Source organism: Rhodamnia argentea, chromosome 9, assembly GCF_020921035.1.
Source record: "Rhodamnia argentea isolate NSW1041297 chromosome 9, ASM2092103v1, whole genome shotgun sequence".
Lineage (NCBI taxonomy): Eukaryota > Viridiplantae > Streptophyta > Magnoliopsida > Myrtales > Myrtaceae > Rhodamnia > Rhodamnia argentea.
In genome coordinates, this window is record NC_063158.1 from 17,909,365 (window position 1) to 17,981,453 (window position 72,089).

The 72,089-nt window shown below is 41.0% G+C and overlaps 3 protein-coding genes and 1 long non-coding RNA gene across 4 annotated transcripts in view; 1 reads left to right on the plus strand and 3 right to left on the minus strand.

Moving 5' to 3' along the window:
• Positions 1-19,001: 19,001 nt before the first annotated feature.
• Positions 19,002-25,718, minus strand: LOC115730649 (phragmoplastin DRP1E). The gene is made up of 15 exons (XM_030661263.2): positions 25,376-25,718; positions 24,906-24,969; positions 24,696-24,803; positions 23,662-23,763; positions 23,029-23,079; positions 22,885-22,946; positions 22,276-22,366; positions 22,122-22,186; positions 21,709-21,903; positions 21,510-21,629; positions 21,360-21,430; positions 20,571-20,796; positions 20,441-20,491; positions 19,985-20,353; positions 19,002-19,398 (listed from the first exon to the last, which is right to left on the minus strand). Exons 1-15 carry the CDS (start codon positions 25,514-25,516, stop codon positions 19,270-19,272), a joined length of 1,845 nt encoding a protein of 614 aa, XP_030517123.1. The 5' UTR covers positions 25,517-25,718; the 3' UTR covers positions 19,002-19,269.
• A 14,103-nt stretch (positions 25,719-39,821) lies between these two features.
• LOC125316569 (protein FAR-RED IMPAIRED RESPONSE 1-like) lies at positions 39,822-40,748 on the plus strand. Its single transcript, XM_048285232.1, has 2 exons — positions 39,822-40,108; positions 40,195-40,748. Exons 1-2 carry the CDS (start codon positions 39,854-39,856, stop codon positions 40,654-40,656), a joined length of 717 nt encoding a protein of 238 aa, XP_048141189.1. The 5' UTR covers positions 39,822-39,853; the 3' UTR covers positions 40,657-40,748.
• Positions 40,749-42,133: 1,385 nt separating this feature from the next.
• On the minus strand, positions 42,134-42,330 carry LOC125316570. Its single transcript, XR_007199696.1, has 2 exons — positions 42,246-42,330; positions 42,134-42,189 (listed from the first exon to the last, which is right to left on the minus strand). It is a non-coding gene; the product is annotated as an uncharacterized LOC125316570 (long non-coding RNA).
• A 28,811-nt stretch (positions 42,331-71,141) lies between these two features.
• The window catches only part of LOC115729590 (rust resistance kinase Lr10-like), a 16,452-nt gene continuing 15,504 nt past the window's right edge, over positions 71,142-72,089 (minus strand). Inside the window, exon 2 of the mRNA XM_048285843.1 lies at positions 71,142-72,089. This exon is cut by the window's right edge and continues 234 nt beyond it. Within this exon, the coding sequence (XP_048141800.1) occupies positions 71,176-72,089 (914 nt within the window). The 3' untranslated portion in view covers positions 71,142-71,175.

Sequence of the window (72,089 nt, forward strand, 5' to 3'; positions counted from 1 at the left end):
TCTAATTTTTCTAATTTTTTGAATTTTTTATCTATTTTTCAAAAATGTCGGGAATTTTCCGGATCGACATAGATCGACCCTCGAAGTCTCAAAATTTTCGATCCAGACTTTATGAGTCCCGAATCGATCTAGAAATTTTTAGAAATTTTTTGTGAAAATCTGGGAATTTTTATGAATTTTCCAAGTATTTTTGTGATTTTTTTTGGATTTTTGGAAATTTTTTTTATTTTTTTATTTTTTTATTAATAAACCGGACCGGGTCAACCGGGTCAACCCGGTCCGACCACCCGTAGACCCGCTCAGACCCTATACGGTGCCGTATACGTATATACCTATTTCTTTTTTTGATTTTCTAAACCTATTTCCTAATTTCAGAATACATAAAAAAAAACGGACGGGTGAGATCAATCTTGAAATCAATCTCAGCCGTCAATTCATCTAAACAAAAACGACGCCGCATTATCCTTCCTACTGAAAACGGCACCGTATCAACTAAAGGGACGAACGGCCACGATTAAACTTTGAGACTTGATTCGAGCCGTAGACGTCTCCGAAACAAAACGACGCCGTGTCACTTAGTAATGAACGAACGGTCACGATTGACTTGAGATCTAATCCAAGCCGTTGACACCTACTAAACCGAACGACGCCGCATAGCCTTATTGAACCAACGGTCGGGATTCAACCTCGATTTAATCTGAGCCGTTGACTCGCCTAACTAACCTAAACGACGACGCATCAAATGGCTGAAACGGCACCGTTTTGATTTTTCCTATTTATTAACGAAAAAACTAATTAACAGAAAATATAAAAACTAATCCAACGGCTGAGAATCAAATCCAACGATTTATCTCAGCCGTTGGATCGGATCTGAGTCGGCTCGTTCGCGCCAACGGCCGAGCCGGCTCAGATCCGAGCTGGCCCAATCACACGATGCCACCTCGGAGCGCCGATCGTTTGACTTGCCAGCTCAGCCCGTCGTCTTCAACCTCTCGACGACGCTAATGAACGGTCAGAAAGCTTCCGGCGAGATCCAACGGTGAGATCTCGCCAGATCGGTGAAAAACCACCGCCAATCAACTCTAAATTCCTCTCGGATCAACATATTCGAAACACAGACAATTCTATCCACTGAATCACTAAGAATCAAGCTCGCACAGGTATAAACTACGAACGATCAATCAAGCAATATTGGACATAATAACTAAATTCCTTCACACAGAAGCTAGAAGATGAGTTGAGGAGACTTACCTCGAGTCCCGATCGGACTCGTGATGGCCAGAAAGGTCCGGCCAATGTTCGGCCAGACCGAGCTGCGATGGAGGTTCGACTCGGGGTTTTCACACAAAATCGATGCACAAACAAGATGCGATCGTGGTTAGAAGTGGTCGAGGAGCAAAAGGCACAAATCAATTTAAGAAATCACGCATGAAGGAATGCTATGCCATGATCGTGCAGAGTTGAAGTCCGAGGATCGACTCACCGTTTTTGAAGGTCTTGAGCTGATCCGGTCGGTGCGATCGACTCCCGGTAGCTCCGGCGAACTTCCTGCGGTGGTCCGACGTTCCGATTTGGCCTGGATTCGCCGGGCCGAAGTTGCGCGATTCGAACTCCGGCGAGCTACAGTAAAGCTCGCGAGAGCTTCTCTCACCTCTCACTCTCTCTTTCTCTCTCTAGTTTGTTGGTTGTGCGAGCAAATGAGCCTCCCCTCTTTCTAGAATCTTCGCTGGCTTTTATAGTGGATTTTTGAAATTTGGCGCGTCGGGTGTGAGCTGGCGAGGGTGATTCACGTGCCACCCACGTGATTTTTGGCTCGCCGGAAGTTGGACGAAGACGGCCATCACCACACATTCCATTTAGCCCTCCGTTAGTCGCGAATTGAGCTCAAATTTGTGTATTTTTGCGAAGTGTTGACTTTTGTGTGCGCCGAGCCTTTGACCGGCGATTTCGCCGTGCTCCGGCGGCCATTGATCGCGCCGCCGATGGCAATCAATTCCTCTTGACCTGCATAACAAAAAACCCAAGTCAATTGCATCAATTACACGCGAATTAACCTTCAATTTGGCCGTTGAATCTCACTGTCCAAAGCTGCAACTCGCGGGGTTGATTTGGGGAAGACGACACTGTTTGGACCGGTTTGACCGGTCCGACCGGCAATCGGACCGGTCCGAACCGGTTCAGACAGTGTTTTATGCACAATTTTTGAAATTAATCAAAAACGGTAAAGAATTTTTGAAATTAATCTTCAAAATTGGACTTAGGGGCTTGTATATTATCTATAAATGCAATTTTGCCCAAAATTTTCTACCAATTTGCACAAAAACCCCAAATTTTTCAATTTGTCCAAATTAGGGAAATGTTCAATTGGATGTCAATTTGACAAAATTGGACCATGATACCTATGCCAATTGATTCAGAATGTATCAAAACCTTAGGGGTGGTCCAATTTTGCTATGAAGGTCCCTCAATTGAAAGTAATTTCAAAAATTGAAGAATTGAGGGACTAAATTGCAAGATTCTTTGGAAATTTTGTGCAATTCGTGCAATTCACGCAATTGTAGGTGCAATTGATCAAATTGAAGTTCAAAGGGACTGCAATTGAATGTCAAAACTTAAAATGTGCAAAAATTGCAAATAAAAAGACTCAATTGGTATTTTTTGTGCAAATTCAACCTTAGGCATTGTGAAGGAACACCTAAAATTGAACTCAACTTTTAATTTTTCTTGAGGTCAATATGAAAAGGGAATTAAAAGAGAAATATTGGACATTTTTCTGTATTTTTGTGACCTCGAAAAGTATTTTTTTTATGAATTTTCAAGTATTTTCCTATTTTCCTAAAATATTAAAAAATGCGAAAAATATGAAAAATTATTTTTTGTTCCAAATTGGTTCCTTAAGTTTGGCCAAGGCTTCCAATGTTTATTTTTTTTAATTTTTTTGATTTTTTGTGAATTTTTAGTGAATTTTGGAAAATAAAACTAAAGAAAAAGCGATTAAAAATCAGGTGTCAACAACATTGATATGATTTATTTGTGTATTTGATTGTGCATTTATTACATTGATTGTGATTGATAAGATTAGTCTTCTGATTTGCATGAAAACCCCATTTTGAACTTACCTCACCCGAAATTGCGCATGCTTGAAATCTTAGTTAGGATAATCACTCATGTTAGGTACCGAAAGGGCGTTGGTAATGACACAAACGTAGCCAAGTCCCCGAGCCCAAAATCTCTGGTTCCGTAGAACTGTTCGATCTCTCCCAATCGTTCGGTGAGGTTTCCGGTCCACCTTCCTGGAAGGACCGGCGGCAACTCCAAATACATGCACATGTTGCACATGTCACCCAACTACACCAAGGTCGAACCCGATTGACTCTTATTGTCTAATTTCCTTAAAAAAAATCAACTCCCACCGCGATTTGGTATGGGCCTAGGGGGGACGGCACCGAAAAAGCCCGAAGCCTCCTCATCCCAAGGCCGAAGGCTCAATCGGTAATCTATTAGCCCTCGAGAGTTCTCCCTCAACGGAACCTCGAGAAATGGATTGCGACACTGAGAAAATTGTAAAAAAAGTCCATAACTTATTATACTTTTGTCAATTTAGTCCTCCACCTTTTAATTTTGTCAATTCAATCTTAAACCTTTTAGTTTTATGCCAATTCGGACTTAAACATTTTTCTTGTGCCAATTCGGTCCTAACCTTTTGCATTTATGCCAATTCAATCCTAAACATTTTGCATTTGTGTCAACTCAGTTCATCCAACAAACATTGGTCGGTCGGAGGCGACGTGTCGATTTTTAAAAATATTTTAATATTTATTTCAATTTTTTCTCTTTTCTTTTTTTCTTTTTGTTTTGGGTTTTCTCCTTCCTTCAGCCATGGTTGAAGTTGTAGACCAGTGGAGGACATAGCCGAAATGCCATTGGCACCGGCACCATAGCCGTTGGGCAAGGCCGGTACCACCGTTGCTAGGCGAGGCCAAGCTCGCCCAGCCATGGCATCACCGTTGTCGTCATTGCGACGCCATGGCTGGGCGAGCTCGACCTCGCCATCCATTAGCCATGGCAACCAGTATGAATTACTCGCCATCCATTAGCCATGGCAACCAGTATGGATTACTCGCCATCCATTAGCCATGGCAACCAGTATGAATTACAAAAGAGAGAGAGAGAGAGAGAGAGAGAGAGAGAGAGAGGTCGCTAGCTTGGGACCGAGACGAGAGATTGGGTTGGAGTGTAGGAAGGAATTGGAACGGCAATGCCATGGTTTGGCAATGGTGAGGCTAGGCCTCGCCGGATCGGGGTGAGGCCGAGCTTTGCCCAGCCATGGCGTCACCGCGACAGCAACGACAATGCCATGGCTAGGCGAGCTCAACCTCGCCCAAATCTGTTGAGGCCAAGCCTCGTCCAGCCATGGTGTGGCTTGGCCTCGCCAAGCCTCGTCCAGCCATGGTGTGGCTTGGCCTCGACGCCGACCTCACGTAGCGGTTGCGGCACCGGCGCCGATTGCGTGCCGATTATGTCCTACACTAGTTTGCAACTTCAGCCAAGGCCAAAAGTAGGAGAAGACCCAAAATAGAAAAGAAAAGAAAAAAAGGAAAAAAAATTAAAATATCATTAAAAATCTCCATGTCGGCGACACTTCAATGCCGGTCGATCAAAGTTTATTGGATAGACTGAATTGGCATAAAAAAATGTTTATGACTAAAATTGACACAAAATTAAAAGGTTTAGGACTGAATTGGCAAATTTAAAGATTGAGGATTGAATTGGCAAAAGTACAACAGGTTTAGGACTTTTTTAACCATTTTTTTCATGATAAACTATCATGTATATATAATAATATCAGCGGTAAGTTTTTTCTTATTCTTTTTCTTCTTTTGTTAGGGGATTCACAATTAACTCCTTTTTTTTTTTTTTCGCTAGCTAAGTGTTTTAATTTTAGGGTGGCTGAGTATATGACTTAAGTGTATATATTTTTTTTATAAATTTATATTTTGATCCCTAATTTATTGAAAGTGGTTAAGATTGACCTAGTGCGTGTCGAAATGGTATATCGGGGTACTAGATTTCCGCGTTGCTGGCATGTCCGGAGAGCTAATCAAGTATCGGTCGTATGTCGGAGAGTGTCGGAGAATGTCAAGGAATGTCGGACACGACACGGAGACCCCCGAAGAGTATCGGTACTTTCTAGTTTATGATATTTCCAATCTTGTCTTGTTTCTTTTAGGAAAAAGAAAACTTTATTTGGGCATAAGCCCATATGACTTCGATGGCCGAATATCAAATAGTACAACCTAAGCATAAGACATTTTTAACACCGTCTTTCGGACGTCTAAGATATAAATATACGATGGAAATTTGGCCAAACTCAGTTTAGTTTAGTTGACATCTCAGGAACGAAAGAAAGGCGTGACCTATTTTATTGACGTGTTGAGTTCCTTTTTTCTTCCATGCATTTGATTGGCGAATTTACAGAAATGGCATCACCTGCTTTCACTTTCAATCAAAATTTGTGCCCGAAGTTTTAATTGGTGAGGAAAAGTCCACGTGGAAGAAACGACGGGGAGAAAAGCAAACGAAAGTTGCCCTGAAGGATCCCAACAACCCCTGAAATTCTATTTCATCTCTCGGACAGAGAACCAGAAGAGCATCTTTGGGGAACGATATGCAATCCGCGACGATCCTTCTTCGCCTTCCTCGACACCACAGCCACCTCTGCGTCTCCGACCACTTCCTCGGACCACATCGCTCAACATCGACTTGTCCAAAGTGGAAGCTTGCTGGTAGGATTGCTGTTGCTGTCACTAGGATTTCTCCGCCGGCAAGCAACTCTCACTCTTTGTCCAGGTTCGTGTTCTGTGGTTTCTTTGATATGGAATTCGGTTCTACCCTTTTGTTCTCCGAGCTTCAAATGAGAATGTTGGTAATTCTGTACTCCACTCTGTAGTGCAGAATAATGCTTATGCAGCAATTCACAATAAGCATGAGGGTCTGCATAAGGCCAATAGCATAAAGTCCGCCTTTCTAATTGTTTTCAATTCATCTTTGTCCAATCAATCTCTAGATAGTCGAGTATTAAAAGATTTAAAATTGGTAGCCGAGAACAACAACGTAAAGGGATTTGCATTGCCGACTAAACCTGATTGGACAAGGATTAGTTTTTTTCACTATTCCAATAGCAGAAAGTTAAGGCAACAAGACAATGCAATGCCATCAAGACAGTTCTCCAGCACTTAGAATGTTCATGTGATCGTCCGGCCTAAGAGCTAGCAATGTACTCGTGGCGATATATTTTTCATCTTGGACAGTGAAAGTTCTCTGTCTGCTCTTGCACCTCTGGAAGCAATTTTTTTCGACGTCGATGGCACACTCTATGATTCTGATCCCATCATGCGACATACCTTGCCGTGCCACACGGCACATTCCACCATGTCCAACGGTGTCCAGGCCATGCTTGATGGTGGCCCGGACATGCCGTTGGCGCAGTTCGATTGAGGGATCGCCGTAGACAATCAATCGGAAGCTCGATCCGACTCTTGACACAATAAATACGTACTAATCTCAAAAGAATTGAAAAGACCGACACATGGCACCGTAGCTTCGTGACACCTCGTGAGCACGAACTTTGGAAAAAATATAGGAAATCTTTGACCAGTCAATTATAATCATTACTAGAACCTTTTTGAAAAGTCAAAACTCGTCTTTTAAGGAAGATTTATCCTTGACTTGGTCAACAAGAAACCTAGGTAAGCATGACATCATCTTTGATAGTCAAAACCTCATTCCAAAGAATATTTTAGAATCTTTGAAAAGTCAACGGTAATGACAACTTTGACCAAGTCAAACTTTAACACAATCAAAGCTTTGGAAAGTCAAAGCACGCAATCCTAGATAAGGCACGCAACCATAAATGATAAGAACAAGCACGAATTCCTAGATGATAAGATGAAGCACGAATCCCTATAAGATAAGATTAAACATGCATCTCTAAAAAGTTTACTTTGAAAAGTCAACGCACGAATTCGAAAATAGATTTTTGTTAAAAATAATATAATATTCTAAGAAAACTGTAGAATATTCTAATGTGTCAATAGAATACCCAAATTGTCATCAACAATAGTTTGAATAATTTAGCAATTAAGAAATAGAAATAATTAGAAAATTGGTCTCATCAATTATAAAATTTACATTAAAATAATAATAGCCACCGACCTTAGCATAGGTTGGCGCCAATATATTTAATGGCCGAATATTTAAATGGCCAAGCTTAAATCATCATTAATTACTAGCAAATAAATAATTGAGAACATTCTAGATAGGGTCACCTCATAGGCGTGTGGCACAAAGAGATAGAGTTGGGTTCTCTAATAGACAAGTGTACATTATAGCTTATTAGACAAGGTAAATGTCGTAGTATAATTGTGCCACATGAACAAATAAGATATTGTCTAATATTAGCTTCATAAACTATAAAGATTATGTGAAAAATGAATAAAGCAAGAAAGTGACACATGTAAAGGTGCTACTTGGAGGATAAGTCAAGAATTAAAATAAATCATAAATAAATTGGGAAATTAAGGCTATAAATAGGCAAGGGACCCCATTTGGTCCCCTACCATTTTCGCCCACTCTCTCTCTCTCTCTCCCTTACATTCGGCCACCCTCTACTCTTGTCCTCACTTTAGTAACCAACCACCCTCTACAAAGAAGTGCGCGTGTAGTTCGGCCATTACCCATCATCATCGACCACCATCTCGTTAATAAGTTCATGCCAACAAGATATGTTAGTGAATTTCTAAACTCATGCTAGGGTGAAAGCTATGTCGACTTATGTATCTTGCATGAATGAATTTTGGTTTGCATGCTCTTTTCATACGATGGTCAATGACTAAGTGCTACATGATGACGGAAGTCTCGTGGGAGTCACCTCTAGAACCTTAAACCAATGATATGATATGACATGATATGATATGCCTCGTCCATGGACGATTGTGTGCATCTTACTATGGGATTTGGTATGGGACAAATCGATTCGAACGACGTAAGTACATAATCGAGTCATGTTCGAATTGCCCTACGGGATACCTTGGTATATTCAAAGTGCACGCCAAGATGCCTCGTTCAAGAAAAGGATGGGTGGGCCCATGAGAAGCATGAGACGTACATGAAGTGATGGAAAGTTGCATGCTTACCTTCAAAAGAACTATATGGGCAAATACATGGTGTGGTTCCAAATGACCTATGTTTACTTATTGCTTGCTTGATTCTTGGGTTTGATTTCGGCTAATCTCCTATTGTGAATTTAGATTTTCACTTACCGAGAAGTTGTTCTCATCCTTTTTCCTTTCGGATTTGTAGGTATGCCGACTAATCCTTCGACTTGTTTTGGTCTAGTCATGTCCGTTGAAATTACACATATAGACATTGTAGATGTTGAGGAAGGAACTACTTATTGTCTCTATCTTACTACCGTCTTTGTGGAGGAGGGAGTCGGTTATTGGGTCCCTCACCGATTTGTGGCGTAGTATTGGCTTGATGGAAGTGAGCTCATAGGACCATTAAGGAAATTTGATGGTATGCCAGGCTTCAATGAAGGTGGATGGCGTAGAAGTACTTGAGAGAATGCCACTTTTGAATAAGATAGATGTAAAAAAAAGAGGGGGGGCAAGCTTTTGGAGTACTCACGCCACTAGAGGAGCTAGGCGTGCCCTCGCCCATATAATAGTTAGACATGATGTACATAGATGCATATATTAGCAAAGTAATGTAAACAATATAGAAGTTATGTTATAAAATAGTGTGCTACTCATGTGATGTTGTGAGTGTAATGGATTAAGTCGAAAGTAAATCATGAATCACTTGTGTGCAATAAACAATTGGTGGGACGATTTGAGGTTGAAACGCCTAGGACATCACAAGGCCTCACCCGTCGATGCCTAGGCTTCACGGCCGAGACCCGCTTTGGCCCCATTATGGGTGAGTTACTTCGTTAGATATCACTGGGGTCGGGTCAGGGGCGTTACAACCGATTTGGTATCGGAGCAGAGTTATACCTGGAGTGATAAGGTGCGCGGGAGTATGGAATTAGCAAATAGGAAACATCACATGCATGTGATTGAAGATTTTCATTCTTGTCTATGTTGATTTGGATGGTTGTTTGCTCTAATGATGGTTGTATATATCCTTTCCCTTGTTAGTTTCCTAATAATATAAGAAGATGAGGTCTCATAGAAGGCCACCAAGATAGGATCCTCGATTGAACGGTATTCTACAAGTCTTAACCCAAATTGGTAACCTCATAGGGCAACAAGCCCAATAATAGGTTCAACAACTGGCGGCAAACACCTCCGGAAATGCCTCAATATTAGGAACTGAAAATAGTCGGGGTAGACGTCATCCGTGGGGTTTGATTGAACAATTCTTAAAGTTGAAACCCTCAAAATTTGCTGGTACTGGAAATCCTAATGAGGCGGAATTGTGGATAGAGGAACTAGAAAAGATATTTTCATTTTTGGAGTGTTCGAAAGTTGATGGAGTAGCACTGGCAGAGTGTTAGTTACAGGGTAATGCAAATTATTGGTGGAAAGCTACTAAATGAACAGTCTTTTCGATAAGCACCGATATTACCTAGGGTGCCTTTGTTAAAACTTTCTATGAAAAATATTTTTCGAAAAGCGTCCGCAATAAGAAAATGATGGAATTTATGCGGTTGCAGCAAAATGATATGACGGGAGATTAGTACGAGGCTAAATTAGTATGCTCCGAGACCGGTGGAGGAATTGGTAGCTAAGACTAAGCGGGTCCGGGAAGGACTGTATCCTAGCATTAGGGACCAGGTTGTGCCATTAAATCTTCGGGATTATAACAAACTATATGCTCGAGCTCGGATGATATAAAAGTATATGATGGAGCACGTGACCCCTATTGTAAATCTTGAACAAGTCCTCCCACGAATGGTGGGCCGCGACAAGAGATATTGGGGAAAGCAACCCCTAATTCCAAATAAAAAGAGGAAAGGATCGAACGGTGCTGTAAGCGAGATTTGTCGCTATTGTGGAAGGCAACACGGTAATGCGCCTTATAGAATGCGTACCGAGGCCTGTTTTCGATGTGGACAACAAGGACAATTAATGAGAGATTGTTTACAATAGCAGCAGATGCAGCAACCGCAAGCAAGACAATGGCCGCAACAAGCTGCACCGCAAGGAAACTCGCAATGACCACCAGCTCAAGGATAGATTTACGATGTTACGCAAGAAGATGCAGAGAAGTCTAAGACCGTGGTAACGGATACGGTCTTTATTAATGATTGTGCTGCGCATGCCCTATTTGATACCGATGCTACCCATTCTTTTATATCTAAGAAATTTATGAATTTAGTCGGGGATAGAAGCTAGACCGTTCGAAGTAGTGGTAAAAGTTTCCACGCCACTAAAGAAAGAAATTATGACTACTTTAGTGTGCGAGGAATATACGATTTGTATAGGCGGTCAAGAAGGAAGGATAGACCTAATCGTTTTAGCTATGTATAACTTTGATGTCATAGTTGGGATGGATTGGCTTCAACAACAATGAGCCAAAGTAGATTGCTATCGGAAGATAGTCTACTTTAATCCTCCGTAATGCTCGAGTTGTGAGTTTGTCGAAAATTAATGTGGATGTACAGCACTCATAATTTTAGCAATAGGAGCAATTGAACTCCTTAATGATGGGTGCCAAGGGTATTTAGCGACGGTAAAGGATACATCGAGATAAGAGCCTAAATTGGAGGATATTTGTGTAGTACGAGACTTTCCGAATGTATTTCCAAAGGACTTACCGGGTTTGCCTTCGGAGAGAGAGAGAGATGGAGTTTACTATGGAGTTAACTTCGAGTACGAAACCAATTTCTAAAGCTCCATATAAAATGGCTTCATCGGAATTAAAGGAGTTAAAAGGTACAATTACAAGAATTACTTGATAAAGGCTTCATTCGGCCTAGTACTGCCATGGGGTGCACTGGTACTATTTGTCAAAAAGAATGATGGATTGTTAGGCCTTTACATCGATTACCGGTTTAAGTGACCATTAAAAATAAGTACCCCCTACGAAGAATTGATGATTTGTTTGATCAACTTCAAGGGGCCTCGGTATTTTCTAAGTTTGATTTAAGGTATGGGTACCATCAGTTAAGAATTAGATAGGAGGATATTCCCGAAGACAGCCTTCCGAACTTGTTATGGTCATTATGAATTTACGATGATGCCATTTGGAGGTGTAGTTTGGCCATTGCCTATCGTCATCGACCACCATCTCATTAATAAGTTCTTGCCAACAAGATATGTTAGTGAATTTCTAATCTAAACTCATGCTAGGGTGAAAGCTATGTCGACTTATGTATCTTGCATGAATGAATTTTGGTTTGCATGCTCTTTTCATACGATGGTCAAGGACTAAGTGCTACATGATGACGGGAGTCTCGTGGGAGACACCTTTAGAACCTTAAACCAATGATATGATATGACATGATATGATATGCCTCGTCCATGGACGATTGTGTGCATCTTGACTATGAGATTTGGTATGGGACAAATCGATTCGAACGACGTAAGTACATAATCGAGTCATGTTCGAATTGCCCTACGGGATACCTTGGTATATTCAAAGTGCACGCCAAGATACCTCGTTCGGGAAAAGGATGGGTGGGCTCATGAGAAGCATGGGACGTACATGAGTGATGGAAAGTTGCATGCTTACCTTCAAAAGAACTATATGGCTAAATATATGGTGTGGTTCCAAATGACCCATGTTTACTATTCCTTGCTTGATTTGTGGGTTTGATTTCAGCTAGCCTCCTATTGTGAATTTAGATTTTCACTTACTCAGAAGTTGTTCTCACCCATTTACCTTTCAGATTTGTAGGTATACCGATTAATCCTTCGACTCGTTTTGTTCTAGTCATGTCCATTGAAATTACACATATCGATATTGTAGATGTCGAGGAAGGAACTACATATCATCGCTACCTTACTACCGTATTTGTGGAGGAGAGAGTCGGTTATTGGGTCCCTCACTGATTTGTGGCGTGGTAGCGGCTTAATGGAAGTGAGCTCATAGGACCATTAAGGGAATTTGATGGCCCGCCGGGCTTCAATGAAGGTGGATGGCATAAAAGTACTTGAGGAAGTTTGGAGGGAATGCCACTTTTGGATGAGATAGACATAAAAAAAAAGAAAAGAAAAAAAAAGGCGAGCTTTTGGAGTACACACGCCACTAGAGGAGCTAGACGTGCCCTCACCCATATAATAGTTGGACATGATGTACATAGATGCATATATTAGCAAAGTAATGTAAACGATATAGAAGTTATGTTGCAAAATAGTGTGCTTCTCATCCGATGTTGTGAGTGTAATGGATTAAGTCGAAAGTAAATCATGAATCACTTGTGTGCAATAAACAATTGGTGGGACGATTTGAGGTTGACGCGCTTGGGACGTCACAAGACCTCACCGCCGATGCCTAGGCTTCACCGCCGAGACCTTCTCTGGCCCCATTAGGCATGAGTTCCTTCGTTGGATATCATCGGGGTCGGGTCAGGGGCGTTACAAGTATTTTCCATGAAATACCTTGGGGCTCTTCCATGTTTTTTGGGCATTGAGGTCAATCGATCCATCGATGGACTCTCTCTCTCACAACAAAAATATGCCTTGGATCTTTTGAATCGGACATCGATGGCGCAATGTAAACCGATTGCTAGTCCGATAGCTATCAAGCAGCCACCACTCAAAAATGGTGATAAGTGTAACGGCCTGGGCCCTACGCGGTTCCGTTGCGCCACTCTGCAAGATATTGTCCGCTTTCGACACACAGTCCTCACGGTTTTGTTCCTCCGAACGTCGCCCATACAATGCCAAGAAAACGCGTCTTGCTTGTTTATATGGCAATGGACACGGTTCTCACGGTTTTGGACACACAGTTCTCACGGTTTTAAAGAGGATGTTCCGGTTCGGATATATTGAAGATACGTCTATCGGAACCCACCTAGATGAATTTAATAAACTCATGATGGATTTAAAGATTGTCGGTAAGACACTTCATGATGAATAGCGGGGCATGATGTTGTTGGCTTCCCTACCAGAGTTATGGGAGCACTTTGCTGATTCATCATTGCAGGGGCGTACTACGATTACCTCGGAAGAGGTAAAGTCCGCCTTATTTTCTAAAGAGTGGCAAAGAAAGTTGCGAGATGATAGTCTAGCGCAGGATGTAGCGCGAGGACTAGTGATTCGGGGTAGAGAGCAACAACGAGGGTCCAGTAGCAGTATAGGTAAAAGTAGATCTAAGTCACGCCATAGAAAGTCCAAGGGACGCGTGAAGTGTTTTGAGTGTCACGAGGAAGGGCACATCGGGAGAGATTGTCCTAAGTTGAGAAATAGAGGTGATAAGCAGAAAGCCACAACCAGTGTGGCAAACGTTGCTGAAGAGAGCACTAGTGATGCAGAGGCTGTTTTGTGTGTGACCGTAGGTTCGTTAGGAGATGAATGGGTGCTAGATTCGGGGTGTTCTTATCATATGACGCCTTATAGGAACCGGTTTACTACTTATCAAACTGCAGATGGTGGTAGAGTTACGTTGGGGAATAACACACACTGTAAGGGTGTGGGGATAGGGACAGTTCGAATTCGGATGCACGATGGCGTGGTGCGCACATTAACCGACGTGAGGCATGTACCGGAGCTTAAGAAGAACCTTATTTCTCTAGGGACACTTGATGATATCGGGTGTAAGTACACCGTTGCGGGTGGAGTGCTAAAGATCTCTCGAGGTGCTATGACAGTGATGAAAGGGAAGAAAGTGAGTTCTCTCTATCATCTACTGGGAGAGACCGTGAAAGGAGCCGCTGCAGTCTCATCGGGTGAGTCGGATTCTGATTTAACTCGTTTATGGTATATGCGTCTAGGACACATGAGTGAGGCAGGTATGACGATCTTTGTCGATAGAGGGTTGTTAAAGGGTCGGAAGACAAGTAAGTTAGACTTATGTGAGCATTGCATCTTTGGGAAGCAGCGTAGGATTAAGTTTGCTACGGGTATTCATTCGACCAAGCAACCGGTAGAATATATTCATTCAGATGTCTAGGGCCCATCTCCTATTCCTTCGAAAGGAGGTGACCGTTATATACCGACATTTATCGACAACTATTCCAGGAAGGTATGGGTATACTTTCTGAAGCACAAATCTGATGTGTTTGATAGGTTCAAGAAATTTAAGGCATTGATTGAGAAGCGATCGGATAAACGGATCAAGTGCTTGAGAACCGATAACGGCATGGAGTTCCGTAGTAAAGATTTTATCGAGTTCTGCGAGAGAGAAGGGATTGTGAGACACCGCACAAGACCCGGGACACCACAAATGAATGGCGTGGCAGAACGGAAGAATAGAACTTTACTTGAGCGGGCTCGGAGCATGCTTTCGCATACTAGAATAGGCAAGGAATTTTGGGCCGAAACAGTGAACATGGCACGTTACCCGATTAATCGATCTCCATCATTTGCTATAGAGTGGAAGACTCTAGAGGAAGTATGGTCGGGGAAACCTGTTGATTATTCCGGATTACGAATATTCGGATGTCCTGCGTATGCTCATGCGAGTGATGGTAAGCTTGAGCCGAGGTCGAAGAAGTACATATTTCTGGGTTATGCACATGGGGTGAAAGGCTACCGGTTGTGGTGCACCGATCCCAGATCACCCAGTTTTCTAATCAGCAGAGATGTGATCTTCGATGAGACCGTAATGCTTCGACAAGGAGTTCCGAGACACAACCAGCAGAGCAGACGGATCATGGTGTTAGTAGTAAGGTGGAGCTTCAGGTGGAGACTCCGGAGACCTCAAAGGTAACAGATGTTGAGACTACAGATGAGGCCGCAGTTCCTGAAGGCGGTGATAATGAACAACCAATACAGCCGCAGCATAGTATAGCCACGTACAGACAAAGAAGACAAATTAAACCACCGGTATGTTATAGTTATATAGATATTGCATATGCTTTGACCGTAGGTGACGAGGTGGAGACGGATGAGCCTTCGTCTTATTCTCAGGCGATGGCTAGTTCTGAGACGCCGCAGTGGCTAGGAGCTATGAGTGAAGAGATGGAATCACTCCATCGAAATCGGACATGGGAGTTAGTTAAAGAACCCAAGAGCTAGAAGATTCTCGGAAGTAAATGGGTCTACAAATAGAAAGAGGGCATTCCCGGTGTCAAGGCAGCAAGGTATAAAGCGAAACTTGTTGCAAAGGGGTATACCCAGTGGGAGGGCATTGATTACAATGAGGTGTTTTCTCATATGGTAAGACATACTTCTATTCGTGTTTTACTTGCCTTAGTTGCTGCACGGGATCTCGAGTTGGAGCGACTTGATGTGAAAACAATGTTTCTTCACGGTAAGTTGGAGGAGCAGATTTACATGAGGCAGCCGGAGGGATTTGCTATTCCGGGTAAGGAAGACCATGTTTGCTTGTTAAAGAAATCATTATATGGACTGAAACAATCTCTTAGGCAATAGTATAAGCGTTTTGATGCTTTCATGGCTAGTCAAAACTATTCAAAGAGTCAGATGGATAACTGTGTTTATTTTAGGAGATTAGAGGACAGGTCTTTGATATATTTGCTGTTATATGTTGATGATATGTTGATAGCAGCGAAAAATATGTCCGATATTGATGTCTTGAAAAGGCGGTTGAGTGCTGAGTTTGAGATGAAAGATTTAGGTGCTGCAAAGAAAATTTTGGATATGGAGATTTTACGTAACAGGAATGCAGGATTATTACTTCTATCTCAAAAGAAATAAATTGAGAAAATTGTCGCACGTTTTAATATGCAATCAGTGAAGTCTATGAGTACTCTATTAGCAAAGCATTTTAAACTTTCGGTTAAGTTATCGCCGCGGACCGAGGAGGAGGAGGAGCATATGTCTCGCGTTCCTTATTCTAGTGCCGTGGGTAGTATTATATATGCTATGGTATGCACTAGGCCCGATATTTCACAAGCTGTCGGTGTAGTTAGTCGTCATATAAAGCGTCCGGGTAAAACTCATTGGAAAGGCGTGAAATGGATCCTCGGATATTTGAAGGGGACAATAGACGTTGGTATAATATACTAGAGGGACAGTGATGGCAGTGAGACTACTGGTTTTGTGGATTATGATCATGTAGGTGACTTGGATGAGTGCGGGTCTTTAGCCGGGTACGTATTTACGCTTGCAGGTGGTGCGCTTAGTTGGAAGGCGTCCTTATAGGACCACGTGGCTTTGTCATCGACCGAGGCGGAGTGCATGGCACTAACCTTTGTAGCGAAAGCGGCGATATGGCTGCAAGGTTTGCTCATGGACTTTTGGGTTAGAACAGAAAAGTGTTGATATACACTGTGATAACCAAGGTGCGATTTATCTGGCATATAATCCAGTTTATCATGAGCGGAAGAAGCATATCAATATCAAGTACCACTTCATCCGAGATGTCTTAGCGAAGGGTAAAGTTATTGTGAAAAAGATAGCGATATCGGAGAACCCCGCGGACATGATGACTAAGCCTGTTCCTTTGGCGAAGCTCAAGCTTTGCTTGAGTACTATTGGCGTTTGCAGAGAGTGAGCGCTCGTGGAGGCGTTGGGAGAGCAACATGAATGATGAGCATTATTGACTTGGCTTTTAAACATCGAGCCAAGGTGGAGAATTGTTAATTTATGTCTCGAGTTTAAATTAACAATTCTCTCGAGTTTAAATTGTTTGCGGATATAAATCAGTTTGTTACGAAGATAGGAAATCTTGATATATTGAAGATTTGGCCAAGTTGAGTTGACTTTTTAGATTTCTCTTTTACTGTGTGAGGGGGGCTTGTTCAGCCGAGTGAAAGAAAAAAAAGGGAAAGAGGCCACACACTTTATTTTATATAATTATCTTGTGGGGCCCATTAGAGAAAAAGACAAACAAAAGGTGGAGTTGGTTTTCTTTTTCTTTCCTTGAATCCTTACAGAATCTGTAACGAAGAAGTTCTTTTTCTGCGAAAAAGAGTCACGCCGCACGAGAAAAAGAAGAAAAGGAACAGCCGCACAGAGAGCTCTCGGGGTTAATCGGCAACTTTGATCGGCCGCACGTAGAGCTTCACACACAATCAGATTTTGTGTTCGTGAGTTTTTTTTCGTACATCTAATTAAGTTGTTTATTTATGAACATTTAGGGTTTGGATATAATTTAGGTGCGGGAAACACGAGCGTATTGAGTGATTGTAATTCCAATTCTCCGATTATAGTGGATTGTTCTTGCTAGCTCTCCCGTGAATGTAGGTACCGATATTCGGACCGAACCACGTAATCTCCGATGTCATTTATTGTTCATCGTTATTGCTCTGGGCTTTTCGCATTGATTTATTTGCAAGATCCGAGTTAGTTTCCACGCATTATATTTCAACAATAAGCCCTATGCTGATCCATCCCATTTTCGAAGCATTGTCGGCACTATTCAATATCTTACTCTCACCCGTCCGAATCTCTCACTTGAGGTCAACATGGTATGCCAACATATGCATGTTCCAACTATTGCTCACTATCATATGGTAAAACGTATCTTGCAATATATACGCGGTACTTTACACCTCGGACTTCGCATTTTATCTCGTTGTTCTCTCCATTTATTTGGATTTTCCGATGTAGACTAGGCTGGGTGCAAATTCACCCGACGTTCTACCACCGGTTATTGTACTTTTCTCGGCTCGGACCGTATTTCATCTCACAACTAATCTAGTCTTTCATGCTCAGACAAAGTATATTGAGACCGATTACCATTTTGCTCGGGAAAAGGTTGCTCTTGGTTCTGTTGAAACTCGGTATGTTCCCTCTTCCTTGCGGATTCCTCATATTTTCACCAAACCATTGACTCAAGAGAGGTTTTTCAGTTTACGAACCAAACTCGGTCTCCGGTCCTCCCTATTACCCGGTTTGAAGGGGAGTATTGAAGTAATAAATCAAAAGGCAAAAAATCATAATGGTCACAATGTAGAATTTTTTACAAATCATGAAGATAGAACATCAAGCGGACTATCCGTGAGTTGAACATTTGGGGATCTTTTTTTAATTTGCTATTTATTTATCATGTAGATCAAGTTGTTATCTTTTTCTAATTTGTTATTGTGTAAAATCATATCATTATCTTTTATTTCCACCATAGTTATAGGTGACAATACTCCTATTTATACTGTATAGTGTATCAATGAAAAATATGCTTCAGCAACTCAATTTCTTGTTTTCTTCAGGAAGAACATCGGCACACTAAATCTTTAAAACCCAACTTAATCTATATAAATTGAGCCGAACCCAATTTGGTCTCAGTAGCTTTGATCCATTTTCAACCCATTAATCGGTAGAGGTGGCAAATTCGATTGAGGATCCAGTTTTTAACTCATATTTAGCCCGGCGAATTGAATATGAAGAGCTAGAATTTCAAAAGCAGGTTGGTCGCAAAGCAAAAGTAGATTGCCACTTAAATATAAGCCTTGCTTGGTGTGAAATAGAACAATTTCCAGCCCTTTACTAGCTGGAGGTGACCAAATGGGTGTAGCCATTGCAAGCTAGCGGTGGCCGAATGCATTTATGACGAGGACAACTCATATTCATTTGGCTAGGTGAAATATCGGCTCCCCAAAATGTTCGTAGCAAGCTGAAATTGATTTATCAGCGGACCTAGAATGTTCCAATTTCAACCCATTACTAGCCAAAGGTGGCAAAGCCGGTCAAGATCCACTCTTTAATTCGTATTTTGTGAGTCGGTTTGAATATGCGATGGTCAAAATTTTAAAAGCACGCTCAAATCGATTTATGAAAGAAGAGAGGCGAAGAAATTGTTGGTCTCGGTGGGTTCCGAGACCCGAAATGTTAGACCCATCCTTAGTACCTCGTCGAGATACGACAGTTCATCCACCGGAGAGGACACTGCACCCACAAAAGTTGTCACCAATTGAGGGGGGAAAATAGCTAGGCACCCGATCAGGCTACGAATCTTCAATCCATACAGAGACAGATGAAGTTTATGTACAATCTAATGAATAAACTGCGCAGATACTGGGAGAAAATCATGTGCACGGACGGATATGCTGGGCATCCTTCGAAAAACAATACAGACATCTGTATCTATCTATAAGACATGTGATTGAAAAAATGAGTAAGGCTTCATCAGTCAACAAATCACCCGAGTCTACGAATGCTATCATACAGAAAATTTTAGTACATGGAATTAACTTCATCGAGCCCATGAAACGGAATCAATCTCATCCCGTGCTGCCTTGTATAGTTCAAGTCTCTTGGCACATTGTTGCCTCCTCTCCATTAATGCCGGGTCTTCATCCAACATTAGCCCCAACTGTTTACCCTGTGGAAGGAATGAAAACCATAACCATTAAAAAGCAGCCGAATGCTTGAAGAAATATGTGTACGCTAAAGGCTTTCCCTCTCCCGAGTACGGAGAACTTTGACTAGAAAAGATATTACATTCAGCCTAGACAAGTATTTCCAAATTGACCGTCATTGCACTTCATGTTACACCAGCCCATCACTTGTAAGAAGTGAATGGGATGATGACAGCCCCTTCCCTACGACAGCAAGGTAGCACATCACCCTAAAGAGTGAGACCCATGAAAAACTAGCACACTTTCATTAGTCCACCTAGGTTGACATGCTTTTAACAATGGTGCAGATGCTCCAGCTCCTGAAGAAATTGCGTATCTACTTTTTTCACCCTCTGCCTTCTGGATTTTGGGAAGGGGACACTGTTAGACCGCACCATTTTGACTCAGTCCAAGTAATTAAAATTCATCAGTCCTCTCTGCCCTCTGGATAACTCCTCATTCTATGTCCTGTTCTCAGTGTGTGCGCGTGTGGGGAGAGAGAGAGAGACAGAGACAGAGACAGAGACAGAGACAGAGACAGAGACAGAGACAGAGTGAGAGAGAACGAACCTCTTTCTTTCCTATTTGTACGTAGAAGTGATTTAGCAAAGACTGCTTGGCCTCTCTCACTTGACAATACACTACAGCCTTGGGAATTGTGTTCTTAAGGGTCTCAGACACCATGCCAACATAGGAAGACACATTGGAAGCTATCCTCCTGAAGTGCCCTTCTGTGTATCGGTCCACCGTCGAGGTAGCAGGATTTCCACCTTTCTCCAATTCCTGAGGAAGTCTACGAAAGAATTCCACTGTCAAGTATGAAGACTCCATATCCACTAAGCGTACCACTGTCTTCTTGCTCTCCTCCCGGAACCTTTCTAAAGCTTCACCAGCTGCAGCAGCAATTTCAGCTTGCAGAGTTGGGAAGCGCCTAAGCTCCTGTTTCATCGGTGACCACAATTCAACTTAATGCAAAGTGTGGGATGTGAATATAACTAGGGCCACCACTTCAAATCTCCAAATTACCTTTGTTTCACCTATTGACTTCCTCACGAGTTCTTTTAAGACAAAATGCACCTGTGATGTAACACATAAATTTTCGAAGTCCGAAGAATTAGAGACATCATTAGATTCTACACACAAAAAAACCACTTACAGCATCCACCGAGGCTTCAGCAGGGCCTCTAAAGTAGTTCAGAGACCCCTCAATTAACCGCCGGTAACCCTGCTCTGGAGCAATCAGATGAGGTTGGTAACCATCAGCCTCTGAGACAACCTTCTTAACATTATGAACAGAGAGATGCCGATCAAATGGAAGCTTTCTCAAAGCAGCAGGAAGCTGGTTATCAAAAACTCCATAAACACGATCACCTCCTGGTCGCCTGAAAAGGACAGCAAACAACCGACTTAGGAAATACACAGTAGAGAGACGGAATGAATATAAGCTACATATAACTGAAATATATCAAGGAACATTTTATTGATCAGCATTTAGAAGCTTTCTCTCATAGAAGAAATAAGTAATTTCAAGTTTTTGTCACCAAAACAATTTCAGCTAACAGGTAAAAAGTTAAGAATACACCCGTGTTCCATGTTACTACAAAAGATCACAGTTGAAGGTGATGGGAACATGTATTACGTAAAGCTGACCAGATCAAGAATGTTGAGGACCCATAATTTTTCTTTCAAACTATCACCCCCTGACCATACTCCAATTGTATATTATCCACAAAACAGTTGCCTACAAATTGATGGACAGGGTACAACCAACAAACCAATAATAATTTGGATGGAGAAAAGTTCGGACAGTAATACAAGTTTTTTTTTTCCATAGAAATTACACAAACAATCATAAAGTATAACAAAAAAGCAGAAAAAGTTATCCAACCACCAAATGCCATCAATCTGGAAGGGGCAAGAGATAAAAGTGAAGGTATTTATTTACCCTCCATCCAGATGCTCTTTAAAGATCCTATCAAATGCACGACAAAGCTCCAAGATAGTGTATAATTGAGCCTACAGAAACAGAGTTCAGTTAACCACAGCAAAAGGAGCACCAATTCCATCAATAATTGCACATTTACACAATACTCACCCCGGCATCAACTGCAATGGGCCTGCCAAGATGATCCATTTCTGATTCAAGTTCATCAATGCTCTTATTAATCAAGGATGTAATACTTGGAATGCGTGCCCTAATTACAGACTCCAGGTGCTGAACCAAGATCACTTTGTTAGAAATAAATCCTTCCAAAGTAATAGAACTCTCATGATGATGTAAATATTTGTCAAACCTTTGACAAGAGCTTTGCCAGATACTCTGAACCCATTTTACTGGCCAAGTGTCCATAATCAGGACTCGTTGCAAAATATTCACGCTCCTTGCGCCTTGCAATAATCATATCCACATTTTTATTGATATCAGCTTGTGATCGATTCACAATACCAACCCAAGGAAGCTGCAGCCGGTAAGATCTTCCTTCGAGAACCTGAGTGTGAAAAATGCACATAGGAAAAAGTGAGGGTGGTGATCTTTATCCCCAAAAAAGGTTAAATGTAGCAAAAGAAATAGCATACAGAATATCTCAAAAGACAGGCACAATCACGCATACAGATACCCAGGGGCAGAGATAAGCATGTGCATGCACACGGAGAGAGAGAGAGAGAGAGAGAGAGAGAGAGAGAGAGAGAGAGAGAGAGAGCGTACATCCAGAGCATTAGTTCCTTTGTCCATCAAATCCAGCTTAGTCAACACTCCAAATGTCCTTTCACCTGATGAAGACATCCTTGTGAATTATGACTAATGACATCCACATCTGAAAAAAGAAGTTTAGTAATTGTCATCAGACAAGCAGACCAACCTGTAGGATCCACCTCTCTGGCAAGTTTGATCGCATCTGAAGTTGCGATATCCTGATTTGCTGGAGATATAGCTAGTATGACACAATTAGGCTACAAAAAACGCAAGTCTAATTAGTGCAGAAGCACAGAATTACGATCATCTCAGTCTCAGCTATTTTCGATGCCCAAAAACATGCCTTTAATATGAAAATAGTCAACAACCATCCAAAGATTTCAACAAAATGAACTACAACTACCTACTAATCATCACTCTGACCAAGCTGTTTCACAAAAACTTGTAAATACATAACCAGTAATAACATAACCTTAAGCAAAGAAGCCTGCAACTCTTAGATTCTAACTCCTGAACAAGATATAAGGCAAACCAAAACTGCTTCACCAAAATTATCACATCCTTTTGCGGGTTCATTCAACATTAGCTATAAGCCTGACAACATGCAAGCACTGGAAAGAAAAACAGAGACGGCTGATATTTTCCTTCAACTTGATCAGAAGTTATGCCTCATGAAACAGCCATATACATTGCATAGAACAATATAATATGGCCTGGCCATTTGAAGACTTCAAAGTAAACAAGTGTATCTAGAAAATGGGCAACATCTCATTACCTTTTCAACATATGCTCGAACCATGTTTTCAATGTCTTCAACAATAGTTTCAGGCTGTCCCTCTGAAGAGGAAAAATCTCTCAGTACAAGGAAAACATATTGGGTAAAAGTGTAATGCTAAGTTAAACTAAACAAGAAACATACCCACAGCAACCTTCGTTAAACCAGGCAAATCAACCAGGGTTAAGTTGACAACTGCAGAAAAGACAAACAAAAAGTTCAAGAGGAGCAGATAAAATAAAGTGCAATTATGGAATGAGATGCCAAAGCTAAGAAATCAGATTTACCAATACATGTCTAAGGTTAAAAATAAATGTGAATCAGTCAGTTTTACGTACAAAAATGGAAAAACCTAAAACCTACATTTTGACAGATCAATTATATGCAAATCAGTCTTATAGAAAAGCCAAAACCTGCATTTTGGGACAACGAAAACATTCAATCCTAACAAAGACATGTACATCGGCAGTCAACATAGCGTTTTGTATTACATAGTTAGATAGCAAGAAATAAATTATAGGAGGAAGAAACAACAAAAGAAATGAATCAACAGAATAAAATTCTGTAAATCATTTCAAGGCAACAAAACGTAAAGCTAAAGAAACCACAAAAAAAAAAAAAAACCCATGTTTTCTCTTACAACAACTAATAGGACCTGTCATACCCAAAAATAAAAACTAATAGGACCTAGCGCTGCGAAATTCTACGAGTGCAGAATAATGAACAAAAACATCAAAGTATCTATTGGGACTAGCAAGAACACATGCTCAAACATACCGTTTGGAGAGTATATACTAAGATGAATTGGAACAGGAGATATCTGCTTTGTCCTCCCAGTTACTCTGTCAGTTTCATCCTGAATTTCTTTCCGGACAAGCGCTGAAATTACAAGGGCAATTATGGTGTCAGGATAAGAAATAGAGCAACAGGGAGCACAGTCATGATTTTATCAATGGATGGGCAAAAACTGGAAGTTGACACTGAGAATAGTAATGTGCACAGAAAAAAAGGGCCGTCCTAATGAGTTTATTCTAAATAGAGCACAAGAAATATAGAATAGTCTGAACAATGTCACCTAAAACATTTTAAAATTTCAAGCAGACGCAAGACAAGTTACAAATCAATCCATGCAGATAACTATTAGAAAACAGAAGTGGCATAGCTCAGCTACATTCACTTAAGTTCCACATAAGAAAGCAATCAGTTCTGGAAAGTAAAGACCAATTTTAAGGGGGGTCACTGTCCCATGCTATTGTCCAAAAGGTGCCACACATGAAATAATCAGAAATAATCCTGAGCTACATTAAACAGATTGGAGGACTGTCAATGGAACCAGCAGCCATCAGTTTCAATAATTGCCGGAGAGCACCAAAACCTGCAACAGATTAGAAACTAGAGACGCGGACTCCTCCGGTCTTCTCTCATTTTGGCTTAGTGTCACTTCTACGTGACGTCAGAAACAGATTGTAGCTCCAACGGTAAGACAAGCTATGAGATGACTTCGTGGAGGCAGAAAAGAGGAAGAAGGGACAACTAAGATAAAGCAGTGCATCATAGACATGCTCTGAGAGGTTATAAGCCGGAACTCAAAAGTTATGTCAAGTCATTATTAGTCACTTTATTAGTGAGAGAAACTTCGTGCTCAATGATTTGATAGTTATTCCTGACATGTTGCACATTGGGGACACTTTATCCATTAATGCAGTGCAACTTTGCTGAACAGAAGGCAAAATTTCATTCAGTACCTCGGGAACAAAAGCGCAACAAGTAAGTACATTAATCAAATTGAATCAGAAGGAAAACAGTTATACCGAAATCAGAAAATTTCCTTTTGGGCAGGTGAAGGAACTCTGCATAATCTTGTGATCCTTGTTCTGTCATATGAAGCTGTAACACCAAAGGCCGCCTTGTCACAATACCTGCCATTATCAAAAGAAAACCTCAGCAAACAATCCAACAAGACACTCTGCTTAGTTGTATCAAATGTTTGAATCGATGAGCCAAATGTTCCGAGCACGAACCAGATCCTCGAGGTAGAAAGTCTCTGCCCACGATGCTCTCAAGCACTGAAGATTTCCCTGAACTCTGCACTCAGAACGTAATTGAACAACCGGTCAGACAATCCCCCTGAGTCCAACCTTCACGACTTAACTCATCCACTAAGAGAGACATTCCGCCTCGGCATTAACCCTTAGCATCTAAGCTTACAGATCCATCGTGTTTTACTAATTTACACTTGGGAACCCTGCCAATTTCCCGCTTTCTTGATCACTTTCTCTCTCCTCCCTTAAAAGAAGGGTTTCCGTTTCGTTTCACAAGAGGCTCGCGAGATTAACCACCGTCTTGTCTCTTATAAGACAAAAAGCAACCAAGAAAAAGACATTCCTCCCAAATATCGCCCGCCAGAAACTCGATAATCAATTTCCCCATGCCGCCTTGGAGACAAGAGTGAAGGAAATCTAGAGAGAGAGAGAGAGAGAGAGAGAGAGACCTGTCCACCAACGACGGCAACAGTGGGAAGCGCTTCCCAGAGAGAAGAGAAAGCGTTGTCCCCGCCTCCGTAGTCTCCGAGAGCCGTGCAAGCTCTCTGGATCCGATTCACCAACCCGATCAAGCTCTCCATCGTCGCCATCGTTCGCACCTTCAACCGAGCTTAACCCGAACTACTACTGCCACTACTTCAGAAACCAAACTCTAAGCTCGCGGAGGCCAGAGAGAGAGAGGGACAGAGAGAGACAGAGAGACCGAGCGCGTCGATCGGTGTCCGAAGAGCTTGGACTTGAGAAGAACGCGAAGACAGAGCGAGAGAGAGAGAGAGAGGAGAGAGAGAGAGAGAGACGGCGTTCGCGTGGGAGAATTTTTCTCGGGCTGGGGTTGGCTGTTCTTTTGGGGAAACGTCACGGCCGGTGCCGGGTGATATAATGCGCCAGATGCGCATCGGTTGGAGGAGCGATCGAGTGCGGTCGTCCGCACGGGGAGAGGAATTCTCATCCGCGTTTTGAAACTTTTTGAATTTTTGAATTCCGTGATCGGTCGTGTGGGGTCCACGGTTTCCATAACCAGAACCAGCTGCTTCTTTTAATTATTTTTTTTTTTTTTTTTTTGCGTATTTACGCGCTGACGTGCGACTATTTGCCTCTAACGGATCTCTGCTGCAAAATTAGTAAATGAAAAAATTTGCATAAAACCAAAAAAAAAAAAAAAATTTGAGATTAAAATTCTGGAGCTGAAGCCGTCAAAGTTGGGCGGCGGTCGTCGTTTCCAGGTCCTTCCGACCGAAGGAAACCTAGGAGAATAAATATATATAGCTTAATTACAATTTAGTTTGGACACTTTCTAGAATTATGCTAATTCTTTTTCCTTGCCAATCTTGTCCCTAAACACAGCGTCTTGTTGTCCCGTGCCTGCACTAGTCAGATCTTTATTCGTACATTTTCGAGACGACTTATCACGATTATAATCAAACTCTTGATCGGCAAACGTATAGCGGACCTATTTGGCCCGACCTTGAATTTTTCCTTAATTTAGATAAAATGGCTTACGTGTTTTGGATTTCTTGGAATTCGAGCAACACGTAGAGTCGCATGCATTTTTTTTTTTCATGATTTTCCAAAAATTCGAATAATAACATGACATTTACTTGTCAAAAAAAATATTTTTCGCTCTTTTTAAGCCCAAGCAAACATGCTCGGAATTTATCTTGGAGGTTGTTTGTGCTTGAATGTTGTAACGTTTTTAAGTTCTCTTTATAATGTCGATGGCAACTCCAATTGCATGTTAAGTTCGCAAGAATGGTAATTTTATTCCAAAGCAATTCATGATGAAACGGTTATTTCCTCATTTGGTTTAAAATACTAAATTACTCATATAGTTTATGTCCCACCTGCGTCCCAGAAAATTAAGGCGCGTATGATAACTATTCTATTTCTGGAATCAATTTTTGGCTAGAAAAAAAATTATTTCTAGTTTTTGGATGAGTTTTTTAGAACAAAATGCTTTTGATAATAACATAAAATTTATGTTCCGGGAATATAAATTCATTTGATAACGATTGAAAATTTCTACTTTTCCGAAATATTATTAATACAAAATCTTCTACAAAAAATTTTTACTTGATTTTTAATTTTTTAAAATTTTGTTAAAAAAATAATTTTCATTATTAGAAAATATCATTTACTATTTAAAAATAAAAAATATTATTTTTTTTACTTTGATGGTAGTGGTGCTTGTGGCGGCATGCACTGGTTGCGACGGCCAGCAGAGGGTGCTAGTGGGCAACAAAGGTTAGCGGTGGGTGCCGGTGAGCGGTGGTCGAGGCTTGGGGGCAATGGGTGATGGGCGGCAATGGGTGGCGATGACTAGCGGTGCGGCGATGGGCGAGGATAGCCGACGGTAAGCAATGTGTGACATCTCAAAAATTTAACGTTTGTAAGATAAATAAATTTGATGGATTTTAACCATAAATTTCGGTTTGATTGATAATATTGGATTTTCGAGGATGAAGGAAAATCAAGTTGGGATAATTGAGTCATTGAATCGAAGCTCCGAGACAATTCGTACCTAAGCCTAATCCTAGCCGAACCTTAGAAGTGAATTTACCATTTTGCCCTTAAAGATAAATTTATTATTTTGCCATTTTGCCTAGAAATGACTATTCTACTCCTTTGCAAAATTACCATATTACCCTTGATGCTAAATTACCAAAGTACCCTCAATCATTTGTGTCAAATGACTAACTTACCCTTGTTTGTGAAATGACTAAAATACCCTTATTGCTTTATGAAGAAAAGCCAAGAAACCATCATGAGAGAAGACTTTTGTTGCATGGTCTTGATGGAGGGTTTCTTATCTTGAGCTAGGCTTGCTCAAAGAAGCCAAAAATGAGATAATATACCTCTCTCTCTTGCAATTTTCGGCCAAAACCTCCCCATCGTGAGCTCCCTCTCTTTCTCGGGTTTTCGCACGCGCCTAAGAAGAACTCACTCGTTTGAGCTCGTATGGAGGGTGAATTGAGCTCCGTATTCTCCTAGATGCAACCGTAAGATCGAGGGCTACTCGGATCTAGGGGTCATTCTCAAAGAAACCTTGGAATTTTTGTGGGTTTGAGCAGAATAGAGGCTGGTTGGTGGAGACCCGATTTGTTCGGCGTCGATTCAAGCTCTTCCGTTCGTCATTCATTGTTGCGCTACCGTGGGTTGTCATCTCCAAGCCATGCAACACCACTAAGCCTAAGCTTCCGACCGTCGTGCCGAGCCAAGAGGCCAAGAGTCGCCAAGGATCGTCGTTGTCACGCTCGAGTCGTCGCCGCCGATTGTTCGTCGTCATCGATTGTTATTTGTGAGTTAATATCTAATCTCTAATTAGGTCGTTAATTACGTTTAGGGATAGATTAGTTTATGTTAATTGTAGGTTAGTTTAGTTAATGATGGTTGGATTAAGTTAATCGACCACGGTTGGGTTAGTTAACCCTAGTTAGTCAAAGTAACCATAGTTACTTTTAGTTAACTGTAGTTACTTTATATTAACCATAGTTACTTTTGTTAACCATGGTTGGGTTAGTTTACCTTGATCGATAAACTATCGAGGTTTGGACGATAAGCTATCGTTATTTTATGATAAACTATCGAGGTTTGGGCAATAAGCTATCGACGTTTGGGCAATAAGTCTATCGAAGTTTAAACGATAAGCTATCGGGATTTGAGTGATAAGCTATCAAGGTTTGACGATAATCTATCGATTTATTACTTTCACTAATAGTATTGTGTAGATTTAATACTTATTTCTTATTGTTCTATGCTTAAATTGTGATGTCGATATTGGGAATAGCCATATAAATTGGCTTATGTACTAAATTGATTGGCAACTTTCAAGGATGGTGATTGAATTGTGTGTAGGTGATCACGTGCAATTTATTTACCGCAAGTTTGATCACATGCAATTTATTTATTGCATATTTGGCATGAAAGTTGTTATTAGTGTTCCGGTTGTAAGCCTTGATTTGTAAGTGGTTGAATGTCAGGTTGAGTAATCTGTATAATATATGAGTTAAGGCGGGATACGCCGACATGTGATTGATGGTTAACTATTGAGTTGTGCCTAATCATGTGGTAACTATAGGGTTGTGAGAGTCACACGCTATTAATCTATTATCGACATTGACATGTATGCTTAGGCCGCTCTAAGCGAATCAATGCCTCTACTCAAACTTAGGCGTTGACTCACGGAGATTTTATATCCCACCCATTGTTATTAACCATTTTTTCAATTCCTTAACTATGGAAAGCTGGAAATGGACGTGGATCCCTTTTTGAGTTAGCATGGAGTAGTGCTAACCCTAATCTAAACCTAGTTTTTTTTTTATGGTTGTAGGAAGTGGCCTTGAGGTAGGGCTTGTATATATGTATTTCTCGAGGTTAACGAGATAAATAAATAAAAGTGTTATTTTGATGATGTTGATTGATTTGACTACCTACTGTGCTATTCTTACCGTCGTTTAAATGTTGTTTGGGGAAGTAGCACGTTCCACATGCGTTTAATTAAAAGATAAAATTTTAAATGTGTCGGTGACATGTCCTAAGACGTCACAATTTAACAACTAAGAAGGGATGTTGACGTGCCTAATGGGTGCGGGGCGTAACACGGTGGGTGGCAGCGGGAGGTGGTGTGTCAGCCAAATTTTTTGTCAAATTCAAATTACGGGTAGTTTAGTAACGAAAGTGACATTGGGGGATATCATTTGATGAGCAATAGAATTTTAGAGCTTAATATTTTGGGCATGAAAAAATTGGACGGCTCGTGTTTTATTTGGTGGAACATTAGAGTACAAAATTTGCTTATAGTAAAGTTGGTTTGCAATTTGAATTGCGAAGCCCTTAGACCACCTTTAGACCCTCCCCTAAACCGTCATTGCCCTTCATCCTCTATATAAAGCCTCCTCTTCATTCGTGGAACCCCCTCCCTTCTCTTCCTTCATTTTCCGCCCAAACCCATACATGCGGCTCCTCCGCCTATCCTAACGCTCAACACCATCATTCCTCCCTCGACCTCTACTACGACCTCAACCCTCTATTGTCCCCGACTAGCTCACCCCTCGTCGGCCTCTCATGTAACAACCTGTTTCCCCAATCATCCTCCTCCAGTATTGCCTATAGTAGCTCGAGCTTAACCCCAACTCTGAAGTCAACTTGTCAAAAATTAGAGCCAATTCCTTCACCACATAGCCAATCGTGGCTTCAACTTCACTAATTGTTCGTTTACCCGAAAATGGTTAACAACTAAGGAATGAGATAAACTCAGCAAGATGAATTCTAAACCACCGACTAATTTCCCCTAATGATAAGTCATGCATCGGTAATTCAAGGAGGCATTGAGTTATAGCGCTACTCGTACCTTGCGTCGACTCGATAAAACATATTCCAAGTAGGAATCGATATCAAAATGCTATGCCACAACTCATGATCATGAGTGCATATATGAGATGCATATCGGTCGGCACTATTATGCCTTGACAGTGATAGCCATGCAATTGCAATGCGTCTCGCATCGCTTCTGAGACCGACCCAATCACACAGCAAGGCCACCCAGCCACACAACTGGGTCTTCCCATAAACTCCATGGGGTAGTGTCATACGAGCACGAAGTTCATTTCCACGAACCTTACTCGGTTCTTGTTCATGATATGCAAGACTATACCCATGAATGATGCCAATGCATGTGTTATAATATGTCAAACCATGACCCACAACAACCATACTTTCAGCAAAAGGCAATGCAATATATATATACCTACGCCAATGGGTATAGACTCGACCTACTATCACTATGAGGGAAAGCTAAAAGCTAAAGTGCATAGGCTATAGGCCAGATTGTAGTTAAACATCCAATTCTTAGATAAAAAATCTAACCAACCTTAATTCTGCCCACTCCTCCCTACTGAGCTTCACTCAAGCACTAGAACCAAAACACCTCTTTGGCCGGATCCATGCCTTCCTACAATCTCTCTATTGGACATTCCCTCTCAGTACAATTAAACTTCGAAGCATCCAACCCCCACTCACCCTTTCCTTGTCCTGTAACCGCGGCCCTTCAATTCCACACATACAGATTCTCATCCCTCAATTTAAATCCCACAGCAAAGATCGAGCACAATTCTCCTCAACCCCACGGCTGACATTACCTCTAATTCCACTCCATAAATATATCTGCATCCAATACAAATCCATGTCGCTTGCCAATATCTCGAGATGGTGGAGTCAGACTTAGCGAACAAGGGACGCATGCACTAACGCAAGTCGGCACCCCTAAATTCGTGAGGACCCAAGGCGATGTTCAACTCCCGGTCTGTCCCATGCCTCCAGTTAGTGTCAAGTGAATAAAAATGGTGACTCTCCATACCGGACAGAGGAACCCGAGCCGCACCACCCTCAGGCGCCTCGGTCCCCTCGCGGACGACGCACAGTATCGCAACACCCATCGTCCCTATTCGTCATGCACCAAATCATCTTACCACTCTTCTCTCCGTTACACACTAACAACAGCCAAATCTGACAACTCTCAGCCGCCCCGCTCACCGGCAAGATCCATATTAAAGGAGCTAGTAAATGGGTTAGAAATCACTTGCCTCGATTTCATACGAAGAACAACTCAAGGAACAGGACCCATTGCCGTGCCGAGCTTCACCTTCCTCCTTGATGCCACGAGCGAGAAACACCATCGGGTAGAGAGTGAAAGAGAGCTGGGCGATGATGAGAACTGAGCTGAGGAAAAAGCAGCTCGAGGAACCATTGTCGTGCTGAGGCGTCGTCGACCACAGCTCGGGAAAATAGAGGGTGTCGTTCGGTGGGTGTTACCGCCCAAAGAAAATGAAGGGGAGAAGGGACCGAGAAGAAGAAGAGATGATGAGAGCAGTCCGTTGAATTTAGGGGAGGTTGTAGGGGGAGAGGTGGCAAACAAGAAAGAAGAGGAGGAGGGCGAGTAGCAGCATGGGTGAACACGTGGAGAAGCAGGTGAAGGTTATTTAAAATGCCTTCAATGTGAACCAATTTCGTGTTGGGAACAATTTTTAATAACTAAGTCTATACATAAAAAAAAATAATTGGATATCGTCGGTCTTAAATATCGCGTCCAACTTCATCATAAATTTCAATATGAGCTTCACTATTCTAAACTCTTAACCCCCAAATCTGCATTTGTCGCTAATCCGAGCTCAGAATTTCTCCGTGCCCAAACTCATAAATCCCCAGATTCATTTGAACCTTAAAGTTTCTGGGCCCAGTAATTATCATTTTATTTAAATAAATCGGCCGTCGAAAATGCCGGGTCTTACAACTCTCCCCTTCTTAAGAAGTTTTGACTCCGAAACTTGGCCTTTTACTCCTCCTTTGAATAGATGGGGGTACTTATTCCTCTTATCGCCATTCCTGACATCTCACAATTTCGGAGTCCAATCGCTGTAGTGTCTTAATTCCTTGTATAACTTCTGGCTCGACCCTCATGGCAGTTAGAATCATCTCACAAGCATTCATCTTCAATTTAAACTCAGAGTGTAAGGTTTCCTTCAAGAAATTTCATTCTCGAGCCACCATATTTGCTACTATGCCGACCTTCAACTGAGAGCATCCACCACCTCATTTGCCGTCCCTGCGTGGCATAGGATCTCACAGTGGTACTCTTTTAATAATTCTATCCATATTAGTATCCTCACCAGAAAGCCCACTTCACATCGCTCTCCTGGAACTCGACCTCATGTGCGAAAATAATTTCCTTTTTCTCCTCAACCTCTTGAGGGGAGTTTGAGTTCGCTACTGTGTGCTTTGCATAGGAAATCGCATGTTGTTAACCAAGTATTTTCATTTCATGTCCATCATATTCATGCTTAATCCTAAAGGGCTTGACCTCAAAACCCACAATTCTTCCTAAGTCGGTCTCTTCATCTCTGTGACACTTGACAGTAAGTGCACTTCTCCTCTTTGCTCCCAGAATAATGGCCTTTAAGCCCAACATGAAAACCAAGTTGATATACAGGAGTAGACTCCTGATCTGATCTCCATAAGGGAACGACAACAAGAAGGTTGTCAAGATTCATATTGACCTGATATTCATCAGCAATCTTTTCTTTCAAATCATTTGTTTCCTTTGCACTAGGGGTTATCTGGCCGAGATTTTTGCACAACTTAAGATCCCGCATCTTAAACTCATAAGGAGAATTCTCAATACGGTCCCCACGTAGTACTTCGCTAAGATTCTCTGCACTATCTAATATCTTTATGTTAAAGTACTCAGCATAAGAACTAAATTTTAAGGGGCTACAATCCGCATTTCCCTCAAAAGAACTGTCTGTGGACATATCAGAGGCAACATAAAAAAATCGAGTAGATCCTTCCAGTGTGAATAGCCACGACCACTACTTGTTTAAGTCTACAAGCACCGAAGGAACCAATGGCAAAGTGTTGTGTTTTGTTTTTTTCCTCATCTATCTAGGGGAGAGTCCCTGTGTTACCTTTACTATCTTTAGTACTAAAAAAATATTCTTTCTTCATAAATTCAACTGCGTCGAAGCAGGAAGTTAACGCTGTCCAATTGATTGTCCAAGAATCACCACTTGATGTTATCGATGTCTCTAGGGGAAGAAGTACATGTAATCTGGGTTCCAAGACAAGCTTGCTTTCTTGTTGAAAAGAAATTCCCTTTTTGCTCTCCAGATGATTTGGAGCCAACAAATAATCTCCCAAATAAACCGTTGAAGAAAAAATTCTTGAAAGCGCTTTGCTTTCATTATCTGTTCACTATCCAATTGTACCTGTCCACATGAAGATTCCGAGCCTTAACTGTCTTTTTAAGCAAAATCCACTTCCGTATTGGCCACATTATCGTCAAGTTTACACTCAGTCAGACGAATAAATGGACTGTAAAATTCGCCAGCGATAGCACTGGAGAAATCGAATTTATAGGCCTAAAAAATTGCCCCATCGGTTTTTTTTTTTTTACCCCATGTCCCTGTTAAGGCACAGATGCTGCTTCTTCCACGTAACTCCTTTCTTTTTTGTTGTACTGATGTGAATCGTTGCGGAAGTTGATCGTTCTATGAAGATCTAGGAGTTGCGAATTTGCTAACCTCAACCCCCAATCGAACCTGTGATTGGTAATCTCGATATGAACGCGACCTGTTGACGAACCCGTGTCAACCAATCAACGCTATAACGCCACGAACAAGAGAATTCGCGATCTTGCTCGATAAGTTGAATTCGATCGCCACAAGGAAACCTTGATAAGATCTAGTCTTCAAGAGAACTCAAAGAAGAAAACCTCTCTGTATAATATTCTGAATCAAAGTTGCGTTAATAGAAACCTATAAGCTCCCTTATATAGGATGCTAACCCTAATAAGGCAAAATTACAAAAATATCCTTAATTAATGAAAATTCGCCTAAAAATAGAAAAATGCCTAAAAGTCCATCTAAATGATTCCGAAACGCTAAAAAACGTCGTCAATCACTACTAAAGTAGTGAGTATTGATCAGTGGCTCGTTTCCAAGTGTCTCGAAGTCATTGTAACCAAAAAGTGATATTGTTGCGTCAAGGAGCTTCATAATCTTTAAGTCTCGAATTCATATTGTCTCTATTCCAAAGATCTTGAATCATGACGCCGACAGCTTGCTTGAATTCCTTTGCTCTGGCTCGAGTGATGGGGCCTAGTGGATAGGATAATGGGTCCCTAGCACCTCCTCCTCGATAGGGCTCGATGTCCACATCATGTACCTACACCCGCAACTGCACTTGCACTTGCGGATGATTCTCTAGCTTTAGAAGTAGCAACCTTTTCTGAGGTCTCCTTGATGCAGGGAAGAAGACGATCGTCTGTAGCACCCAATTGAATGACCCCAACTCCTCAGATCATCAAAGATGAGAACTTATCTAGTCTCTATCCAATGTTCCATCATTCACTTTTCGATTCTGACATCATTAAACCATCAAACGATCATCACATACAATCCTTGATCGGCTACAATTCATACTATTTCCTTTCTTGGTTGTCGTCGACATAAAAGTCAATATCATATAATTAAACTGACCTGTCGTCAAAAGTTAATCACTAAACCTCAATTCACATTCTCAAGTTCATACTTAAACATGATAACCTTCATTTGCTTCCTCTCGAACCTATGAATAATGATGCGACGTTCACATTTAGGGCCTTCAACTTCTTTGTAAGTACCAATTGGGCATTCCTCACAGAATGTACCAGAAAGGCTTGCAGGACAATTTTTTTTTTCCTCGTAATTGTACCTTGCTCTCCATCAGAACCACCATTGGCACCAGCGCCTCCCCTAACGTTAATGATGCGACGTTCACATTTAGGGCCTTCAACTTCTTTGTAAGTACCATCAGAACCACCATTTTTTTTTCCTCGTAATAATGATGCGACGTTCACATTTAGGGCCTTCAACTTCTTTGTAAGTACCAATTGGGCATTCCTCACAGAATGTACCAGAAAGGCTTGCAGGACAATTTTTTTTTTCCTCGTAATTGTACCTTGCTCTCCATCAGAACCACCATTGGCACCAGCGCCTCCCCTAACGTTAATGAAGCCTTTTATGGTTGCAACTGGAACACAACCCATACCAATACCAATCTTGGACTAGTGAAAATGTACTCTACTATTATAGGAAAAAGTGCCAAACTTGGTGAAAGCTACTTCAGACCCAGTTGAGCGAAAGTAATGCACCCAACAAGGAAGTTGATCTCATTGGATGTTTACCTAATTCAAGAAATATAATGCAGTACAAGGGTCTTCGGCACATCAGCCTTCAAGCCACTTAAGCAGCAGACCAACTCTCCCAACCGGTCTACCATCTAAGAGGGACCTCACCCCATCATTTAAATGCTTGAAATGGACCTGTGCCACTATCTCCTCTTGATCCAGTGACCTCATTCTGCATCCCATGACATTTATACCTCCTCCAACTGTCTGTCCATGTCTGGTTAAGGCCTTATATTCCACTTTCCAGTTCGCATGGAAGATCTGCATTGCCATAAGCTGTATCGCCACTGCACACCATCCTGTTAAAATATCCAGTGTCACCTTTTCCTCCATGCCCAGCACAACTACTAGTGCCACTAGAAAAGTTCCCCTTTCTAATGGATTTGGATCCCCTGCCATAGAGGGTTAATGGCAGGGGTGACATAAAATAAAATCCAGCCGTTCGTTTGAATCCGAAGGCTGAGATTCAGCCACGTCATCCGAAGAGGGGGAGCTCAAATTTGAGCGCGCGAAACCAGCACTTCTAAATAAAAAATTAAAAAATCTAATTTCCTCTCTCCTCAAATCTTACATATCGACGCCGGCATCCTCTCTCGTTCCCTTTTACCTCTCTCAAACTTCCTCCATCGTCCTCCTCCTCCTTTTGCTCCGGTGACGCTTCTCTTCGACGCCGGCGTCCGCGGAACTCTCAAATTTGCTCCATCGTCCTCCTCCGTTTGCGCCGGTGGCGCTCCTCTTCGACGCCATCATCCGCGGAACCGCCGTCGACTTTCCCGACACCAAATCCAGGGGGCGGCAGTGGCTTGAAGCCGCGCACATATCCATCTCTCTAAAAAAAGATTACGACTCCGTGCGCATCGGTGGCTTCGAACCCGAGCACATATCCATCTCTCTCTCCGCCGATTATGACTCCGTGTGGATCTCCTCGATTACAGGTTGGTGCTCGATCGATCTCCTCTTCTTTTCTTCGGATTTGGTTTCTATGATTCGGCATTCTTGAGAAGTTTTTAGGATTTTTTGGTTTAACTCATGTTGGTGAGTGTGGGACTTTGCTCTGCATCTAAATGTCCGCCGAACTCAAGGGTGGATTTTCGAGGATTGGCGCGGATGAGCTGTAGAAGCACCCGATTGGTGTGGCCTTTGTTGTTTTCCTTGGTGAAGAACAGAGAGGAGGAAAAAAATTATCTGATCGTTTTTGAGTCTTTAGTTGAATTATCGGGCCCTGTTTTTTTAGAGCCCTTTTATCATCGTTCTTATGAGGCGATTTTCGTTGTTGTGCTTATTTTGATTCATTCGTAAAGAAGTAAAAAAAAAAAAGATACTTCTATGGCGGTGTATTATAAATTTAAGAGTGCAAGAGATTTCGATTCAATTCCTATGGACGATCCATTTATATCGGTTGGTGTTTTGAAAGAAAAATTTATCTGACCGTAGCTCATTGCCTTTTGCCACATCGAAACCGCATAATCCCCTGCCATCACCTTCAGCTCCAGCAAGTTACGGTTGATGACCTTCTCATGGATGGCCAAGTATGGCCGAAAGAAGTAGTCTGTAGATGTACTCGTGTGCCCCGGAAATTTCAAACATGATTGAAGGGGGCAAAAAGATCATGAACTCGAAAAGAAGTTCTCAAATTCTGCGTTGGATGAGACATGAAGTAGACATAAATCCTCAATGCATACCTTTGTCCGGGGATGCCATAAATAGACGAAGAGCTCTATGGAGAAGCTGAATCATAGAAACCAAATGCTAAATCAGCGGCTTAGAAACCAAATGCAGTTGTATTTGAGATGTCTTTAAGGCAATGTATTTTTGGATGTTCAATATACATGTGAGTTATTTACTTGGAATTGTAGGTCTACATCATCATTGTAGGCCATGTCCTCATAGTTTTCTTGTTTTTTCCCGATGCGAGTACTCTCGCTATTGGTGGGTTAAAAGTTGGGGTGACTCGCAATTGGGGCGAGGTAATATAATGTTTAGTGATTAGTATTTGTTACTTATATGCTCCTCTTAAAACAAATTTTCTTTTGGTGAAAAGAAGACGTTTCATCTTTTTCTTTGTTTTGTTTTTATGTTAGTTTGTTTGAGAGAAGCATTTTAAGAATCCTCTCGGTAGTTGTTCGTTAAAATGTAAAAAATGTAAAAAATTATAACACCCTACCTCGACAATGAACTCGGTAGAATGTACCTTAAGGGTAGGCCTTCATTTCTTTTGATATATATAAATGACAATTGTAAAGGGAAGTTTAGCATGATAATGAATAATATTTTTTTTCCCCTTGATAAGCATTACAGCTTTTTCCCGATATTAGATCAGCATACCTATAGCAAGTGATGCTTTTAATAAGAAATGATGCTTTTCTCGGATAGCTTATTGGTTGGAATTTGTCTCTTGTGCTTTTTCTCTCTCATTCTAGTAGCTTTGATAAATTAACTTCTAATGATAAGTGACGTTTTTCTTAGTTTGAAGATAAACTACCTTCATACACTGGCATTGAGAGACTCCCTCTCAAATGAATATGGAGGGAGTAGTAACTACCATGCTTAGTACTAGCAGCGAAATTATCCCTCAAATGGAGACTCCCTCTCAAATGGATGATGATGGCACAAGGTAAGTAATGTCTTCATGAAAGTATGTTAGTTTTTCTTCTGTTTTATTGTTTGTTATTCAAGTTTATCGTCTAATGACGTCACTTTGTCCACTATGTTTTTGTGTGATTTTATCGCCAAAGTAATGACTGGACTCCACAAATGGGTATGGAATTTAATGATGTAGATGAGGCATGGGAGTTTTGGAAGATCTATGCATTAAAAATTGGTTTTGGTGTACGTAGGAGAGTTACTAACAAAGGGAAGGATGGTTCCATAACTTCTACACGTTTTTGTTGTGCAAAAGAGGGACATCGACAAAAGATAAACGGCTGGAATTAGTAAAAAAGCCTAGGCCTGAAACGAGGATGGACTGTCATGCCCGAATGGGAATCAAATTAGTTCGAGAGAGCGGTAAATATTTTGTGTATGATTTTGAGCCAATGCATTCCCATCCACTCCACTTTGCAGAGTGTACTCACTTGATACGGTCACATAGGCAAATAAGCGACGTCCAAGCTCAGCAAATTGTGTTGGCCGACAATGCGGGCCTCACACGTAGACAAGAAGCATGACTTGTCTAGTGTACAACTGGGGGAAGAGAAAACGTAGGTTACACGAGGGTTGATGTGAAAAACTATCTTCGCACTAAACGAGGGAGAGACATGGAGTTTGGGGACGCAGGATGTTTGTTAAAGTATTTCAAAAACGCCAAATCTTAGACACATCTTTCTTTTATCTTGTTCAGCTTGATAGTAATGAGCAAATAACAAACATATTTTGGGCAGACTCTAGAATGGTTATTGATTATGCCCTTTTTGGTGATGTTGTGACCTTTGACACAACATTTTCCACCAACAAAGAGTATAGGCCACTCGGTGTATTTATTGGATTCAATCACCATAGAGAGCTTGTGATTTTTGGGGCTGCACTTTTATATGATGAAACCGCAGATTCATTCAAATGGCTTTTCGAGACATTCTTGGGGGCACACAAATATAGGAGGCCTGCAACAATTTTTACTGATCAAGATGCAGCAATGTCGAAGGCATTAGAAGAGGTGATTCCCGAGACAAGACATGGATTGTGTACATGGCATCTAATGCAAAATGCTATGAAAAATGTTGGTCACTTAATGAGGAATGGATCTAATTTTTTGACCGATTTAAAGAAGCTTGTCTATGAATATGTAGAAGTGAAAAAATTTGAGGAGGCTTGGGATTCATTACTTTCAACATATGAAGCTACCGATAATTCTTGGCTTCAAAATCTGTATAGGTTGAAAGAGAAGTGGGCTAGATGTTATATGAAATCTACAAGTGACTTTGGGGATACGTAGTACACAATTGAGTGAGAGTTTGAATGGAGATTTGAAGGATTATCTTGCGTGTAATGTAAATCTAAATGGATTTTTCAAGAGATTTGATAAGGTTGTGAGTGATAAGCGGTACAAAGAGTTACAAGCTGAGTTTAATGCTAGAGAGAAATTGCCCACAATTTTGTGTCGACATCACCTATGTTGCAGCAAGCAAGCAAGGTCTATACACCTTCAATGTTTGAAAATTTTCGGACAGAATGGATGAAAACTTTATCCCTGGTTATCAAGGAACGTAATGAGATGGGTATCTTGCGGGAATATGTTGTTGGTTCATTTGGTACAAATGATGCAGAGTATAAGGTCACGGGCGGCCCAAGCAATGAAGTGGTAACTTGTGCTTGTAATCATTTTGAGACCGTTGGGATATTATGTTGCCATGCGTTGAAGGTGCTTGATAACTTGGACATAAAGTTAATTCCTAGTGCTTACCTTTTGAAGAGATGGACACGTGAAGCAAGAGATGGAATACTCGAGAAGCATGGTTTAGATACTCGGGTATAAATTATCGTTATATTCTTTTGTACTCAATTTAGTATTCTAATTTATTGGTAACTTCTAATAGATTCTATATATTTGTTTAGGGGAATGGTGACATGGATGTTACCGATAGATATAGAGAGGTGTGTCCCGAGTTTGTGAAGATAGCAATCAAGGGCTCACAAACTATTCGTAGATATGAATTTATCAAGAAGATGATCTTGACCATTAACAAATCTCTCGATGAAATGCCACTTGGAGGCGAGTCTCGGAGAAATCTCGCAGGCTTAAGTGAAGATACGAGTCTCGTTGCAAAATGTACGGGCCTCAAGAAGAAAGATGGACGCAAAGGAGGAAAGCGACATAAGAGCTGTCTAGAGAAAAATAAAAGAAAAAGAAAGAAGCAAGGAGACGCACCTCAAGCTTCTTCGCAAGCTTCTTGTGCACCTCAAGTTCTTGGAAGTTACAATAACTCTCCGGGTTTTTATAGTAATCTACTCAAGACGTTTGAGGCACCACGAGACTTCAATATGACTTCCATGATAACATCGCTTGGTAACGGGTAATGCACTATTCTATTTGCAATAAGTTATGTTCATCTTATTATGTTCATTTTATCATGCATGCTAATTTCTGATTTGTTATGTCTATTTGCGAAAGTTTTGGATTTGTTGTCCGCATTAATGGTTTTCACTTTGTAAGGGTCAGATTTTTTCATATTTATTAACACTCGGGACATTTCATTGTGGATGTTTAGGCTTACGAGCTTGGTTATGCAACCCCACCAGCTCCCCCCGAACTTAGAACATACAGCCCCATCCGAAGTTCATCTATTTCAAAAAGATGCTGTGATTTCGGGTATTGTTGTTTGTCCCGTAGAGAGTTCATGTACTTCATAGATTCTAAGGAATGTTTGATGTCATATTATCATACCTTGCTAGAGAGGTTTCTTCCTAAAGTTTTGAGGGAAACGAAACTAAAAAATCTTCATCAGTTCAAAGTAACTTGGCTATTACTGCATAATGTTTTATTGGAGAAGGTGGCTGTAGCGATACTATTGGCATTGGCTTGCAAATAAATTGTTAATGCTTGAAAACGAAGTTTTCTATGTAGAGAAGTGAGATCGGATCCTTATCTGGCTACGCTATGTCGATATAGTTCAAGAATATATTGTCCTTCCTCTGTGAATACCATCAAAGCTCCTGTGTGAGCTTACTTGTATATCTTACAATATCTGTGATCTAACCACCGCACGTAGAGATTGGCCATTACTTATAAATTGGATCTTGCATAATATTGTACATTTAGCTTTTTGAAAATTATTCGCTGCCTTAAGTAAACAACTTCTTGGAAAAAAAAAAAAGTAAACAACTTCGTGATTTTCTTGGTGGTTGAACCGCCAAAGAGAAACCAATATCAGTCCCTATGATAGTTTAGGTCCATTTATCAACATAGATATTTAAGGTGTTCACTTTTTGTTGGACTAAGGCCTCTAAGTGAATTCACTTAGAGCTTATCTCGTTTTGAGTTAAATGACTTGATCGATTTGTGTTGAGCAAGCATCGCTTAGCCGAAAGCCCGTGAGTTACGGGGTTCGAAAGAAACAAGTACATTCCGAGTCCCGTTTTCATGGACTTACATGCAAGGCGGGATCTAAGGAAATTTACAATGGAGACGTTTCATCTTTATCTAAGGAAACAAGTACATTCTGAGTCCCGAAAGAAGCGAAAGGCTTCTTTCTCTTCATTGTCTTTGTTGATCATTATTTGGGTTATTAACGGAATCTTTGTTGTTACTTGATATCACTCAATCTGGTGCTTGCTGGAAAATGATTTAAAAAACAGATACTCTTTCGAAAATCTTTTTACAAAAATGTGATTTTCTTTTCCATATTAGTAGAAGGTGGGAAGTATGTTCATCATGTTGCTTCTCTGATTATGTAGGTGATGAAATTTGGAAATGAGAATCAAATAAATTTTATTGCTTCGGAGGATCGTGGATCATTTGCTGCAGCTTTGGTTGAAGCATAGATTGAGCTTTTCAACTCTTTGATTGATGGATGTAGAGAGGCTGTCAAAATGGGAAACGTTGATCCGAAGCTTGGTTTTGTGGTAGTCTTCCCCCAACCACATCCTTCCCTCCCGTTGATCCGAACCTTTTCAACTCTTCTAATGTTTTAAGTTGTGTATTGTTACTTCCTAATGTTTCATGCTTGACAAAATACTCGATGTTTTATTGTTAGTCAATGTTTTTTTTATGGGGGACCTGGTTGCGTTTTTTGTTTTCCATTCACTACCATTTGATCCCTTATTCTTTTTATGTTTTTGTTTCTCTTCTGCTTTTGTTGCTCATATGTTTCTTGTGTTTTGGATTTAAAGATGACTTTTTGTTCCGACTTTGTGTGAACCCATGTGGTTTATATAATTTGTATCTGACCTCGGTTTTTCATTCATGTTTCGCACTTTTCTAATGCGAAGCCCTTTTTTCGTAGAATGGAAAACCTTTTTTTTTTTTTCATAAAAGAATAGAAAAAAAAATGGAAAGGGGGACATGAAAAAGAAAAGTAAAAAAAAAAAGGTAACCCGCTTTGTGCGAACTCATGTGGTTTATATAATTTGTGTCTGACCTCGGTTTTCATTCATGTTTCGCACTTTTCTAATGCAAAGTCCTTTTTTTCGTAGAATGGCAAACCTTTTTTTTTTCATAAAAGAAAAGAAAAGAAAATGGAAAGGGGGACATGAAAAAGAAAAGTAAAAAAAAAAGGTAACCCGCTTTGTGCGAACTCATGTGATTTATATAATTTGTATCTGACCTCGGTTTTCATTCATGTTTTGCACTTTTCTAATGCGAAGCCCTTTTTAGTGTAGAATGGGAAACTTTTTTTTTTCATAAAAGATAAGTAAAAAAAAAAATGGAAACGGGAACATGAAAAAGAAAAGTAAAAAAAAAAAGGTAATCCGCTTTGTGCAAACTTGCGTTGTTTATATAATTTGTGTCTGACCTCGGTTTTCATTCATGTTTCGCACTTTTCTAATGCAAAGTCCTTTTTAGTGTAGAATGGGAAACTTTTTTTTTTCATAAAAGATAAGTAAAAAAAAAAATGGAAACGGGAACATGAAAAAGAAAAGTAAAAAAAAAAGGTAATCCGCTTTGTGCAAACTTGCGTTGTTTATATAATTTGTATCTGACCTCGGTTTTCATTCATGTTTTGCACTTTTCTAATGCGAAGCCCTTTTTAGTGTAGAATGGGCAACTTTTTTTTTTCATAAAAGATAAGTAAAAAAAAAAATGGAAACGGGAACATGAAAAAGAAAAGTAAAAAAAAAATGTAACCCGCTTTGTGTGAACTCATATGATTTATATAATTTGTACTCGACCTCGGTTTTCATTCATGTTTTGCACTTTTCTAATGCGAAGCCCTTTTTAGTGTAGAATGGGAAACTTTTTTTTTTCATAAAAGATAAGTAAAAAAAAAATGGAAACGGGAACATGAAAAAGAAAAGTAAAAAAAAAAGGTAATCCGCTTTGTGCAAACTTGCGTTGTTTATATAATTTGTGTCTGACCTCGGTTTTCATTCATGTTTCGCACTTTTCTAATGCAAAGTCCTTTTTAGTGTAGAATGGGAAACTTTTTTTTTCATAAAAGATAAGTAAAAAAAAAAATGGAAACGGGAACATGAAAAAGAAAAGTAAAAAAAAAAAGGTAATCCGCTTTGTGCAAACTTGCGTTGTTTATATAATTTGTGTCTGACCTCGGTTTTCATTCATGTTTCGCACTTTTCTAATGCAAAGTCCTTTTTTTCGTAGAATGGCAAACCTTTTTTTTTTCATAAAAGAAAAGAAAAGAAAATGGAAAGGGGGACATGAAAAAGAAAAGTAAAAAAAAAAGGTAACCCGCTTTGTGCGAACTCATGTGATTTATATAATTTGTATCTGACCTCGGTTTTCATTCATGTTTTGCACTTTTCTAATGCGAAGCCCTTTTTAGTGTAGAATGGGCAACTTTTTTTTTTTCATAAAAGATAAGTAAAAAAAAAATGGAAATGGAAACATGAAAAAGAAAAGTAAAAAAAAAAAGGTAATCCGCTTTGTGCAAACTTGCGTCGTTTATATAATTTGTGTCTGACCTCGGTTTTCATTCATGTTTCGCACTTTTCTAATGCGAAGGCCTTTTTTTCGTAGAATGGAAAACCTTTTTTTTTTCATAAAAGAAAAGAAAAAAAAATGGAAAGGGGGGACATGAAAAAGAAAAGTAAAAAATAAAGGTAACCCGCTTTGTGCGAACTCATGTGGTTTATATAATTTGTATCTGACCTTGGTTTTTCATTCATGTTTCGCACTTTTCTAATGCGAAGCCCTTTTTAGTGTAGAATGGGAAACTTTTTTTTTTCATAAGAGAAAAGTAAAAAAAAAAAAGGAAACGGGAACATGAAAAAGAAAAGTAAAAAAAAAAAGGTAATTCGCTTTGTGCAAACTCACGTCATTTATATAATTTGTGTCTGACCTTGGTTTTCATTCATGTTTCGCACTTTTCTAATGCGAAGCCCTTTTTTTCGTAGAATCGAAAACCTTTTTTTTTTTCATAAAAGAAAAGAAAAAAAAAAGGAAAGGGGGACATGAAAAAGAAAAGTAAAAATAAAAGGTAACCCGCTTTGTGCAAACTCATGTGGTTTATATAATTTGTATCCGACCTCGGTTTTCATTCATGTTTCGCACTTTTCTAATGCGAAGCCCTTTTTTTCGTAGAATCGGAAACTTTTTTTTTTCATAAAAGATAAGTAAAAAAAAAATGGAAAGGGGGACATGAAAAAGAAAAGTAAAAAAAAAAGGTAATCCGCTTTGTGCAAACTTGCGTCGTTTATATAATTTGTATCTGACCTCGGTTTTCATTCATGTTTCGCACTTTTCTAATGCGAAGCCCTTTTTTTCGTAGAATCGAATTTTTTTTTTTTTTTTCACAAAAGAAAAGTAAAAAAAAAATAGAATGGGGGACATGAAAAAGAAAAACCTGTCTGCGACTTAGAGGGAAAAACTTCAACAAGGTAGGTTGTATTAAGAAAAAAAAAAACACTAACTCATTCTTTGCCCCGCAAAGAAAAACACAAACAATTCTCAAGAGCAAAAACATGAAAACCTATCTGCCACATTACCAGTCATCCTTCTTTATGAGCGTATAAGCCCTATGCAAAGAATCTTTACCAGAGAGAGGACCAAATATAAAAGGTAGTCACATTTACTTAGTAACATTCATTAAGAAGCTCTAAATCTCCAGAAACAAGGTAGCATGTACTTTTGAGTGATTACAAAGGCATAAATGCAAATACTAACATCTTTTTCACGTCCTACAAGTTCAAGCTACATCTTCCACAAAACAATAATGCAAGAAGCATTTCTAATCGATGTTAACATTCCCGAAGCCACTAATCAATTCTCTGAAGTTGTCATTCACCTCCCTTGCATTCGTAGCTCCCGCATAGTCAATTGAAGCGAACCTTGAGTATGTTCCAATTCTTGTATAGTCAATCGATGCGAACATTGGCTATGTTCCAGCTCCCTTCGAGTTTGTTCCAGCTCAAATCGGGTTTGTTCCAACTCCATTTCCAGATCTCTAATTATACGGCTACAACCACCGGGACAATCATCGTCCCGATTAGACATAACAAGAAACCATATAATTATTATATCCCTAAACCATTGGAAAATTAAAGTGTCTTATTACAAAAGTAAGGAACTAACATACCTGCTTCACATGTTCATTAGTGGGAGGAAATCGTGTAGGTAAATGAATTGTCGTTGGCAACTCCTTCATATTGAAAAATTTCAAGTACGCCTGTTTTGCGGCTTCCCAATTGTTATATCCTTTGTAATTAGCCTTACTAAAACCACTTACTTGAACTTCGGTTTGAGGCCAATTATTGTATATGCCGATATTACGGCCATTGAAAACAACATAGTATTCCTTCGGCATTTCAACAAACCTAAAATAGCATAGAGAAGTGACATACAACACCAAGGGGCATTAGCATTCAATTTACAAAGCATTCTTGTGAACATCAAAGTAATCACCTTGATGACAAACCTAAAAAATTATCCACTGAACAAAATCAAGTGAGATTAGCAAGTTCGTTGAACCATTTGAGAGGTTCTGAGAACCAATAAAATGCGACAACCAATAGATGAAGCAACAAATTTTCTAATGATTGGCAATCAACCAAGCTTTGAACTTATAAATCGGAGCATCCGCATTCCTAAAAGTATCAAAGTGCAACAGAGAGAATATATATGGATAAGTCCCTCCTCCATCATCAACTCCATTCCACACGTGTTTATATACGAGTATGTGAAGGTGATCTCGAATTCAAAAAACAACTCCTTCGGGGAATAAAATATGCGAGGATGGAAAAGAAACATCAATGGAATGGAGTTGATGGTGGTATTGCTTCCCGAGGTTTGCACTTAAATTGCTTGCTAAGATAAGCATGAATGTTTCAAAAGCTTCTCCCCGGAGCTCTTTTCTCGCTCAAATATCAAATTAGGTGATATTGATTGTGGAGAAAGTACCCTCCTCCTCCCTCACCAGCCTTAACTAATCATCGAAGTCAGCCTCTAAAAGCTTCTCCAGAGAGCTCAATTTCCCCTCAAATGTCAAATTAGGTGATGTTAATCATGGAGAATGTACCCTACTCCTCCTCCCTCAACACCCCCCTAAAAGAGAAAAAAAACAAAAAAAAAAATCACAACATGCAAATCACTTGCTAGGACTCACTACACAAACACTACCACGGTTCATTTGACAAAAAGACTCGGGATCGCGGGTATTGCTACCTCAGGGCCAAAACCCAGGCCCTAACGCTATGAATACCTCACTCACAATCATTTCAGCCTCGACAAGTTCAAGCATAAACATCACCAATATTAGACTCAAAAGGCCACACATACAGCTCCCCACTAGACACTCTCTCCAAACTTGATAGCCTTAATTGTTAAAAATTTTTAATTGATTCATGAAGTAAGAAACCCACCTTCATTAGTTTGAGCATTAGTTACCACAAGGTCGAAATCGTGCCCTCGCCCAAGTGCTTTGGTTCAAAAAATTTTTCTTTCAAAATACCAAAGCGATATAAATGGACGGTCCATAGGAATTGAATCGAAATCTCTTGCACTCTTAAATTTATAATACACCGCCATAGAAGTACCTTTTTTTTCCCTTCTTTCTGAATGAATCAAAATAAGCACAAGAACGAAAATCGCCTCGTAAGAACGATGATAAAAGGCCTCTAATTCAACTAAACATTCAAAACGGTACAGATTCTAACAACAAGATGGATAATTTTTTTCCTCCTCTCTGTTCTTCACCAAGGAAAACAACAAAGACCGCACCAATCGGGTGCTTCTACAACTCATCCGCGCCAATCCTCGAAAATCCAGCCTCGACTTCGGCGGACATTTAGATGCAGAGCAAAGCAAAGGCCAGACTCACCAACATGAGCTAAACCGAAAAACCCTAAAAACTTCTCAAGAATGCCAAATCATAGAAACTAAATCCGAAGAAAAGAAGAGTCGATCGAGCACCAACCTGTAATCGAGGAGATGCGCACGGAGTCGTAATCTTTTTTAGAGAGATGGATATGTGCGCGGCTTCGAAGCCATTGCCGCGCCCCTGGATTTGGTGTCGGGAAAGTCGACGGCGGTTCCGCGGATGATGGCGTCGAAGAGGAGCGCCACCGGCGCAAACGGAGGAGGACGATGGAGCAAATTTGAGAGTTCCGCGGACGCCGGCGTCGAAGAGAAGCGTCACCGGAGCAAAAGGAGGAGGAGGACGATGGAGGAAGTTTGAGAGAGGTAAAAGGGAACGAGAGAGGATGCCGGCGTCGATATGTAAGATTTGAGGAGAGAGGAAATTAGATTTTTTAATTTTTTATTTAGAAGTGCTGGTTTCGCGCGCTCAAATTTGAGCTCCCCCTCTTCAGATGACGTGGCTGAATCTCAGCCTTCGGATTCAAACGAACGGCTGGATTTTATTTTATGTCACCCCTGCCATTAACCCTCTATGGCAGGGGATCCAAATCCCTTTCTAATACCTCCGTTGCAACCTAACTCTGATGCAGTAATCATGCCATCAGTATCAATAATGACTGTCCTTGCTCTGCGAAAGTGAACTGTGTTTCCCTTGATGGGATTATTCACGAGGACATCCTCAACACGGCAGATTTGGAGGGAAAAGGATAGCGTGTAATTGACATGGCAATCATAAGGTGGAGTAATGTGATCTATTGGGCAGGTCTGTCTCCCACAAAGAGAGTACTCTCCGACTCGCTATTTTTTTCCAAAGGAGTTTGAAGTATTACTCCAGGGCCAACCAATGTCTTACAGTTATGTTATAAAAAAAAAAGAGACAGGGAAAGTCGCTGGCCTTTGATTGCATCGCCATGACCTGTTAACTGTAGTAATCCCTGATCATACACTGCCAAGTTCGTGTTCAAACCGACAATGGAGTTATGACTTAAAACTGCCAGATTCCTGACTTCAAGGATGGAGATGGTGACAACAATATTCACTACGCTATCTATTTACATAACCTTCCTTCACATCTCAATGTTATTTCCATGACTTACTGTTCCTGATGCCAATAGGACACGCCATGCCCGTGGTTCTATGGGTTACGATCTTTAAAACTTCTCATATCCCACTACGATATCGTTAGGTCGCTGGTCAACTGGCTCATGTGAATCTCATTTCACTCCAGGGTTACCCCGATCACACAGCAGAGGCCCTCTCCGATTACAATGGAAGCACAATACAAACACTCGACTTTCACCAACATCCACAAGGCATTAGGCATTTCCTCATTTACAGTATCTCAATCCATTCATCATTTCCTCATCTATCACTTGAGATGCAATGCTATGTATTTTCAAAAATATTTTTCACTTTGAGAATCGATTTTAATGCAATGTATCTTTCAAAACTGGTTAGACTTAGCACGATACCTAGACTCATCCCTTTCGATGTATGGTTTGGGTCATTCCCGCCCCCATTGCCATCTTAGAAGCCTGTCGGGAGCCGCTCCTTACTCAGGCCATTTTGCCTCGGCGTCACTCCTCGCCCTCATTAGACTTGGTCATTTAAGGTTGTCTCAAGTCATATATCTACAAAGAGAGTTCCGTTCCACACGTCCCATATCGTGCTTTATTACGGTTTGTAAGTATCCCGTCAATCTCGTCCCATACCAAGCTGACGGTTTATCAAGTCTGACAAAGCGATGATATGTTCATGCATGCACATTTCAAAACTCAGTAGTTTTAATGCAAGAAACTCGTGCAATGCATGATCGTCTCTCAAACTCATATCACGCCACTTCCTTATCTTAACCGACTACTCCAATATCAAAGGCTACTAACAACATCAAAGATTAAATGCCTATAATTTCTAATACTCTTCCGGGGTTGCTGTCAACACAATAGTTGCAATCATTCAATCAAAATGGCCTATTGTCCAACGCTAACAGCTAAACCTCAATGTACATGTTCATGTTCAAGCCTAAATTGTCACCATCTGGACTTCTTGTCCAATTCACTTGTCGATCACTGTATTATCATCACAAATAGTCATTGAAATCATCACTTTCTTAAGTAATGATCGACAATCATCTTAACTAACGCACAGCAGAAGCTACTACCGATTCTCCAACCCAACACAAACACATGCACTTGTAATTTTTACGCGTTCGTGCCAACCAAACAACTAGTCTCTAGCACCTTATCACTCCACTAAACCGCTCCGATACCACTTTATTTGTAACAACCCGTTTCCCCGATCATCCTCCTCCGGTACTGCCTATAGGAGCTCGAGCTTAACCCCAGCTCTGAAGTCAACTTGCCAAAAATTAGAGCCAATTCCTTCACCGCATAGCCAATTGTGGCTTCAACTTCACTAATTGTTCGTTTACCTGAAAATGGTTAACAACTAAGGAATGAGATAAACTCAACAAGATGAATTCTAAACCACCGACTAATTTCCCCTAATGATAAGTCATGCATCGGTAATTCAAGGAGGCATTGAGTTATAGCGCTACTCGTACATTGTGTCGGCTTGATAAAACATATTCTAAGTAGGAATTGATATCAAAATGCTATGCCACAACTCATGATCATGAGTGCATATATGAGATGCATATCAGTCGGCACCATTATGCCTTGACAGTGATAGCCATGCAATTGCAATGCGTCTCGTACTGCTTCTGAGACCGACCCAGCCACACAGCAGGGCCATCCGGTCACACAGCGGGGTCTTCCCATAAACTCCATGGGGTAGTGTCATACGAGCACGAAGCTCATTTCCACGAACCTTACTCGGTTCTTGTTCATGATATGCAAGACTATACCCATGAATGATGCCAATGCATGTGTTATAATATGTCAAACCATGACCCACAACAACCATACTTTCAGCAAAAGGCAATGCAATATATATATATACCTACGCCAATGGGTATAGACTCGACCTACTATCACTACGAGGGAAAGCTAAAAGCAAAAGTGCATAGGCTATAGGTTAGATTGCAGTTAAACATCCAATTCTTAGATAAAAAAATCTAATCAACCTCAATTCTGCCCACTCCTCCCTACTGAGCTTCACTCAAGCACTAGAACCAAAACACCTCATTGGCCGGGTCCATGCCTTCCTACAATCTCTCCACTGGACATTCCCTCTCAGTACAATTAAACTTTGAGCCATCCAACCCCCACTCACCCTTTCCTTGTCCTGTAACCGCGGCCCTTCAACACCACACATACAGATTCTCATCCCTCAATTTAAATCCCACAGCAAAGATCGAGCACAATTCTCCTCAACCCCACGGCTGACATTACCTCTAATTCCCACTCCATATATATATATATATATATCCGCATCCAATACAAATCCATGTCGCCTGCCAATATCTCAAGATGGTGGAGTCAGGCTTAGCGAACAAGGGACGCATGCACTAACATAAGTTGGCACCCCTAAATTTGTGCGGACAAGGCGATGTTCAACTCCCGGTCTGTCCCATGCCTCCAGTTAGCATCAAGTGAATAAAAATGGTGACTCTCCATACCGGACAGAGGAACCCGAGCCGTACCACCCTCAGGCGCCTCGGTCCCCTCGCGGACGACGCACAGTATCGCAACACCCATCGTCCCTATTCGTCATGCACCAAGTCATCTTACCACTCTTCTCTCCGTTACACACTAACAACAGCCATATCTGACAACTCTCAACCGCCCCGCTCACCGGCAAGACCCATATTGAAGGAGCTAGTAAATGGGTTAGAAATCACTTGCCTTGATTTCATACGAAGAATAACTCAAGGAACAGGACCCATTAACGTGCCGAGCTTCACCTTCCTCCTTGATGCCGTGAGCGAGAAACACCATCGGGTAGAGAGTGAAAGAGAGCTGGGCGATAGTGAGGACTAAGCTGAGGAAGAAGCAGCTCGAGGAACCATTGTCGTGCTGAGGCGTCGTCGACCACAGCTCGGGAAAATAGAGGGTGTCGTTCGGTGGGTGTTACCGCCCAAAGAAAATGAAGGGGAGAAGGGACCGAGAAGAAGAAGAGATGATGAGAGCAGTCCATTGAATTTAGGGGAGGTTGTAGGGGGAGAGGTGGCAAACAAGAAAGAAGAGGAGGAGGGCGGGTGGCAGCATGGGTGAACACGTGGAGAAGCAGGTGAAGGTTATTTAAAATGCCTTCAATGTGAACCAATTTCGTGTTGGGAACAATTTTTAATAACTAAGTCTATACATAAAAAAAAAATAATTGGATATCGTCGGTCTTAAATATCGCGTCCAACTTCATCATAAATTTCAATATGAGCTTCACTGTTCTAAACTCTTAACCCCCAAATCTGCATTTGTTGCTAATCCGAGCTCAGAATTTCTCCGTGCCCAAACTCATAAATCCCCAGATTCATTCGCACCTTAAAGTTTCCGAGCCTAGTAATTATCATTTTATTTAAATAAATCGGCCGTTGAAAATGCTGGGTCTTACATCTCAACCGCAGCGATGCAAGAAAAGGAGGGCGATCGAGTTCGTTCTTTTGTCAATTCGGCTTCCGTTTTCTTCAAGAGCAACCTAAAGGTAGGTAAACCTCTATCCCTACTACTAGATTACCCTTCATCGTTTATTGGATGCGGATTGTCAATCTTGAAAATGGGTATGGAGTATGGGGGTTTTGAGTGCATGGAGGGGAAAACGCCACTGGACAAATGATTCATTACTTGAGATAGCATCTTTGGGTCATGGTTAGTAATGATATGGAAGCCGAACATCTTGTTTGTGGTCCACTCAGAGCGAATTGAACTAGGAAACCCTGGATGCGTATTCAGCCTTGAGCTTGGAATAGGGGTTAATTAAACAATATGGTGCTTGGTTTAGCTCTATCAGACCTCAGATAACTAGATTATGAGAGCCGATCATGTTAGTCAATATCGACTTTATGAAATCTAATGGTGTGCTCAAGAGAGCGTTTAGCTGGGATCTTGGAGGAGGGCTTAAAGAGTGGGTGGTTTTGTTGTTGAATATAGCCGACAGCTCAGTATTTTTCTAGTATCCTTTTTGTCATTTCGTGTTGGTTTTGTTGCTCATTCTGTTAATTATTGCCTGTCGGATTCCGCCTGACTAAAAGATGTACGGATTGTTTAGTAGTTTGGCTAGACATTCTACTTGCTGAGCTTCGGCTCACTCTCTCATGGTTATCCTCTTTCTAGTTGCTAGGTTCCAGTTGTTACAGATGATAAAGGTGGGGACGGAGCTCAAAGATAGTGCTAGCCTGGTACTTGGGCATAGAGCTTCTACTTTTATACTCCTCTAAGTGTAATTTGTAGGTTTCAATTAATGAAAAATGATGTAGATAACCCTTCTGACTAATAAAAGTAGCTATTTTCATAATTCATTGAATGGTCTTATGGTTTGAATGCTATGTATGCATGCTACATAGGTTAGGAACCCCTAATGAGCCTATAACCTTAAGCATCGTGCTTGCCGCTTTTATTTACATGCACTTGTATTTTCTTGTTGTCTTTCACATGCATCCTATTATATGTAATAAAAGATTAAAACAGAACATGAATGATATCAGAGCGAGTGGGATAGAGCATGGGGTTAAGGACGGTCCCTTACAGATGTGGTATCGGAGCGGGAGGATTGAGGGCCATGCCTCACAACGTAGTATTAGAGCGGGTCGGTGGAGTGATAATGTGCGCTAGAGACTGATTTGCTTAGTAGGTACAAACGCGATGAAATCTACATGTGCATGTGCTTGTGTTTGGTAGGAGATAGTAGTAGCTTAGGCTACTTGTTAGATAAAAGTTTCGTTGATCACTGCTTAGGATTGATAATTTTTGTGGTTGTTTGTGGGTATAGTATAGTGATCAACATGTGGATTGAATGATAAGTTAGAATGGTAACGAATTATCGAAAGTCTTGACTTGTGAATATGGATTTGGGAGAAGGCGATTGATTCTTGTCGATCATAGGCTTGAATTTGTGTAGTATTTTGATGGTTTTAGATATCGATTTCGTCGATGGCCTTGCAAGATGATGCCCAGTTTATGAGGAGGCGAGTGAGGATTGTGAAGTATTAAGCTTGAATCTGAATTTGAATTTTGAGGTTTAGTGGTTAACATTTGGACGAAGGACATATTGAAATGTATGAGATTTTGATTTGGGATGGATAGCGACCGGACTTGAAGTTATAGATTGATCTAGGCAGATGATGTTTGCTAATAAATTGGTCGCTTGTGATAGTAGACTATTCAATCAAGATAGGGATTAATGTGAAAGTGAGCTGTACGTGAAGAGTAGTGAGGACGATCATGCGTTACACGGATTTGGTGCATTAAAATGAAATTTTGAACGTGCATGCAACAGCTTATCATTTGTTTATAGTCGAACTTGATAAACCATCAACTCGATATGAGACAAGTTAGAAGGGATACCTACAAACCGTGAGACTTGGTATGGGACTCGTCGAATGGGACTCCCTTTAAAGATGTGTGGCTTAGGGAAGAACCATGAGTAAGCTGGTGGGCTTGTAATAACCCGGTCTAATGAGGGCGGGGAGTGACGCTGTGGTAGAGAGGCTTAGACAAGATACGACCCCTCACAAGCTTCTAAGATGGCGATGAGGGCAAGAATGGGCCAAGCCATATGTCAAAAAATGTAGGTCTAGGTATTGAGCTAAGTTTGACTAGTTTTGAAAGTTGCATTACTATTTAAAAAAGTGAACCATTTTTTGAAAAATGCATGGCATTGCATTGTAGTTCGGTGAACGAAAAGGGGGGATGAGTGGATGAGGTGCTGTGGATATTGGAATGTCTTGAATGCCTAGCGGGAAATTGGTGAAAATCAATTTGTGAATACCTCTAAAAGTGAGTCAAAGAGGGCCCCTAATATGTGGTCAAGGTAGTCTCAAAATGAGATGAGACCTACACGAACTAGCCGGCCAGCGATCCAGCAATGTTGTGGTGGGTGTGAATTGTGTAAAGGCCATAGCTGATAGAACCACGGGCAGGCAGATGAAATTGGTGAGGTGTAAAAACGAACTTGAGTTGTTTGTAGTGAGTTTGCGAATGGATGGTTAAGAACTCGTATGGATCCGTGAGCAAGTGAGGTTGGAGATGACCGTGAATAAAGGTTAAGTGTCACGCCTCGACTCTCGAGCTCGCGACATCCCTACCTTACTCGCCACAGGTCATGAAGGATATCGTCCCAGGTAGCTATCGACCTACGAAATTACGGCGCATGCGGAACGTGCAATTCTCCCGGACAACAAGATCGGCGGGGATAGTATAGCGGGAAAATCAACGCGGTCAATTCATCAAAACATAACTTCATTCAAAAGCCAAAGTAGACGAATCTTAACCCTACTGAGCTACAGAAAAATATGTACAACCCCATACTTCGGGGCGGCTCACTAGGACCTCAAAAGACACGGGGTCGGGTAAGGTTAATCCCTCGTCTACTCCCAAAAATCCTACCACACTCCTCCAAGATCGGCGTCCACGGCCTCCATCACCGCCTGAAAATTGTTAACCACGACGGGGTGAGAAATTAATCTCGGTGAGCCAACGCCTAAGCCCGGTTAGGACGTTGATTCGCTTAGACACCCTAAAAAGCAATCACATCAGCAAAGAACAGATATTTCAATCACAGGCAAACTTACCCTCCAGGCCACACGTAATGCAATGCGGACTCGACTCCATGATCAATTAACCAAATCAATTCATCACTGCAAAGCATCACGGCACTTGCATGCACGGGACACCACACGTAGTCCATTTATTATCGAATCTGACCCGTAGGTCCAGCACACTAGTCGGTTGGTGCTCTCCTGGCGGGACCGGGCATCGTCCCTTACTTCCGGCGACGGCGTCGATAGTCCATGTGACTCCGCTCGACCAACCGTAAGACAATGATTGTCGACACGGCACGGAGCTAACGGGAATCCTTAAAAGGCTTCGGCCCATCACAAGCTGCGACCGGCAAACGTACAGCCAGAAGACAATGATCGACGCGCATCCAAAGAACGTAAGACAATGATTGCCAGGACCGAACGACCAGAAGACAATGATCGTCGGAATTATCCCATTATGTGACCACTCGGGCACTTCGACAACCAGCCAGTTCTTTTCTTGGATTTAGGTCGAATGCTCATACTCGCATGTTCAAATACTTGGCCCAAGGCCGTTTTCGTGCAAAAACATGCAATTTTATCTCATACGTGGTCACATGAATGCGCAATTCATATTGATTGACACACCAAACAATTTGGGGCGATTAACCTCTAATCGGACCCCCACGGCAATCAACACCCAAACCGGCACTCACGGCCAATAATTCAATAATTCAATTAATCAATTGCAGCCGATCAATTATTAATCCCAATTTCAATTTCCAATTGCGCACTCGTCTCTGACCTATCGCTCGCTTGCGATCAATCAACACAAACAATCGGATCAATCAACCAATCTAATCTAATTAGGCATAAAATCCTAACTAATTAGACTAACTTAACCAATTAGGGCCATTGAACCTAAACCAAGTTTCTAACCTATACCGGCCCTAATCGAGCTACCTAAATACCTAATAATCTAATTAATCTAATCCGAACGCAATTAGCGACCTAACCAAGAGTTAGGGGCTAACTCACCAAATTAATAGCTCGGGCGGACTCAACTCGAGCGGCGGCAACGCGAACTCGGCCCGGCCCACGGCGACGATTAATGGCGACTCGCGGCCCGATCAACTTTGGGCTTCCAACTTCCGGCTAAAATGGTCCACGGGCCTAATATAAGGCCCAAATTAATAGCCCATAGCAGATTGGGCCAAGGCCCAACTCGCGAGCCCAACAAACATGCCCATCAGAAGCTGCCCGGGCCCAAAAACAGGGGAAGTGGTGGCTGGCCGGGGCTGTTTTTGGCTCCTCGGGGCGTGACGGGCAGAGGTGTGGATAGGGAAGGCTGGTGGGCGTTTGAGGTGATGTCGGGGGACGTCACCGGTAGCTCGTGGTGGCCGGAGAGGGGCGGAGCGACGGCGAACAGTGGCCGCACTGGGCGCGGGCGAAAATAGAGGAAGTTTGGGTTAGAGCAGGGGAGGCCGCCGGGGCGTTTTCCGGGCTCTATGGGCGGCGGCCGGCCTCCAGCGGCTCGAGGGGACGATGAGGGATGGAGGACGACGGCTTGAGGTGGTCGGCGGGGGATGGGTCACGGCGGAGCAGCTGCAGCGGCGCCCGTGGGTCTCGGCGACCAAAACAGGGGACAGCGGTCCGTGGGTGCTTCGGGCGGCCGTGTACGGCGGTCCGGCGGGGGAACGGGCGGCGAGACGGGGTCCGGAGGTCGGGGGTAGGATGATGAGGTGGCCGGTGGTGGTCGTGAACGGCGGCAAGGCTCTGCCGGAGCTCAGGCAGCCCACTGTCGCCAGAACAGGGCCGACCGGTGTTAGGGCTTCCGGGGCTGCTCGCGGCGGCACGGGCTGTCGGAAAGGTGGCGGTGGTGGCGAGCGTGAGCGGACGGAGGTGGCTGAAGGCGGAGGCTGTGGTGGCTAGGGCTATGGTCGCACGAAATTGAAGAAGAAAGGAGGAAGAGGAGGCCGGTCGCTGGTGAGAAACAGAGAGGGGAAGAGAGAGGTCGTGCGGGGGAGAGAGAAGAGGGAGGAGAGAGATAAGACCACGTGGGTTTGACTAGGGGGCTGAGCAGATTTGAATGGGTGGGGCCCACAGGTCATTCAATTTTAATGACTTTTGTCCCATGTGCATAATATCTTAGGGTATTTCTGTAATTTGATAAATTGGGACTGGTTGGATTTTTGGCTCAACCGATTGGGAATAAAATTAGGAATTTCAAGGGCTAGGTTTGGTCCGGAAAAATTTAGGCGCGAGGATTAAAAATCCTAAGTCGCGGCGACCACGGTTTCGAGACCCGATCGAAACCGAACAAAATTTCGGGATTAGTCCAAATTCGTCACTTTCGTCCTTTCGATCCAAAATTTGCACCGACCGAAATTCAATTTTCTTCCTTTTTATTGAATTCGGGCAAATTACATGGGCCAAATTTCCCAGGCGTCACATTAAGATTACGATATGTAATGAATGACTATCAGAAATAAGTATCCTTATCTATTAGAAAGAGGGGATGAGGACGAAAGTTCCGAGGACAAAACTTCTTAAGGATGGGAGAGTTGTTGTGACATCCCGAATTTCCTATAATAGAAATAATTAGAGAGTAAAATAAAAATTTGCGGATAAATTCCTTAAGGAATTTTAGAAAATTTATCCCATAACTTTTAGATTGTTAATTTGAAAATTTCTTGAGGAAAGTCATGTCTTTTAAATTATAAGCGCTATTCGAAATTTTCATTAGAGAAATGGGATACGTAGAAGTTGCTCTTGAATTGAGCCAATGCTAAGTCAATTTTTTTAAAGATAAGAATAAAGTTAATAATAAGCCAATTTAGTTTCCCGAAAAGAATTAAAATAAAGTCATTTTTCAATAAGTCAATATATAGTAAATGATAAATTGATTTAGTCTTTCTAAAGATTAGAACAAGGTAATTTTCTATAAATGAATGTATAACAAATAATATTATTTCTAAGTCAATGAAAAGTCAAGAAGAAAATGACAGATAGAAATGTCATTCTCAAGCATTAAATGCTAAGATAAAAATTAATGTCACTTTTATTAGTAAAGTCAAAGTACTATGAATGTGTTCACAATTTTTGAACTTGATGGGCAAGTTTTACTAAAGAAAAAAATTAGGAGAATAAGTGGCGAATTGCAATTAAATGGAAATTCATTAGAAAAAGTAGAAAGCTAAGATGTTCCAGATAAATCTATATAGCAAAACTCCATTAGATAAGATGTCATTAACGAGTTAATATAGGATGTTCTTAGAAACTATAAAGGAAAGACATACAATAATAATAATTACAAAAACAAACGAGCATAGATTAATGGAAATGACGAATTGTAACGAAAAAGTGCTAGCAATGGACGATGATGTCCGGACGACTCGCGCCCGACCAACTCGAGGCCTACTTGGATGTGTCGCCCAAACTGCACGCTTGAAGCGCAATAGCCGCGCCATCAAGGAACATCGCGGATGGACGACGACCATATAAGTAACCATTGCCGGTTGCCCATCCTCAATGAGAAACGGCCGGTCCCGAGTTCACCTTGTGCTCATTAATTAAAAGCAATTTAAAAAGGGCAGGTAGTATAAGTTATATAGTAAATGAATTTATATGATTATGATTAAGTGTCTCATCTTAGAAATATGAAGGAAACATTATGAAGTTAATCTTAAGCAAATGAAAAACTAATCAAATAGGATTAATAAAGAATAAGAGGACAAATTAGAAATAATGGGAATCTTAAAAGCAAGAGTTAATACCATGGAAAACCCCAAACTAGTATGCCTATGACAAATTTACCCGAAATTAGTTTTTTGACCATCGAAAACCTTAAACTGGTACACTTGTGACAAATTTACCCCAAACTGGTATACATGTGACAAATTTACCATAAACTAGTTTTCGTTAAATCTAACTATCAAATTGCTAAGTTTGATGGTATGTGCCAGTTCACGGGTGTATCGGTTTAGGATTTTTACCCTTTGTTTATCACAAGTTTATCATATTGAAATTTTTTGTGGTATTAATCCAATTTAATGGAAGGTAAATTTGTCACGGGTGTACTAGCTTGAAGTTTTTCTTGATTAAAAAATAGTTTGGGGTAAATTTGTCATAGGTGTATCAATTTGAGATTTTTCGTAGTCAAAGAAATAGTTTGAGGTAAATGTGTTACAAGTGTACCGGTTTGTGGGTTTTTCATGGTATTGACCCTAAAAGAAAATCATTATGTTGTCTTTGAAATTTTAAAAGGTGAACAAAGCACATAAAGACAAAATGTCACAAGTACTTTGGGATGTTTACATGAAGGAATATCTTGAATCTCCTTCTTAAAGGTTGTCAAAGGATTATTATAGCATGGTGGAAACTTGGAAAGGTAGACATAATAGGTGGAGACAAAGGAATGTACCACATGAGCTCTTGACCATGCACCTGAATCTCTAAAGTTTCCAAAAGGCTATTATATTGCAAGTAAGGACAAGAGAGTGGATGTGATGGAATGGCCACAAAAGATGCCATTGTCAAGTAACAAGTTCACCTTTTCAAAAAGTTTTGATGATGCCTTAAGAAATAGGAACAATTTTGCCACCACTCTTTTTATCATTGGAGTCAATAATTGGTATATGTTAGGGGAAGGACGGCAAGGAGGGGCGGATGAACCGTCCACTCACATCGTCGCTTGGCGGGAAAAGTACACTAGAAGTGCCATAACTTGTGTACGTCGTTCACTTGAGTGTCATAACTTTCAAAACGTTCACTTGAGTGCCATCACTTTCAAAAATCATTCACTTGAGTGCTACGTCGGAGCAAAATCGTTCACTTGAGTGCTACAAGAACTTTTCCGGCATGCCACGTCAGCTTTTTGGCGTCTACAGTAACTTTTCCGGCGTATCGCAGTAACTTTTCCGACCGCCACGTCGGCTTTTCCGGCTGCCACGTCAACATGGCACTCAAGTGAACAATTTTTAAAGTTATGACCTTAAGTGAACGTTTTGAAAGTTATGGCATTTAAGTGAACGTTGTACAAAAGTTATGGCATTTCTAGTGTACTTTTCCCTCGCTCAGCAAACCGCCGCACCTACCATCACCTCCATTCGAGGTGTTAATCATTTGGCCATAGCCAACGATTCTGTCGTTCATCCCCGTGTCACCGTGTCGCCAACAAGCTTAGTTATAAATTTTTAAGTATAGTGAAATAAAATGAAACTATATAAATATACTAAGCGAATAACTAAGTTTGTCACGACCCGAACCCCGCGAGCTCGAAAACATCCCCTCTGGCCACGATTATGTACAGTTCTCCAGGATCCAAAGGCCAACAAAAATAAAATATGCGGAAGCAGAAACAAATCCCCGTACAGAAACCAACAACAATACGATAACTTGGGATGGTAAAAATAAACTTATGTACATATATATATAGTTGTTACAACTCTCAAACTTAGGGCTTGAAGCCACTTTGTACAAGCCTGTGACCACCTATAACAAAAAAATCTAGTGGTTGAAGCCTAACTTCCGTTTAAAGAAAACACTCCACAAAAGTCAAGAGGCTAACTACCCTAGGCCTCATCTTCGCTATCATCTACTATATCATCTACGGTTGCCAGCTCATTCTCATCAACCTCGGGTGGGTCGCTTCACATCGACGGTTCTACGACATTCCCATCCTCTCCCGGCACCATGACTCCTAGGTTGGGCTCCAAGCGTTCGGGACTAGCATCGGGATGCACCACTACGCCGTCTAGAGGTGCAGCACTAGTGGGGTTCCATTCCCCAACTCCATAGTAGGGAATATCAAAACCTCTCAATGGGCCCACCGACATATCCCCATGGCGGTACGTCCACGCCATGTACGTGTGAGGCTTCTAATAGAGCTCTCTTGTGTCCACCTAGACAGTGGTGGCATGCCTATAATAAACTTTGTTTTCCACCACCAGATATTCCGTCACTAAAGTATCCATATCCCGGGGAATCTCGAATCTACGGGACGGATCATTCGTGGTCGAGGCGCAGGGTCTGAAAAAGAGAGCCCACGACGGGGTAAGAATGAATCTCGGTAAGAAAATCATTAATCCTAGGTTAGGGCGCTAGTGCCTCCGGACAAGTCCTAGGTGAGCAATTCTCAACAATTCCTCTTTCAATCAATAATTCAACAAATAAATTCCAGAATACTTCATTCTTTCCCCCAAAATTGCCACACCTTTATAAAAATTCCACGTTACTCCAAAGCCCGCGTTCGGTGCCTCAGGCTATAATAAATATATTCCACGTTACTTCAATGCTAGCGTTTAACGCCTAAGGCTAACATATAAATGGACGGAACCGCGTAATAACGCCTCAGGCCATTATATAGTCCGGACCCGCGTAATAACGCCTCGGGTTATTATCCCGTGTTTAACACCTCGGGATAAAATAATAAGCACAACCCCGTGTTTAACACCTCAAGGTAAAATATAGTTTTATAAATACGAACCCCACGTCATAACGCTTCAGGGTAAAATTCCACACTTCCTCTCAATTATTGCACATAAAGACCATGTAATAACAATAATTCCTCCATCGCTCGTCCGATACCACACGATCACATAAAACCTTCCGATCGATCAATCTTCACCACGTGATCTTGCTGAACTTCCTAATTGGCAGATCGAGACCACACGATCTCATCAATTTTCCTCTAATAAAAGATCGGGACCACACGATCTTTCTAATTTTCCTCAATCGCCCAATCGAGACCACTCGATTTAATTATACTGAATAAATAATCGATCGGGACCATGTGATTCGCTCACATTGAATAAATAATAAATCGGGACTACTCGATTAAATCACACTCAAGTTGTTGGCCAATCAAGCCACACGATTAATTTATGCTACCACAAAAATTAATCTACGCCACACGATATTAATTATGTTAACATAGCAATTAATAATCACCGTACAATCAAAATTATACTAACGTACAATTAATACGTACCATACAATTAAACTATACGAACGTAGCAATCAATCGGGACCGTACGATTAAAATACCCTAACGTGCATTAAATTTCCACCACACGATTAATCTTCATAAAGCAAGATTCAATCGTAGCCGTCCGATAAATCTTCCAAAGCAAGATTCAATATAGACTGTTCAAATAAAGCATGATAAAGCTAGGTTTAATCCTAACCCTCCAAATTCCATCATGTGCTATATTCACTTCAAGAACACATTTTCTCTCTCCTCCTTCTCTCATTTTCGGCCAAGTCATGTTCTTGAGGAAATCCAACAAATTTTTCATCAAAACTACTCAATCTAAGCTCCATTAGCAACCAAGTTACCTAATCCAAGATTAGAAACCAACTTACTTCAAAATCTAGCAAATTCCTCGGTGAAAAAGTTGAGAGAAATTTTGATTCGGGCAGTGGCTCCGGCGGTTCCTCTTGGCCGGCTCTAACCACGAAGATGCAGCGATTCCGGGTGGTTCACGGTGGTGGTTATGCTTCGGTGGTTCAAGGTGAAACCGGTAGTAGCTTGAGAATTTTCGGTGATGGTGGGGGGAAAGATGGTGGATTCGGCCAATGGGTTAAAGAGAAATTGCAGTGAGAGAATGTTCTTGCAATAATGGGGAAGAAGACCAAAAATTGATTAATAAAAGGTTAGGATATTTTTGAAATAGATATTTTGGGGTCTTGAAAGTCAAGAAGGGCAAATTGGTAATTCCATCAACCAAGACTAGTCAAATTTCGGCCACTAGGGGGTATTGACCGAAATGCCCTTGAGCCAAAGTGAAAAATTGGGTATTTTCCAAGAATAAATGAGTCTTTTCCCATTTCCAGGTCAAATTTTATTTTCCTGTACCCTTTGGGACGAACCACGAAGTAATCGTACTCTGGATGAGGAAACATTCAAAATTCAATTATTGAAATCCATGAAGGTCCGACATCAAATTCCGAAGCTTGATTCGTGACCAATCTCAATTAATTGAAATTTCAGTGTATCTCAAACTAACGGACGGCTTTTAGGAATTACGCGTATCAACCTGTGATTAATATCACGTTTAAGAATTTCTCGAGCCATGACGATTTTGGTTGTCATTCAATTGTGAGGGTCAATCACTAGTCCCGATGGACATGATTGTTAGAAAATAATTTGGGGACGTTCGGAACCCACACGAGGTCAAACGGAATCACCCGTGATCCAAGCGTAGAGTATTACCTAAATCACTCCTTAATCTTTCTAGGATCGGCCGATATTAGTCCAAAATATTCCCTCAACAATTTTCATGGCTAAAGAGTTAATCCAGGATCAAGTTCTTAGGTCCACGTACTTGATTTTCCTAGCTAGCCATTCCCATTTGGTTAGTCTACTCAAGAGGGATCAATTCCGAGTGAGATTCGATTGAAATACATCAATGAGACATTTCCTTTATTCGAAACTTCAAAGCGAATCGGAATCGAGGATGTCACAAAGTTAGTTAAAATTGGATTATATTTAACTAAGATAAAAGAGAATTCTAGAATAGGGAGATATGGCTCAATCTAAATCTAACAAAATTGTGTAGCTAGCAACGAGTATTGTACAAGAAGGAAACGACCAAAGCTAAAACATTTAAGAACAATAATAAATGAGAGTTGACAAAAGGTCTTGAGAACTTTCAAGAAGGGATCCTTTCCTCTTAAAGTTCACATGAGAGAGAGAAAGAGAGAGAGAAAAATCTAGCAAGAGTAATGTCCGAGTCTTTGACTAAAGGAAAAAGTGAGGTGCAAGTTTCTTTGACTAAGAAAAATTCTATTACAAATAGGACCCTAAGGGTTCTTGCAAATTTATGAGCTTATCAAGACCACTTGTCCTCTCTTGCATTTTCTTTCCCTTCCACATTCTCTCTCTCACAAGCCCACCGTATCGCCATACCATTGTCACCGTTTCAACCGATAGCTTTGTCTGACGTCATTTTATAATAGATAAACGGTAAAGAAAAACGTGAAAGGTAAATGATATTTCTAAATTTAATGCTATAATATGCGTATAGTACTTGATTTGGTGTGCATTTCCATATGTTTCACATGTATTGCATATATATCATGTCATTAACTACAATTTATATGACGCATTTTATGATGGTGTAATCGGGGTAATCAAGCGGGGGTCAACCGAAGGAAAAATGAAAATTGTCAAGCCAAATAGATTCCGGAACGAGCCCAAACCAGCACCGGTTGGGTCCGGAGCCGACCGGTCCTACCTAAGTAGCATTGACTCAGCTCGTCCAAGCATGAATCGAGTCGGTCCGGGCTAGTTTCAAACAGGCCGGTCACGGTTGCGCTAGGGCCAAGCATGAACCGTTCGGGTGGGCTTTGTTTGACCGAGCCAAATGGAAAATATGGCTTAGAGTTTTTGTCGCGTTGACTTTCCGACTCAAACGACTTGATTTATTCCTCATTCAATCTTGATTTCATTGATTTATTCTTGCATGATAGATAATGCTAAAGATAATAAATGGATCATGCACTTGCAAGGTTGTGAATGACATTAAAAGACTTCGACGCGCTACTGTTAGCGAGAAAAGCAACGATGTAGGGGTTCGGGGCTAACGACGTGATGTATAAACTTTTAATGGTCGTTGCTCACGACAATAGATGGATCTGCCATCATTTGCTAATGGTTTTTATTTGAGGCGATGGCATAGACGTCGTTACTTAAATGATGACATGATTTCGACGTGCCGTCGTACAAATATGTGGTGACGTTGCCAAGTATTGGAAGTTCCAACTAGAGGTTCGGGAGAGGATGCCCAAAAGTGATCAGAAAAGCTAATGAATTGTTCTTATATGATGTTTATGAGAAGGTTTTATGATTGATGATGCATGGCATATATAAAATGGATCACAAGATAGCTTTGTGGCCAAAATGAATTTTTCACCGCTATGTTAAGTATTGTTCTGATATTCTTATTTTAGGCCTAGAAATTTCATTTATTAGGCCGCTCGCTCATTCCATTCTATTTTTCATGTGAAAAGAAAATGAGCCTACTATGGAGCCACTATTTGGGTTCCCAACCGGCATGACCCATAGCGATGCTAAAGTTACCTATGTCCATGATACCTCAACTATGTGGATGGACGTAGGCTTGGCTGAACAGATCCCTATTGTGTTTGTCTCTTGGGATGAGCAATTGGAGGATGGGATGATGAGAGGCTCTCTGCGTAACTTCCATGGCTCGCTTGGATACCTAGGCAATGGCGCTGCTGCGCCTTAGGCTAAGTTGCTGGGAGCTGGAGTGATTTCGTCTTGTACAAGTACATGATCCGACGAAATTAGCAGCTAGGAAAAGTGATAGGATAGCCTCCAACAAATTTTGCTTATGAAATAGGTTGGGAGGTAATGGTTTGTAAGTCCAAGATTCGGTGTGGTGTGTAATGGCTTTTCTATATTTTGAGATGTAAGATAGATTAAGAAAGCTCGGAGCATGTAATCAAGGTTTGGGGACGAATACCCACTTATATAAAATCTAGTGTTTTGTAATTATCTTGAAAGCTGCTATGTTTGCTAATTAAATAGGATAAGTAGTTCCCTACATTTAACAGTAAAGGTTGGCAGAAAGTAAGGAGGAAAGTTAGAAGACTAAGGTGTCTTAAAGTTGGGTAGCTCAAGTTAGTCGAATAAGAATCCTTAAGGAAATTTCCAACTGTAAGAGGTCTTAGTTTATATTTACTAATAGTACTCAAAAATAGAAATATAGGATATATTAATATAGTTTTTGAAAATTATAAATAAGAGAAGAAAATAAGAATTTCGAAAATCTTTAAGGAAAAGAAGGAAAATAAATAGCAACCGGGATATTGGTCCTAGAGTCGTTATAGTTGTAGCGGCCAGATTTTATGTTGGATTCAAATTACGAGTGATTTAATAACGAAAGTGATGTTGAGGGATATTATTTGACGAGCAATAAAATTTTAGAGCTTAATATTTTGGGCACGATAATATTGGACAGGTCGTGTTTTATTTGGTGGAACGTTAGTGTACGAAATTTGCTCAGAGTAAAGTTTGTTTGTGGTTTGAACCACGAAGCCCTTCGACCGTCTTTAGCCCTTCCCCAAACTGTCATTGCCTCTCACCCCCTATAAAAAGCCTTCTCTTCTCTCTTCTCCCATTCCCTCTTCCTCTTCATTCATGGAACCCCCTCCCCTCTCCTCGTTCATTTCCGCAGGAACCTGTACCTGCGACTCCTCCGCCTATCCCAACGTTCGACACCATCGCTCCTCCCTCGACCTCAGCCCTACTACTATCCCTGACTTACTCACCCATCGTCAGCCTCTCAACCGCAAATGGCGCAAGAAGAGGAGGGAGATCGGGTTAGTTCTTGTGTCGATTCAACTTTCATTTTCTTCAAGAGCAACCTCAAGGTAATTAAACCTCTATCCCTACTACTAGATTACCCCTTCGTCATTTATTGAATGCGGATTGTCAATCTTGAAAATAGGTATAGAGTATGGGGGTTTTGAGTGCATGGAGGGGAAAACCCCGTTGGACGAATGATCCGTCACTTGAGATAGGGTCTTTTGGTCATGGATAGTAAGGATATGGGAGCCGAACATCTTGTTCGTGGTCGAATCGAAACGAATTGAACTAGAAAAATCTGGATGGGGATTTGGCCTTAAGCTTGGAATAGGGGTTAATCACGCAATGTATTGCTTGGTTTAGCTCTATCAGATCTCAAATAACTAGATTATGAGAGCTGATCATGTTGGTCAACATCTGCTCGGTGAGATATGATGATGTGCTCAAACGAGCGTTCAAAGAGGGCTTAAAGAGTGGGTGGTTTCGTTGTTGGATATAGCCGACCGCTTAGTATTTTTGTAGTATGCTTTTGTCGTTTCGTGGTGGTTTCGTTGCTCATTCTGTTAATTGTTGCCTGTTGGATTTCGCCTGATTGAAAGATGTATGGATACTTTAGCAGTTTGGCTAGACGTTCAATTTGCTGAGCTTCGGCTCACTCCCTCTTGGGCACCTTCTTTCCAGTTACTAGGTTCTAGCTACTACAGATGATAAAGGCGAGGCGTAGAGCTTCTCCTTTTGTGCTCCTCTTGGTGTAATTTGTAGGTTTCAGTTAATGAAAGACGATGTAAATAACCCTTCTGACTATTGAAAGTAGCTATTTTCATAATTCGTTGAATGGTCTTACGGTTTGAATGCTATGTTTGCATGCTACACAGCTAAGGAACCCTTAATGAGCTCATATCTTTAGGCATTGTGCCTGCCGCTTCTATTTACATGTACTTGTATTTTCTTGCAGTCTTCTGCATGCGTCCTATTATATATAATAAAATATTAAAACAGAACGCGAATGGTATCAGAGCAAGTGGGATAGAGAATGGGGTTAAGGGAGAACGCTTATAGATGTGGTATCAAAGTAGGAGGATCGGGGGCCGTGCCTCACAGGTGGTCGGCGGCGGTAGTGGAGGGAAATGGTTGGCGGTGGGGGCGGTGGGTGGAGACGGCCAGCGGGGGGTGGAGGTGGCCGACGGTGGTGGCGAAGGCTGTAGTTGTTACATGAGTTAATGGCTGGTGGCAGGGGTCGACGACGGCTAGCGAGGGTCGACAACGGCTAGCAGTGGGCGGGGCAGCAAGCGGAGGTTGGCCGGGGCGACAGTTGGCGGCGTTGGGCGACAACCGACAAGGGAAGAGCAACAGAGAGAGTATAACAATGACTTGAGAAAAACGAACGGCTTTGATATGTTATTTCTCATTTCTGTTTCTAGAACAGAGAAGTTATAATTTTTAGCTTCTCATTTCTGTTTCAAATTTATTTCTAGAAAAAAATTTGTTCTAAAAATAGAAATATAGAATTGCATTACCAAACGAATTTCTGTTCCAAACCTGTTTCAGAAACGGGCTTGGAACAGAAACAGAGAAATAAAATAGTTATTATGTGTGCCCGTAGTGATTTTTGTCGTGCTTATATTGGACAAATCTTTTTTTTTTTTGTGTTAGTGGTTAACAAAATTTTCATTTTTTTTTTGTCAGAATAAAATTTTCATTGAAAAGCTTACGGTTGTGCATTCACCCATAGAAGCATCCGAACATAAAAAGATGTCAGAGGGCTTGAGTGGGGTGGCAAGCCCAATTTAACGAAAGGAAATTTGGTCTTTGGGTTTCGGTGGCCCAGTAAGGTTCAGTACCATCATGATACTCGGCTGATGATTCTAAGTTCATTAAACGAAAATTGGTTCAGTACCATCCAGAGTAGACTAGAATCGGTGCAGTTTTATTTCATATGACTTGCTAGTGGATGTCAACGGAAGTAGGTTTATGCACAACATCCCTCTCTCACTTGGTTCAACTGGCTTTGTGAGAGAACTCGCAAAGAAATGTGGTTTTACATTACAAAAGAAAAAAGAAGAAACCTTTGCTGCACGTCTAAGACTCTTGAGTGAGAGGTCAACGACGACAATCCTTCTCAGCGAGGTTGGATAGTCCACCAGGGATTACAGCAAACTTCCGGAGTTACACCCAAAATCAACCTGTAAAAGCAAGCTCGGAAGCTAAATATCTACTGTCATCCCAAAATTAGACAATTTTGAGCTGAGACAAGGTGAAATAAACAGATGCCAAAGTAGTTGCACCAAATTTCTTATTGTGTTCCATAGCATCAACCCGTTGCTTTGACAGAGGAAGGCTAAAAAGGGCCTGCTCAATCCTGTCCTCCAGGTGGTCGTTTCCTTTTACTGGTTAAAAACAGCTCAATAATGAAGCTGCAATAAATTCATCGCGCAACTAAAGTCACGGCTGCAAGATCGAATGGTTGTCATCTTCTAATTAGCTTGTTTGAGGCACTAATGCATCCTTGAAAGGTTACAAACCTCATTCGAGAATAAATATGCAACTCGACAAACTAAAATTTCCCCTGCACCACGTATATTTGCATCTCGGGTACAATGGGCAAAGCCTAGACGGGTGAAAAGGCCAAATCTAGCCTGAGCCTCTTTGACAAGTACAGTGACTCCCCAACTCAATGATTTGCAGTCAACGCTACTATGTATTCTATCTAAGTCTGACTCCAATTCCATACACACATCAAATCGCCTTTGAAGGAAAATTAGGGTTTCCAAAATAGCTAAATAGCTTCAGATTAAGATGCAGATGACTCCCAGGGCAAATCTTATTCGTATATTTTGATATGAGAAACCACAATATTATTTGCTCTAAGTAAACTTTTCACCTTTTGTCAATTGAGTCTATTCGATCAATTTGGGATGGAAATCGCTAATGTGGATGCCAACCGTCCTACATGGTATAGAAGATGCTGACCTGGATAATTTTCAATATTTTTTTTTAATTTTTTATTTACTTTAATTATTTTTTTCTTTGCTTTTTCCTTTCTTTCTTCATCTTCTTCTTTTTTTGTTCAAAGGGCTAGCAAGGTTGCTGCCTCGCTATGGCCCCTCGCCGAGGTTGGCAAGGCAAGGGCATGGCGGCCCTCACCAAGGGGCCGGTGGGGGTCGCCTCCGGCGGTGGTCGACCCTTAGTAAGTGGATGGCAGCCCCGCCGACGCTTGGAACTAAAAAGGAATAGAAAACAAAAAGAAAAGAAAAGGAAAAAATCGAAAAAATGTTAAAACATTATTAAAGTTGTCAATGTTAGCGTCAGTTGTGCCACGTGGGATAGGCGGCGTCCATGTCGGCGACATCCGGGTAAAATTGACAGGATTGACTCAATTGGCAAACATTGGAAAGGTTTAGGACTCAATTAGCAAAATTAAAAGGTTTAGAGCCGAATTGGCAAAACTACAACATGTTAAGGTATTTTTGGGTAATTTCCCCTACTTACATAGAATTTCAAAATTCATTTTTTTGGCTAGAACTTTTCCACTAAATTGTTCAATTAATTGAGGGTGGTTCATCCATATCTAATTCTGTTTACAAACGGAAAGATAGAGTGTTAATGAAAAGTCACGATTTCTTTTATGAAAAATAATATTAAGAAAGTGATAATACAATATAATTGTCAACACATATAAGGTAAGATAAGATAATGTCATCAGTTTGCATCTTTGCAATTTACATCTTTCCCATTGAATACAACATCTTGCAATTTTCCTTAGGCAAATAGACATGGATCATAATAGATTTTTTTTTCTGAAAGAGAAGTTTGTGCATGAAATTCAAGATGAGATTAAATTCCCTGCAATCGAGATTTGTTACTTTTTGTTTTGCCTCCTCCCCCTTCCCTCAGCGGCTGATGTCGGTTCTATAAGCTAGGTCTATAAAGTCTCATTAAAGTGCTCCAAAATTCTACAAACCTGTCAATTAAAATCACTACAGTCGATCGATAATTATTAAGAGCAAATTCTAATTTTTCGATCTATTACTTGTCGAAAATTTCATATTACGGAGTTTGTGTTCTTTCAAATATAAACTTCATTGTGTTATTTCGTCTAAGACCTTCTCCTTGTCCACTCTGATAAAAGCTATTTCTCGCATAAACAGACAATGCGCACTGTGAAAAATGTACGTATGTATATTTTCTATGGAAATTAATTCACAAGCCGAAATCAAGCAATTCTTGATATCCAGACATCACACGTGGACAGTAGCACGTTAAGTAGCAAGATCGCAGATTATTATTAGCTTTTTAGCTTATTTTACCCTAAATCACGTAACGAGGGAGGAAAATTTCTCGATGCCATCACCTTCCCCCACCATTTTAGTCGTTGCTTTCTTACCAATTTGTTGATCCTTTTGAAGGAGGATGCAAGAGAATAAAACTCTATGAGATACAATAAAATTACAGTAACCTAAGAGCTGGAAGAACACACAATCTGGAAAGTAGTCACAATAGAGCTAAACTGGCTCCAGTCCCACCCAAAACAATACTAGATTGTGCGGACATATAAAAAATACACAAAGCTTTTCCAATCAAATTGGACATGGCTCTCTAAACATCACCGGTATCAACAACAGGAAAACTAGAGGAAATTATTGGAACGCTTGATGAAGCTAATAATGTCTCTAGTTCCATCTCGACTTTGTCATTGTTATCCGGCACATCCGATGGGTAAAAAAGTGGCTTTGGAGGCATTTGAAGTTTACCAATATCTCCTTCAAGCATTTTCAGGACTTTGCTCATTGGAGGCCGATGGTCAGGGTTCAATTGTATACACCAAAGTGCAACTATTATCATCTTTTTTATCACCTTTCTCTCCTCTTCTACAACTCCTTCCATTTCAACACTTTTTCCTTCACCGACTTGGTCGTACACCCACAATGGAAAATAAATTTGGCTAGAGTGTTCCGCATTTGCATTTATATTCTTTCTTCTCCCTGCCATTTCCATGAGCAACATCCCGAAGCTGTAGACGTCCGCTTTGTAAGATACACCACCGATGTTCTTGTAGAACAACTCGGGTGCCATATATCCCAACGTCCCTCTTGCGGCGGTCAATGAGACTATACTACGATCGGTGGGATAAAGTTTCGCAAGTCCAAAGTCAGAAACTTTTGGAGTGAAATCCTTGTCTAAAAGAATGTTGTGAGGCTTGATATCAAAGTGTAGTATTTGCATGTCACACCCCCGATGTAAGTATTCAATCCCCCTCGCCACCCCAAGAGCGATCTCATATAGTTTCATGTAATGAAGATCACCTTCCTCAGCAAAAATGTGCTTATCTAAAGATCCATTTGTCATGAAATCATACACTAGAGCTTGTTTTGAGCCTTCAAAGCAAAAGCCAATGAGTTGCACAACATTAAAATGGTGAATCCTTCCAATAGTAGCCACTTCACTAATAAAGTCTTGGCCATGGGCCTTGGACTGCTTTAAAATCTTGATGGCAACTTCGTTTCCGCTTA

Excerpts from the sequence above, each read along its gene's own strand:
- LOC115730649 (XM_030661263.2), bottom strand. The coding sequence starts at position 25,516 with ATGGCGACGATGGAGAGCTTGATCGGGTTGGTGAATCGGATCCAGAGA. Across the intron at positions 22,367-22,884 it reads TTCGAGCATATGTTGAAAAG|CCTAATTGTGTCATACTAGC; the intron begins GTAATGAGATGT and ends CGTTTTTTGTAG. Across the intron at positions 20,354-20,440 it reads AGTCAATAGGTGAAACAAAG|GAGCTTAGGCGCTTCCCAAC; the intron begins GTAATTTGGAGA and ends CCGATGAAACAG.
- LOC125316569 (XM_048285232.1), top strand. The coding sequence starts at position 39,854 with ATGGGTATCTTGCGGGAATATGTTGTTGGTTCATTTGGTACAAATGAT. Across the intron at positions 40,109-40,194 it reads AGCATGGTTTAGATACTCGG|GGGAATGGTGACATGGATGT; the intron begins GTATAAATTATC and ends ATATTTGTTTAG.